This window comes from Peromyscus californicus, unplaced genomic scaffold (genome assembly GCF_007827085.1).
Source record: "Peromyscus californicus insignis strain IS unplaced genomic scaffold, ASM782708v3 Scaffold_4__1_contigs__length_199733344, whole genome shotgun sequence".
In the NCBI taxonomy this organism is placed as follows: Eukaryota; Metazoa; Chordata; class Mammalia; order Rodentia; family Cricetidae; genus Peromyscus; species Peromyscus californicus.
Genome location: NW_026294562.1, coordinates 98,852,155 through 98,923,563, shown reverse-complemented (window position 1 = coordinate 98,923,563; position 71,409 = coordinate 98,852,155). Strand labels below are relative to the sequence as shown.

The following is a 71,409-nucleotide window of genomic DNA, read 5'->3' as shown; positions in this document are numbered from 1 at the left end:
TTCTTTCAGGATAACACTTAAAGCTGACTGGGATACACATATTTTACAACCCTTTTAAAGTCATTCCTCTAAAGATCCTGTTGCATATCACTAGGGGGCAGAAGTGTTCCACTGATTTCCTTTTTTCTTTCTTCCTCATTTTTTCAACGGTACTTGAAGCAAGTCTGTTTTTAAATGTGGTCAAGTCAGCTAGGGTTTTGGCAAGGCTGAAAACATAAATAAGAACCTCCTACAAAGTTTTTCCAAAGAAGTGGGTCTTAGAGGTTCCAAATATGCTGATACCAGACAGAACAGTTGACCACAAACTTAAAGAACTCACAAATACCAGTATGCATTGTTATGGCTATTATTTTGTAAAAGCTCCTAAGCTACTCACATTTTTTCTAGCATTTTATTCACTGTATATTTTGCCCTCTGAAGCTGACTGAGAAGATGGCTCAAAACTTTCAAAACCTGTACCACTCACATCCTGGCTTCTTTTATGATCCGGTATATTTTTTCTGTTATTTGCATGATTGCAAGGCATCCTACACTCTTTTATGCTATCATAGCTAGTGTGAACACAATCCACTCTGGCATACCCAGTGATTAAGAGCATGAAAACCCAGAGAGAGATTGCCCTTGAAATAGCCAGAAACCCAGTGTGTTCTCGGTCAACTCACCTTGACTAGATTAGTTATGAAAGATTTAATACTAGCCCCAGGACATCCACATGTGAATCCTCTTTCTCATTTAATTATAAGAACTTAATAGGTATATTCATTTTAATATCACTCAAAACACCAGAAAATATTAAAGAGGCCTTAAAAATAGATAAGCTTATGAAACTAATTTGCAAGGTAAAAATAATTTTAGACCAGTTCTAGCTCTGATCTGTGTAGGTGCTGTGGATATCTAAGTGTCTGTGTTCCGTATTAATGTGAATAATGATGTGACAAGTACTGTTTGGTGGCTGCCAGAGTGTGAGACTCATATCCACCTAAGGAACAAATTGTACTTGGCTTTCAGATAAAAGAGAACTTTCTATATTTCTATGATTTATCTGCTCTTCATTCATCTTCCCTTTTCTCTCCTGAATAATGTCAATATGGGAGTGAAAAATCAGCTGGATACTGTGAGTTTTGCCAGATCAGGACCTTAACATTTTACCACTAGCTAAATAGATCTCCATTAATGTTTATTAATCTAGTGGTCAGTAATGTTTACTGGGCATTTCCTTTTCTTACTGTTTCATTTAAAAAATCCCAGTGATACTTATAAAGGACAAAATCAAGAAGGGAAGTTTTGAGAACTTGTAGAATAAAAACAACATGGAGGTAATCTGAAAGAAAACTAAAATTAGATACCAAATACAGTTTGTACTCATAATAAATGCCTCCTTAAGCTGAAATATTTTATATAAAAGTTTGCCTTAAAGGGGTGCCCTTAAATTATTAAATGATGTGGCTTGCTTTTCATTTCCGTTTGTTGTCCAGTCATTTGATTCTCAGAGCTATCAACATTTGTCTCCCCACCCTCATTCTGTGTGGCTGCCTGTTCTGTTTTAGCTTTCTCCCCTTTATTCCCTCAAGCACTCTAGGTAGTGAATGAACAAGCTCTGTCAGGATGAAGCAGCAGTGAGCAGTGCTTTCATATCAACACATCACCACATTGAGGACGAGACTGTCTTTGCTGATAAGGAAGGCTAGCTGTGAAGTCACTATATCAATTAAAATACTTCTTGCCTGGGTTCCTGGTTTTTGAAGTGTATATAGCTATGTGAGAGAGAGAGAGAGAGAGAGAGAGAGAGAGAGAGAGAGAGAGAGAGAGAGAAATGAGGAACTTGCTCTCAGAATTACAGACTTGGTGCAGTAAAAATCACCATAAGGGTCCTGTCTTCTTTTTTTTCCTTCCAGGGTGTGCACTTTTACTTTCCTAACAATTCATGAAGTAAGTGAACTATGCCTATGTCAGTATACTGAATAAAAGTTCAGTTTCTGAACCTGGTGTGGGGAGTTTCTGATTAAATCAGTCCAAGTACTAAGAATTAACAATTGACAGAAAACAAAACATGATACATTTTATAAAGATTGAATCTATAGGTACAGCTCTTAAATGACATGTACTGGCTCTTAACAATCTGTATTTGTTAGTATCTTCTAAACCCTGGAAAGAGTGGACAGTGAGCCCAAATGCTGTGTGAAGGTTTGTTGTTTGTTTGTTATGTTTTTGCTAAGTTAGAAAGTTCACTTGTGTCAATTACTGGGTAAGCTGTGAAAATCTTCAGTTCCATATGAAACAAGAAGACATCAATTCCAAAACAATTGAATAGGGCTTTCATATTGGCAGATATGGGATTGTGGAGGCCCACGTTTTATAAAATAGCTTCACTCTCTGAACAGGAATGCATTTTGACCCAGTGTACAGCTGGTCCCTATTCTCATTGACCCGATGCAGATAGATGGCTCACTCAGCTGGTCCCTATCCTCATTGACCTGATGTAGATGGATGACTCACTGTGAAGAGAGGAACTAATGGTCTTCCACATGTGAAGGAACATTCAGAGTTTGATGGGTGGTTTTGTTTTTGTTTTTGTTTTTGTTTAGAGTTACTACTTAACTGGGGTAATCCTTAAGGCACTTAGATCTAAACAGCATTGCCAGACTTGTAGTAGAATAAAGGATAAGGAACTCTTGAAACTCATATTTTGTCTCCAGAATTTAGAAAATCCAAGTGTGAAGTGTTGCTAATAGTAGCATGAACAGTTATATAGCACTGCCCCCAGTGAGGCACTGTAAGCTGTTACACCTGCCGATGACTTTGAGGTACCTGCCACTGGGGCATGGCCCTCAGGGACCCTGAAGACCTGGGATGCATGTATGCCCCCTCTTGGCTATGTTGTGGTTTTGGATGCTGAGTTCTTGGATCAAGCCTTTCAGCATGGGACATAGCGCAGCGTTCCTGAATTCTATGAAAAATCCACCATGTTTGTGAGTTTACCCCCAAATAAATTTCTTTGATTGTAGATGAATTTCTTTTTCTTTTTTTCTTGTTTTTGTTTTTTTGTTTGTTTGTATTGTTTTGGTTTGTTTTTTTTAGTTTTTCAAAGCTCTGTGTAGCTTTGTGGCTTTCATGGAACTCACTCTATAGTCCAGGCTGGTCTTGAACTCACAGTTATCCACCTGCCTCTGCCTCCCTAGTGCTGGGATTAAAGGCATTCACCACCACTGCCCAGCAGAATTTCTAAATGATCTTATTAAATAAAAAACACAGAGCCAAATATAGGTGTGAAAGCTTCAGAGATCAGGTAAATAGGAAAAGCCACAAGCCAACCTTACCCCACCAACTCTGCAGCTTCCATTAATAATTACTGTACAGACAGATTTAATTCTATTGATAAATATAAATACTTAATGGATAAAACAATAACTCTCCAGAGCAATGTTACCATTATTCAGATAATTTATAAGGAAGAAAGATTATCAATAATTGATGAAATAAGGTCTATGGAATCATGTGTTTCAGATGAACATAAAACATTGCATGATTTCGTGAAGTTTCTTGAAACCTTTACAACAGAGGAGGTTCAAATGCTACAACAGACCTTATGTGCTTGGTTGCAAGCTCTGGAGGAATCTCTCAGTAAAGATGACAAAGAAGCTAATAAACAGAAGGGCAAGGCCATACAGGTCATAACATCACCAGATAGTTCTTGTACAATGGTTTATCCCATCAACATCCATGAAAAGCCAGCAGATGATAAACATCCTGAGCCATATGTAAAATATATTTTGCAACCTATTCTTATGAGAGATTTAAAAAACATTAAGAAAGTGATAGTCACCTATGGTAAACACTCAACATACCTAAAACAGATGTTAAATACACTGTCTTCTACAAATGGAATCATACCAGATAACTGGAATCAGTTAACCTCAGCTGTTCTAGAATATAGCCAGCAGTTACAATGGAAAAGCTAGTTGAGAGTAGAAATTAGGATCCTGGGACAGCAAGTTAAGATCAGAGGCTTTGAGATATCACAAGATCAAATTCTTGGCAAGGGACGTTTCACTGATAGAAATGTACAAGCTACTTTTGATGAGCATACCATATCCTTATGCCATACAGCAGCTTTAAATGCTTGGGAAAAACTTCCAGAACCAGGGTAACCAACTGAGCTTTATACAAAAATTTTCCAAGGGCCACAAGAATCATTTACCAATTTCTTACAAAGGTTAACTTTGGCTGTAAGAAAGGCAATATCAGACCCACAATTAAGACAAGTATTAACTCAATCTTTGGCTTTTGATAATACCAATACAAATACAGAATGCAAAAGAATACTTATATCTTTAAAGGTCAGGTCAGTACCTTTGGAGGAATAGATTCAATACACAAACAGTGTTGAGTTTCTTAGCCATGGTAATGAGGCTTGGATAGGAGAGGCAATTTCCAGAGGTGGAAGGAGGCCTCAAGGTACCAAATGTTTTTACACCAGGTCATATGAGAAGAAATTGTACACAGGGTGATCTTAGAAGCAATACTTCTTCTAGAAATAACCCAAATGGAACTCACTCTATAGACTAGGCTGGCCTCAAACTCACAGAGATTCAGCTGACTCAGACTCACTAGTGCTGGCATTAAAAGAGTGTGCCACCATTGCCCAGCCAGGACCAATATTTTTAAACCATCAAGTCTTGTTTATAGCCACAGAGAATTAATTGTATCTCTGCCTTACACACCACTCATATTTTTACAGAAAAGTGGCCATTGTTTAAACAATCTAAAAGAGAAAAACTCTTATCAAATAACCCATTTAGCTAAATATTTCATAAAAAGATATCACAATTTCAGATCAATTATTAATAGAGTTAAGTTCAGTATCTCTCGTTTTTTAAAGAGACATCAAACTCTACTATCTGCAGGAGAAAATGAAGACTACCTTGGTAAAAGAAGTAGTTCAGACTCTGAAAGACAAGCATTACATGTTTTCTATAATGTGAAAATATGAAAAAAGAAGAAGGATGACTGATAATGACTACAACTGGTATCAGTGAAAAGAAGAAGAGGAAATGGAATGAGGATGTGAGGGTAACATGATCAACATATTTTATACACATAGAAAAAAGGCCTAATGAAGTCCATCAGTTTGGTGAAGTAATACATACTAATAAAAATTATTAGAGAAAAAGTAATGAAAATGAATTCTTTACCAAATTTGAAATTTGTAAGATATCAACCTTAACTATGGTCATCAGTCAGTGCAATAGGACACAGCAACATGTTGTTCCAGTGTAACAGCAACTACCTACCACCTCATCATCTCTTCTAAGTCTTTCTTATCCATTACTGCCCTCTCCACCCAGTTTCCAGGTCATTGTTGTCATCCCAGTCTGAGATATTCCAGATGTAAAGTGTTCTGTTAAATGAGTCAAACACCCTTTATGAATTTTTATATGGCATAAATCTTTATTGCAAATTAAAACAGGAAAATTTGGTTAGGAGCACACTTCACTGTTAGAGTCCTTAAGTAATTCCAGTGATTCCCTGATTAGATCTTCAGTACCAAAAGGGAGTAGGTGAAAAAGGAGTACTGGAGCTAGCATCTCTGAGAGGAGAGATGGGAGAGGAGCAAAAGGCCATAGATGGTGACCTATGATATCACATAGGGATTTTCATATTCCAGTTTTATCTCTTCCAAGTTCATGTTGACACTGCTGGCTTCCCATTACTGTGTCTGAGCACATAGCAGGAGACCTGGGAAACTCCCTGCCATCTATGTCGTCAATACTGACTCATCTCCACATCAGCTCAGGTACTTTTCTGCCTGGCAGACAAGGATGTCAGCCATGCCCAAAGTTCTGGAACTACTGTGGCTAAACTCTATAAACTTCTAGTTGCATTTCTTTGTATTCTGTAACACTGTGCTCCATATATTTATTTCATGGAATTAACCATAGTTTGAACTGTAGACTATTACTGATGGCCACCACCAACCAAAGTAATCCTCAGTGATCACCAGCATCTGAATATTGTGCTGACATGTACTGTGAATTCAGAGCTAATAGTTCATTATGCCCCTAGGCCTGTGGATTCTTAGCCTCTCAAAGAGACAAGATAATAATATCTGTTATCTCTGTTGTCTACATGAGCATGACTCAACTTGCTCTGACAAACTTAACCACTTTTAATAATCACATTCATCAACCTTATTAGACATATTTTCACCATGGATTTAGACATATGTTTCATATTACTCTCATGTTCTGGTTCTCCATTTGGAAATGAGGAAGTGACTTTCAGAGGGAGTAACACTAAGCTCTCAACAGTTCAGTTTCTCACATTCTGGCTTTCCTGGAGAGGTTATTATCTTGTTCTAGCACTGTTGCTTACAGAGTTCCTTCCTTGTTTATACTCTTGGAATATACGTGGGTGCTTTCTCTCCTGTGATGAACTCAGTCACTAGTAGCACCAAGACCTAGTAAGATCTCTTCATCAAAATAGATATAAATCCTGTGTTCTCAGTCAACTCCTCTCAACTAGATGAGTTCAAATGGAGTCAGTGCTAACCACAGTCCACAGGAATCTGTTCTCTTTTTCAACCACAAGAACTTAGTAAGTATATTCATTTTAATATCACACAAACTATTGAAAATATTACTCAGTATCAGAAGAAATATTAAACCTTATAAAACAAATTTCAGAAGGAAAAATTATTGTAGAATGAGTCTGATCTAATAGCGTTTATTATTGTGAGTATTTAAGTATGAACACTGCTGAGTAATGTGAATAATGCATATTCTGTGCTGACTGATTGATGGCTGTCGGAACATGAGACTCCTTTTCATATAAATGATAAATTATATCTTAAATTTCCAATAAGAGTAACACTATATTGTTCATCCACGCTTAAATTCAAGATCCCTTTTTTTTCTCATAAGGAAAACCCACAGTCACTGCATGAACCCAAAATACTGCATGAACAGATTAGCTTGCTAAAAGGAAAACCATGGGAGTAATCATAGAACTTACATCTCTTAAAATCATTGGTATCTTTTCCATTCTAAGCTCCTTCATTTACTTCCCTGGGTTATCAACATCCCCTCTTACCCCCATTTTGTGTGCAAGTCTCTGTGTTGAGTTGCATGGTCCTCCTCTCAAGTTTCCTTACACACCTCTACTCTCCACTTTTCCTGTGTCCCAATCCTCCTTTCAACTGGACTGGTGAGACTTTCTGCATTTGTTTGAATTCCTCATATACAATCTCATGCATTCTCAGATCAATGTCAATCCAGAGGGTTCATACAGAGGCCAAACTAAGTTATCTTCAACATACACTGTTTACTTCCTTCTTATTTGTGTATTTGGCAAAATATCTATCTGCTACATGTCTCCATGGAGTATTTAGATGAATATAGTTTGTATGCTAGCTTATTTTCATTTTCAGTACACATTAAGTAATTCAAAAAATGCTTCTTTGAGAATAAGGCAGTAAGCAATAGTATTTTCATATCAATACATCAGCACATTAAGAGCTGAGACTGCTGATAAAGAAGGCTAGCTATTTGATCTGAAGTTACTATATTATTTTGAAAAACACATACTTCAAAAGTTAATTGTTTCTTAGGAGAGAGAAAAACAGAGAAAGGGGTGAGGAAGGAGGAGGGAACACACACACACACACACACACACACACACACACACACACACACACACAGAGAGAGAGAGACAGCTTCCCGCACCAGTGGATACAGAGAGCAACATTCAACCAGGCTCCGGTTCTTGCAACTCTAGAGAGTATCTCTGGACTAGATCCCAGCTCCAGCAAGACCTGGAAGCACCATAGGAATAGCACCCAGCCTCAGTTGCCTCATATCAAAGCAAAAATAATGTTTTAATTAGGATTCAATCAAGGAGTACATCCATGAAATGATGTGTATTGCCATCTCTTTATAAACCAGTATCTATTATTATCTTTGTTAAACTCAGAAAAGTAGGCAAGGATTCTACCTACCACAAAAAGAATTGCTCAGTTTATCTTTTTAGTTAGCCAAAAGCCCTACTTATATGAAATATAGGACAGTTATAAAAATTTCCAGTTCCATTTGAAAGCAGAAGATACTGCTTTGAGAACAATAGCTTTCAAAGCACTAGATACTGCATCCTGAGAGGCCTGCAGTTTATAAACTCCATTTGGCCTCTTAGCAAGAATTAATAGGGATTATAAATGTGCAAGTTATACCTGGCCCCAGACCTACCCTAATGTGTCATATATTTTGTTCTAGATGATTTATACTTTCCCATCTTACACTAAGTCTTCAGTTCACTTGGAGTTGTGTTTTTATGCCTATGACAGTGACACAATATCTCTTAACATTTTGGGGATTTTATTCTGTAATCTCAATAAAATCTATACAGACCATTCTGTAATTAAAGATCACTTATTATATGCAGTCATTACAAAATCGTGCTAAAATTATACTAGACAGTAGTGTATGGAACATTTGAAACTCGTATTTTGTTTTGAGAATTTAGAGTGACCTGGGTGGTTATGGAAAGAAAAACAAATTGAGGATGTATTACCTATTGTGTTAACTCTAGTAACTGCATACAAAAAAAAAGGTATCAGAGAGCATGAAGGAGAGATTGGATCCCCAACCCATTTCTTGATACTGAAGATAGACATATTGAGAAAGAATAGGGTGTCCATCTACAGGGAGCTATGAAAAGTTCATAAGACACCAGTGATAAGCCTTAAAAACTGGATTTTCTTATTCTTTCTAGTCTTATATTTCTCTCATTATTAACTCCTAGTTCAGGCCAGAGCATGGTGTGATGTGTAAGGGTCCCAGGGAAAACACCATTTGAAATTTCATGGTGACTATTGACTGTGGAGGTGAGGGATAAAGTCTCAAGCGACAAACAGGGCACTTTCATTCTCCCTTTAAGCATACTTTATAGCATAGTGGGGCTGTCTAAGGTAAGAGGATTTCAGGGTATGATGAATAATGTGGCCAGGAAAACATAGATGGAAAACTTTAGGGAATAGTGGTAACTTTAGGCAAGAAAAACTTTGCTGGATAGGCAAGGGAAAAGATAGGAGACGTTTATAAGAAAGACTAGAGTAAACAAATAATGTACATAAAATGTAGCCAGAAACCTAATTTGCAAATGAAGCCACCACTTTAATTCTTCTTTGAGTGGTTAGGAGTGGTCATTAGGGGCTGTGGCTTGCTGCTTGCTGTCTCAGCTCCTATCATGAAACACAAGGCTTTGGTTTACTTTCCCAAGGTTAGAAACACCACTTATTTGTATCCTGAATTCTTACCATGAACCCTTCTATGAGACACACATATAATTTAACACACCATTGCAGTGAAAGTGAATGTCTTTTATTAGTCAGAAGACAGATGTCCAAAGGCCTTCATCATTTTGTCCACAGCTGGCAATTGTTCTCTAGGGGACAACTGACCTTTGAGCACAGAGAAGGGTAGGAAAGGGAGCTTAGTGGTACTTGTGAGCCAGGGCAGTGGCCACACCAGCCACCACCTTCTGATAGGCAGCCTGTGCAGCGGGGGTGAAATCCTTGCCCAGGTGGTGGGCCATCACAATCACGATCATATTGCCCAGGAGCTGTGGGAAGATGGAATAGGCATCAACATGATAGTCAAGAAAAATACCAGACACTTCAGGCTCCTTTCAAATGGCACTTATGGTTCTAACCTTAAAACACAGGCAGAATGGCAGCTGAATCTTACTGGGAAATTTTGATAAGAATTCTTCTATATCAAGCAGAATTTATATGCAAAAAATATTCTATCCTATGTCCTAGCCAGAAAGCCAATTATCTCTGTTATTGTGCAAAGAAGCAGGGAATCGCTTATCTTCCTTGTCCTCAAAGCAAATTACCAGGAAATACTTGAAAGAAAACAAAATAAAGAAACAAAAAAAGTAGATAAAGAAGAAATGCATTTTAAAACTACAACTGAAAATTAAAGTTTACTGGAGAAAAAGGAAATCACAACATAGAAGGACAAAGTGAGAGGACATGATGATTGGGAGTGGAGGGTAAAATAACCAAACTCTTGTCAGCACTTCATGGGGAACAAGCAGAAACCATCCATCTAAACTGCTCCCTAGAATCTCTTCCCCTTTCCTTCTGATAGGAAGGTAAGCCCAGAAACTAGAGGAAGGAAACCATGGGCAGACCCATCAGACTCACCTTGAAGTTCTCAGGATCCACATGCAGTTTGTCACAGTGGAGCTCACTCAGGCTGGCAAAGGTGCCCTTGAGGTTGTCCAGGTGTTTCAGGCCTTCACTAAAGGAGTCAATCACCTTCTTGCCATGGCCCTTCACCTTGGCATTACTCATGATAGCAGAGGCAGAGGACAGGTCTCCAAAGCTGTCAAAGAACCTCTGGGTCCAAGGGTAGACAGCCAGCAGCCTAAGAAGGAGAGAACAGCCAGAGGATGCTGGAAGTTATTGCCTGTGGGCAGCAGACCTCCATCTCCATGCACCCAACTTCCACTTGTGAGTTGTTTTGGAACCTGAATACCAACCTGCCCAGGGCCTCAGCACCAATTTCCTCAGCTTTCACCTTTCCCCACAGGCCAGTGACCAGAGCCTTCTCAGCATCAGTCAGGTGCACCATGGTGTCTGTTTCTGAGGTTGCAAGTCAACACAACAGTTGTAAGCAAATGTAAGCAGCAACTGATCCTGCTCTACTTTATATGCCCTGCCCTGGCTCCTGCCCTCGCTGCTTGCTTGAGCAGATTGGCTAGTGCCAGGGTGTGGCTCTTCAGGGTGAGGCTTCAGTGAGACAGCCATACCTACCCAGGGTAGATATGACACAGGCTTATTCTGGCTGGGGCTGCACACAATTGGACCTGAACACTACCAGCTAAGATGTACTTGACTGTGTGCCAGAGACTGTTACTTTGAAGTTTAATTCTCTTGCTGATAAGTTACCTAAAAAAATAACACCATTATGAATCCAGTCTCAAGTTAGCATTTGAGGATAATAACTACATAAATCAGATTGATCTCTACTGCAGCAACAGACAATATTGGGGCACTCATAAAATTACCAACACTAAGACAAAAATAATTGATACTTTTAACAAATGTAACTTTCTTGACCTCAGATTAAAATTTTTGAAGCATACCCACAAAACCAAGATATATTATCTTCTGCTGTCTATAGCAATCTGTGGTCTAAAATCATCACTTGTTTTCATAATGCCCAGTGATGGAAGCATTGGTTTCAAGTAGACTGCTATTCTTACCTAGTCACTAGTGTAAGACCTTCATCCCATTCAGAGCTAACATCTCTGAGGTTCACCTACTCAACATGCGTCTAGACCATTACCTGATGTCTTCCAAGCTTTTGAATTACAGGAAGGCAGCACATGCTGCTCATGTTTGGGTGTATCTGTGTGTGTGTGTGTGCCTGTACCTATGTATGTGAGCTTACCTATTTCTTTCATTTTTACACACAGCCAAATAATGTTTGAAAAATGATAAGTTTGACTTGAGCATATTCTGTGCAGTAGTGGCTCAATTCAATTTTAGGGATCCAGAGAAGCAAACAGAGAATTCTCAATTCTGAAAAAAAATCAATATAAAACTATTTAGAACCTGATGTTTTGAAACATTAGGAGAGGCCATTGTCTCAAAGTAGAGACATAGGGATAGCTAACTGTTTCTGTCTGTTGCATTCTGGAAATGTGCCTGCTTTGGTTCCTGCCTCCAGGTTCCTAATCTGAGGTCTTACTCTGAATTCCCTCCATGATGGAGCAAGACTTGAGAGGAGTTAGATGAAATAAATGCTTTCAAAGTTGACTTTGGTCGTGATGTTTTATCAAGCTATAGAGACCCTGAGATACCCCACTCCCATTTTCCCTGTATGCTTTGTTCAACTTGTCTACTTTGTCAAAATTTACATGTACATCTCTATAGCTCTTCCAATACCTTCTTGCTTCTTGTTTTTATTTTCCCCCATGTAATATACTGTTCACTTCTGTAGTTTGATTTCTTGATGTTAAAGGCTGCAATGTAAAGAGGAGAAGCAGTATTTCTGATGCAGTGTTGAGATCCCAACTAGGTCTTCACTCTCTTTTTATTATCTAGACCTTCTGGTCTTTGTCCCCTGCCTGAACTGACAGCAGGGAATTACTTTCCTGTTTACAGTGTTACTTTACTATTACTATTTACTATTACTTTACTATTTACAGTGTTCCTAGACTTTATCAAGGTACACTACTGTCTAGAAACATCTTTTTTCCTCCTGGTCATAACCAGAAACAAATAGTCAATAGTAATAGCACATGCTTTCAGCTCTAATACTCATACATTATAACTCAGACATATTTTTCAAATTTCAAAATGTACTTCTTATTCTTTAGAATTCCATACATGTGTACAGTGCATTTTAATCATATCCACTCCCCAATCCTTCCCAGACACTCCCGCCTGATCTCCCTCCTAACTTCACATCCTCTCTTTTTTTTTCTGACCCACTAAGTTAAACCAGTGCTGCTCATTTAACCATGTCCAACCACTGGAGCACAGGCAAACTTCTAGGAGCCACAACCCAACAAAAACAAAACAAAAACACAGCTGCCTTTCTCTCATTAAGTTACCAGGCAAATAACTGTGTCATTTGTTGCTCCAAGAAAATTGACATAATTTTCATTGCTCCCTTCTTCAGGTGGTCCCTTCTTCACTGATGGACAGATTTCTCCTCTCATTTTACCTTTCTCAACCCTTCAGTGGGCATATACAAACAAAACTCACTTACTCACTTAGATTATTCTTGGTCACATAGAAAAGGATGAGTTCCTCTACAGGTTTCTGGAGTTTAGGTAAGAATTACATATGCAAATATTATTTTTATATAATATGTAATTTTATGTATTATATACTGGTACATTGTCTTTTATTATTAATTAAGTTTATTCATTTTTTTACATCCCAATCACAGTTTTCCCTCCCTCCTCTCCTCCCATTTCTTTACCCTACCCCCACCCCCACCCTGCTTCCCCTCAATCCACTCCTCCTCTATTTCTGTTCAGAAAGGGGCAGGCCTCCCATGGGTTTGAACAAAACCTGGCACATCAAGATGAGGTAGGACCCCTGCATAAAGGCCTGGCAAGGAATCCAGCATGGGGAATAGGTCCCAAAACCAGCTAAAAACCAAGGGCAGGTCCTGATTTCATTGCTAGGAGCCATAAATAAAGACCAAGCTACACAACTGTCACAGATATGCAGAGGGCCTAGGTAGGTCCCGTGCAGGCTCCCTAACTGTTGGTCCAGAGCCCATGAGCACCCAAGAGCTCAGGTTAACTGTCTCTATGGGTTCCTCCATCATGACCTTGACCCCCACCCCCGACTTATACAATTCCTCCTCTCTTTCTTCAGGAGGACTCCAGAGCTTGGCCGTGTCAAGCACTGATGTTTGAGACTGACGCAGACAAGATCCCACCTCCCTGAGCATCCTGCACTCTCTCAGGCAAATTCGTTGACATGAGGGTCCCAGGTCACTTCATGGCTTCTTCTAGCTATGTGCACCAAGGCAGAATGATTTCAGACATCCTCCCTCCATCTTTCTACTCCTCCTCCCTGGTAAATCTGACACTAGGTCTTCATTCTTCCTTTGCCGGTCCTTCACAGGATGAATGCCTCACTTCAATTTCTAGGTTTAGTTACATTCCCTTGATGCCCTGTGTCTGCAATTCTGAATTTATTTTATAAAGGTTACTATCTCAATTATCCCAATTCTCATTTCAGTTATCTAAGGAGAGTTACAGTTATTAAAATTTTACTCTGTTGTTTGATACTGTATGTATAGCCATGGATTGAACCTTGAGGCTTTGTGCCTACTGGCAAGCACTGTACAGTGAGCTCTAGCCTCATCCCTTCTTTCCATTTTCATTGTGCCTCCAGGTCTCAGTAATTACCCTACTCTATTTTGACATTGCTCTGGGGTGTCTCAAACTAGCTCATAAGTATTAGGTATACCATCTCAAGCAACATAGTCACAGGTTATGTTTTTATACTCAGGGACCTGTATCCTTTGGTTTAGTTTACCCTTGTTCAACTGCCCTCTATATTGAGTAGTCTTTATTCAAGATACCAAGGTATGCTTAGTAGTTAGAGAGCATGGACCTTCTTATAATCATGCAGTCTTCGCTTATGCAAAATCTTCCTTGTTCTCAAATGATCCCCAAATTTACTACTCCTCTCCTAAGTGTAACCTCACTTCAGGGCTTGTTATATCCCATTACATGATACAAAACACTGAATGCCTTAGCCATTATTCTTCACTGTGCCAGTGAAGTAATACTCACACATGACTAAAGGATAGTACAGCTACAGTAATTCCTGTAACTCTTTCAGGAAAGTTCCTATATATCACTCAGTTCCCCATTTGCTTTAATATATCAGTTTCACGAGGTATAAGCTAGCTCTTTCAAAATGCACAGTTCATTAAAAATAATACTTCTAGCTTGTCTTTTAGATACATAAGATTTTCTATTTAAAGTCTCCAGCATGTTTTGGGGCTAAAGGGAGGGCTCAGTGTTTAAGGGCATTTGTTACTCGTCCAAAGAACCAGACTTCAATTCCTAGCACACACATGGCAGCTCACAACTGGCTGTACCTCCAGTTCCAGGGGATGTGATCCATTCTTGGTCTGTACACATGTAGTATACACACAAACATGCACACAAAACACTCATACACATAAAGCAAAACTTAAAGAATTTTAGCATGTCTCACTAGTCTTCTTTCCCCCTAAACATTCACTACCCCAGATTTTACCTTGTACAGCAAATATTTTGTATCCTACCATATACTAAATGAACCCTTTCTTCTCTTCCCTGAGAATTCTTCATCATCTTTCATCCTCGAGGCTTACCACATTCTTTCAATATATTCTTCTCTCCCCACCCATAAGCCCACCAAGATCTTCCTTAAATATAAAGTTTTTAAAAAGCCAATGTTAGATTATTGAAAGTCAACTTTATTAAACAAAATCTGTACTGTCAAGGCCTGGTCCAGTCCTCATGTGCTCAAAGAGAGTATAAGAGACACACAGGATTGCTGGTCTGTAGGAATGGGAGCTTAATGGTACTTGTGGGACAGAGCATTGGCCACACCTATCACCAGCTTCTGCCAGGCAGCTTGCACCTCAGGAGTGAATTCCTTGACAAAATGAGTAGAAAGGACAATCACCAGCATGTTTCCCAGGAGCTGTAACAACAACAACAAAAAAAGGCACGTAGGAGTGATAGGTAGAGGTTCAAAACTATTGCATATTAAAATTACATTCCTTGAGGTTTCCAATCTCCCACTACCTATCACTTCACCTGTGACAAACTTGACAACTGAATTGCATGACTCTTCTTATACCCACTCACCAATCAACCACCTGTATCTGTGTCCTTCCTCATTCAGCCCTTTTTACCTCCTGTATTCCTTGCGTCCTGTCTCATTCACCAATGGCCTAATCTAAACGAACACAAGATTGCAGTGCAGCAAGATGCATAGTAGAATCAAGTGTCCAATCAATGAGAAAGAAGCCTTCAATTATGTTAATGCTCAGTGGGAATGTAAAATATTTAGAAAGGTTGTCAAAATGATAAATATCAGTCTTTTTGTATTCCATCAGATCTTCCCTAATGCATAGATTATGAAGTACCAAATAAATAACGTATTTTTCTTTCCTAATGACAAGATATCCAATTCAAATTCTGTTTCTTCTTGCATAGATCTACTAGTTTCTAAAAACACACTCTTTTTTTTTTTTTAAGAAATCCAATATTTGGACTCTTTGTTTCCCAATGCTACGGATCCAACCCAAGGTCTCAGGCATGCTAGGAGTACAGTCCACTCTGCACCCAAATCTCTGTCTTCCACAACTTTTCTACAGCTAAATATTAATTTAGACTTCTGCTACATACTTACTGACATAAGTTTTGGACCTATATAGTCTAGAATCTGTGAAGCCATTACCAATCACAGAGTCAATTCCCAGTAATGTCTTAGTAAAATTAATAGTGAGCAGATGAGCATGTTCCAAACTGACCTTGAAGTTCTCAGGATCCACATGAAGCTTGTCACAGTGCAGCTCACTCAGATGAGCAAAAACCTCCTTGAGGTTGTCCATGTTCTTAACCGCCAAGCCTAGGGATGTCAGCACTTTCTTGCCATGGGCTCTGATTCTGGGGTTACCCATGATGGCCGGGGCAGAAGAGAGGTTTCCAAATTTGTCAAAGAATCTCTGAGTCCATGGGTAGACAATCAAGAGCCTAAGACACAGGGCATAAGCAGTTAAAAGTCAGAATGTGTCACAAACCCCTAAAGGAAACCTATATATTTCTACCATGAACAATTTCCCCTCCATTTCTCCCCTGCCCTGGTCTCAGATCCTACCTTCCCAGGGTTTCCCCTCCAATTTTTTCCACGTCCACTTTATCCCATATGCTTGTGATAGCTGCCTTCTCCTCAGCTGTGAAGTGAACCATGGTGTCAGGTCTAGAGGCTTGGAGATGATCTCAGGTGTGTAGAAGCAAGTGTGTTCAAGTGGCTGAAGGCCTGTCCTTTTATTCTTCACCCTGGACCTTGCACCCCTTCCCCCCTCCCCAGGACTCTGAGGCTATTGGTCAAGAGAGGCTGGGCAAGACAGGGGTGGGGTCCAGTGGAGTAAGGTGTAGATAGCATTCCCACTAAGATAGTGTCAAGTAGGCCCCTTCCCTCATGGGAGGAGACCCTCCTGGTGAAGTTTCCATAGTATTTTCTCTCTTTCTTTCCTTCTTTCCTTTTCTTCAGTGCCTTCTCCTCCCAACAGAAGATTTGCAAGGGTGTCTTTCACACTCTTTCCTTTCTGTCTCTAGCCTTACAGGGGCCAGCTGATTAAAGCTGAAGCATGAGCAAACATGGGAAAGCCTCAGAGAGTACGAGGCTCTCTTTAGGCCTGGGAACCAGGACCTGAGTGGCAGAAATATGCCCCTTATTCAGAAGCTATGTATGATAAAGAAGTGGTGTGCAAACCACCAGATGCATTTTCTATAGGTTTAGCCCATGGTCTCCCTAGTTCCCCACAGCCTTGGGAAAGCAGTTCTGTTTCTGAGTAGGAATAGATTACTGTGGTGTAGTAGAGCATGTCTCTACATTTGCCTCCATTTCACTTTGAAGTAGAGCAATCTGCTGTGTGTAAATGATAGCCTTTTCCACCCTGTGAATGGACTGTGTAGTCACCATGCAGCTGGCATTCCCACTGGAAGAGTGTAGCTGCCTGGTGATGCAGGTTGTGGGTTCAGCCTTCTCTGTGCTCATGGCAGGTTGAGGACTGAGAATGCTGAGTGATTGACCTTTCAGGTTGTTCAACCAGGCTCTGTCTTCACTTTTTGTGTGTTCACAAAATAACTCTGAAGTATCAGGATATTTTCATCCAGTAACAGTCCACATGCACTGCCTTTGCTCGGACAGAATCACACATTAGGAACTTCATCCCTAGGAGTGACTTCCTGCTACAGCTTTCATAGATTTTTAGTTGTCTCTATGTAGTTATGGATAGAGATTTTTATTGGTGTGCAGTAAAAAGCACACAGTATGAGCAAGAACCAGCTATGTTCTTTTTTAAAGTCATTTGTGAGATGGCAGATATACACATACATACTCCTTTAGCTTCTGTCTCCGTGGTCTGATCTTGGGAGAGACCTGGAAGTCCTAGTCCAATCTTCCAATGATCTTAACTAGTCTCAGTTGCTCTTCAACAGACTCTAGTGAAATTCGTGATCCTACATGTCTGAAAAAAAATAACCACCATCTTTCAAGAAACCTAAATACTGACCCAGGAATCATCTGTAATCACTGCTGTCCTCAGATTTCTGGGGCAATTTCCTTCTAAGTTTTATTAATGAGTTCATGCCTGTCAATACACCCTCCATGTTCCCCATGTCATGTTGAGTCAGAATCTGTACACAGTTTCTTTATGACATCTAGTCCATGTAATGTCAACTTTCACTTAATCATTCTGTGTTCCATACAATGTTACAATTATTATCAGTCCTGGGGGTTTATAATATATGAATGACAGAATAAAACTTTAGGCTCATTCACTAGATGTAGGAGATATAAAATACAGAAATGAATAAGTAAATCAAACAAAGAGTATTTTTACATATTTTTCTCCTAGAAAGAAAGTTAACGGTGGTGTCATAATCAGTTTTCTGTATCATGAGGAATTAACTTTTCTGTATCCAGAATGACTATAAGTAACCTGTCATAGGAAGTTCCTGGAGAAAAAAATGTTGTAATAGTAAATTCAGTGTTCTGAAGAAGGGAAAAAAGAGCATTTGTGTGATGGTAGCACAGATAACATCCTGTGCAGTGAATACATAAATAACCAAGGTGGACCATGGCAGGCATGTTGCTGCAGTGCACTCACAATCTAATGAAAGTGGGGAACTCGCCTTTCATGGTAGAGATGAGAAGCTGTTATGGCATAACCTCTAAATATTGCTCACTTCTGATGAAATACTGTTCAGGGATATAGTATTTCTCTCAAGCCTATTTTATTGTAAACTTATACTATCAAAAAGTTACCCTTTTGTTGTTAAAATATCTCATCATCAGCTGCACATAATAACATGTGTCTTTAATCCCAGCACTCAGGAAACAGGCAGACATATCTTTGTGAGTTTGAGGTCATCACAGTCTTCATAGGAAGTTCTAGGTCACCCATGGTACAGACTGTGGCCTTGTCTCCAGAAGTAATACAAATAAACCAAAGTTTGGTATCATCCTGACCTGTATATGTGAATATGTGTGTGAATATATTAAAAGTTATTTTCTGGTTATCTTGTTTTTTCACATTGGAGTGGTAGTAAGCATATCTATATCTAGCTCTCAAACAGATGGAAAATGTTTCTTCTTCCCACCACTGCATAATTATCATCCTTTATCTGCTGACATCTAGGGTTGAAACATTAGGGATGGCAAGAAGAAAAAAAATAAATTGATAAAAGTGGGCATTGTCTCATCTATTGACAGACCCAGTGAAAACCAATTTGAGTGCCTTATACAAAGCCTGTTTTTTTTTTCTTTTTTTCTTTTCGTGACACATTGAAAAGCTAGCAGGACCAGAAAGGTCAATGTTGTTGGTAGCCTGAAACTACAAGAATCATTCTTCCCACATCTTTAAAGTAGACAAAGACAACTTAAAATATCATCCACCAGTCATACTCTGACAAATATATGGAGTCAGGAGAGGATGAAATAGAGTTGTTTGCCAAGATGTTACCCTCCAACCTCTACCATTTAAAGATCCCAAACCCTGACATGAGACTCAAGGCTTGAATGTCTTTGAGCAACTTTAGACTCTCTCTCAAGTGTCATTCACCCATATGAGTGTCTTAAGTCCATGCACACTTTGTGTAGTTATAACCACCCAGGATTTACAATTTCATCCTCCACCATCTCTTGTTTTCTTCTCATATATTAGTAAATCTCACACCATGTCTGTCCATACCACCCTTGGTCATCGCCACTGGTTGCATGTCTTGTTTCACCTCTTTATTTTAAACGTTTAAATCAGTATGACAACCAGCTCCTGAGAATTTAAATCAATTTTGAATTCATAAGGAGAATATTTTTCTCAATAGTCCCATTTCTTCAGTCCACTTTCCTGAGACTGTTTATTGGTTACTAATCAATTCATTTAGTGTTTTTAGTTTAGTGGTACTGGGAATTGAATCTCTGGCATTCCACATGTTAAGTCAATGCTCCACACTGTGTTACATCATCAGACCAAGGTTTATTATTAATTCTGAGACAGGAACTCACTAAGTTCTTAGGTTGGCCTTAAAACTGTAGTTCAGGCAGCCCTTGAAACTGTGACACTTTGCTTAGCCTTTCAAGTAGTGGGATGATAAGCAGGTGTCACCAGGTTTCCTATCCATTTTTGTTTCCTACCCAATAAAGTATTAAAATTGAGATTTTTATAATCAAAGTCTCTGTTGCCTAGTTTTGCCAATATTTTACCTCTTCAACACCCTCTAGTTTTTATAAATCATTAAGACCTAGTTCACTGGCTTTAGATTACAGAAAGTTTTAGCATTCATGGAGACTTCCCATGTATGAAATCTTCATTGTCCCCACTTGACCTGACAAGGTCCTACTTCTATCCTTTCTCTATCACCATCTCGTTGCTCATTACAGCCCTACAGAAAATTGCAGTGAACTGTGTCTCCTAGCTTTGATTCATCATTGAGACAATGAATTCCTTCAAAATGCAAGCCTGCTATAGTGGTTTCATTGAAACATTGCCTTAAATGTTCACTGCTCTCTATCAATTTGTCCGTTTTCTTGCAATCAGCTTCAGAGGACACCTGATAAAGTATCTGCTGGAAAATGTACACTTGAAGCTGGAGAGATGATGGCTCAGTGTTTAAGAGTACATACACTCTCAGAGGAAATGAGTTCAGTTCCCAGCACCCATGGCAGGCAGTCACAACCACCTGTAACTCCAGTTCCAGTGGGACCTGAGCTTCTAGCTGCCATAGACTCTTTTATTTATTTATTTATTTATTTATTTATTTTTATTTTACAGTACCATTCAGTTCTACATGTCAGCCACTGATTCCCTTGTTCTCCCCCTCCCGCCCCCCCTCCCCTTCCCCCCAGCCTACCCCCCATTCCCACCTTCTCCAGGTGGGAGAAGTCCCCGAGGACTGAGTCAACCTGGTAGACTCAGTCCAGGCAGGGCCAGTCCCCTCCTCCCAGGCGAGCCAAGCGACCCTGCATAAGCCCCAGGTTTCAAACAGCCAACTCATGCAATGAGCACAGGACCCGGTCCCACTGCCTGGATGCCTCCCAAACAGATCGAGTCAATCAACTGTCTCACCCATTCAGAGGGCCTGATCCAGTTGGGGACCCCTCAGCCATTGGTTCATAGTTCCTGTGTTTCCATTCGTTTGGCTATTTGTCCTTGTGCTTTATCCAACATTGGTCTCAACAATTGTTTTTCATGTAGACCCTCCTCTTTCTCGCTAATTGGACTCCCGGAGCTCCACCCGGGGCCTAGCCGTGGATCTCTGCTTTCAGATCCCTCAGTCATTAGACTCTTGCACTCACATGCACAAAACCAGTGACAGGCACAGAGACACATGATTAAAAATGAAATAAATCATTTCTTAAAAATAAAAAATCTGCCGGGCGGTGGTGGCGCATGCCTTTAATCCCAGCACTCGGGAGACAGAGCCAGGCGGATCTCTGTGAGTTCGAGGCCAGCCTGGGCCACCAAGTGAGTTCTAGGAAAAGGCGCAAAGCTACACAGAGAAACCCTGTCTCGAAAAACAATAAATAAATAAATAATAAAATAAAAAATCTGAGTGCATTAATTATCTCAGCTTAGACATTAGATCTGTCAGAAGCTTTATCTTAATGAAAAGATACATATCACAACCTGCAGGTTATCATTTGCCATGCTTTTCTTCACCCTCTGCACTAAGTTTTAGCAACTGTCCATATGATTCCTTCTCCAGGGAATTAACCCTTTGCTTTCCTACATGAGAATTCTTCTCAACTCTTCATCCTCCTTGACACCCTAGAAAAATCCCATAACATCTACTTTCCTCTTCTGGGTCCCGATACAGTTTTCACTCTGGTGTCCTGTGGTGCCTCCTGACTACCATGCACCCATCAACCTTCTTTCTTTAACACAATAGTGAGAAACATACACAACAAAGCATGACTCTTGGGTTACTGAAGAGAATGGACTTTATTAAGCAGAAGCTCAAGTTTCAAATCCCAACAAGGTGGTCTTGTGTAGGATGAGCCTGAGAGGCGCATAGCAGTGCTGCTCATCAAGAAAGGGGGCTCAGTGGTACTTGTGGGACAGAGCATTGGCCACACCAGCCACCAACTTCTGCCAGGCAGCCTGCACCTCTGCCGTGAATTCCTTGCCAAAGTGAGAAGAAAGAACAATCACCAGCATGTTACCCAGGAGCTGTGAGAAGAAACACAAAAAAGATACACAAAAGTGAGAAAAGAAGATACAGAAAAGAATTTGCATGAAAAAATAATATTTTTACGTTATATTCCCTGAGGACTCCAATCCCCAATTATCTATTCACTCTAACGAGGAGGTTGGTTCAGTTTCACTGTTCACATGCCCTCCTTGCTCCCTTCTGTTTTTGTAGTCCACCTTTTTTATGTTGCTTACTCCTTTTCTTGTTCACCAATGGCCTGGATTCAATAAATGCAGGATTTTGGTGCAACAGCATGTTTACTAGAGTTTAAGTCTTCACTAATGAAGAAGGTGGATACTTCTTATGCTTTTGCTCATTAGGACTGTAATACTTTTTAGAAAGTTCATCAAAGCAATAAGAAAAATCTGTCTACTTTTCTCTCATATCTTTCGTGAAGTGTCAATCATTTAGAATACACATAAATAATGTATTTCTCCTTCTCTAAAACTAAATTTCAATTTCAAATGCTATTTTTGCTTCCACATAGGTGCTAATTCCTTTTAAGGAAATAAAGTAGGGAGGTTTTGTAACCAACTCCAGAAGTCTGCTCCTTTTTGTCCTTTGGTAATCATTGAGTCTCAGACTTTCTGTACCCTGGAAAAGCATTCCACCAACTGAGTTACACCACATGTCTGTCTAAAACACTTTGCTGAATATGTGCAGATTTATAGGAAACGTTTCTAGCAATTCATTAATACTAGATTTGGTCCTACATATTTTGAGATCTGGGCCAGCATAACCAATCATACTCTTTTTTATGATTAATTAAATTTCTTCATTTCTTTTTCATCTGGACCACAGTTTCTCATCCTTCCTCTCCTCCCATTCCCTTGCTCCACCTCCCTCTTCCTCCCCCATTGTCTACCCCTCTGTTTCTATTCAGAAAGGGGCAGGCCTCCCGTGGGTATTAACAAAGCATGGCATATCGAGTTGAGGTAGGACTAAGCTCCTGCCCTTGTATTAAGACTGGACAAGGCAACTCAATATGAGGAACAGATTCCTGGAAGCAAGCATAAGCACTAGGAACATAAGCACTAGGAATCACGCTCTTAGCATTAATTCCTCTGCCCATGTCATACTTAAACTGAGCAGATGAGCATGTTCCAAACTGACCTTGAAGTTCTCAGGATCCACATGAAGCTTGTCACAGTGCAGCTCACTCAGATGAGCAAAAACCTCCTTGAGGTTGTCCATGTTCTTAACCGCCAAGCCTAGGGATGTCAGCACTTTCTTGCCATGGGCTCTGATTCTGGGGTTACCCATGATGGCCGGGGCAGAAGAGAGGTTTCCAAATTTGTCAAAGAATCTCTGAGTCCATGGGTAGACAATCAAGAGCCTAAGACACAGGGCATAAGCAGTTAAAAGTCAGAATGTGTCACAAACCCCTAAAGGAAACCTATATATTTCTACCATGAACAATTTCCCCTCCATTTCTCCCCTGCCCTGGTCTCAGATCCTACCTTCCCAGGGTTTCCCCTCCAATTTTTTCCACGTCCACTTTATCCCATATGCTTGTGATAGCTGCCTTCTCCTCAGCTGTGAAGTGAACCATGGTGTCAGGTCTAGAGGCTTGGAGATGATCTCAGGTGTGTAGAAGCAAGTGTGTTCAAGTGGCTGAAGGCCTGTCCTTTTATTCTTCACCCTGGACTTTGCACCCCTTCCCCCCTCCCCAGGACTCTGAGGCTATTGGTCAAGAGAGGCTGGGCAAGACAGGGGTGGGGTCCAGTGGAGTAAGGTGTAGATAGCATTCCCACTAAGATAGTGTCAAGTAGGCCCCTTCCCTCATGGGAGGAGACCCTCCTGGTGAAGTTTCCATAGTATTTTCTCTCTTTCTTTCCTTCTTTCCTTTTCTTCAGTCCCTTCTCCTCCCAACAGAAGATTTGCAAGGGTGTCTTTCACACTCTTTCCTTTCTGTCTCTAGCCTTATAGGGGCCATCAGATTAAAGCTGAAGCATGAGCAAACGTGGGAAAGCCTCAGAGAGTACGAGGCTCTCTTTAGGCCTGGGAACCAGGACCTGAGTGGCAGAAATATGCCCCTTATTCAGAAGCTATGTATGGTAAAGAAGTGGTGTGCAAACCACCGGATGCATTTTCTATAAGTTTAGCCCATGGTCTCCCTAGTTCCCCACAGCCTTGGGAAAGCAGTTCTGTTTCTGAGTAGGAATAGATTACTGTGGTGTAGTAGAGCATGTCTCTACATTTGCCTCCATTTCACTTTGAAGTAGAGCAATCTGCTGTGTGTAGATGATAGCCTTTTCCACCCTGTGAATGGACTGTGTAGTCACCATGCTGCTGGCATTCCCACTGGAAGAGTGTAGCTGCCTGGTGATGCAGGTTGTGGGTTCAGCCTTCTCTGTGCTCATGGCAGGTTGAGGACTGAGAATGCTGAGTGATTGACCTTTCAGGTTGTTCAACCAGGCTCTGTCTTCACTTTTTGTGTGTTCACAAAATAACTCTGAAGTATTGGGATATTTTCATCCAGTAATAGTCCACATGCACTGCCTCTGCTAGGACAGAATCATACATTAGGACCTTCATCCCTAGGAGTGACTTCCTTATACAGCTTTCATAGTTTTTTGCTCTTCCTATATAGTGGTGGAAGGAATTTGTATTGGTGTGTCAGTAGAGAACATACAGTCTGAGAGAGAATCAACTATGTTATCTTTAACAAAAGACATTTGTGAGAGCATAGTAATATATACAGATCTGCCAACATAGCCAAATTACCTTGTGCATCCCAATTCTAGTGGAAAATAATAGTTCTGGCTCCCAGGAGCACCTCCTTTCACACATACACAAGCACAAATTCTGAGTACATACACACAGACTCATAAACTTAAAATAATAAATCTTTTTAAAAAACATTTTGGAAATTGTGATGTAGTTACAACATATCTCACTTCTCTTTTCTCTATCCAAACTCTTCTATATACCTTCCTTTCTCTCTGTCAAATTTATGTCTTCTTTTGTCTTTAATTGTTATTGCATACATGTATATGTAAGTGTAATCTTCACCCCTCGTTCAGCGAGCTTCTCTTTGCAATAGATGGAGAGCACTACAGAAATCTACCACCAATCAAAATGCAGAGATGTGGAACCCAGTTCCAGTGAATACATTTACAAAACACTCCCACACTTAAGGCTCAGGGAACACTGCAGAAGAGGAAAAAAGATTGTAAGAGTCAGAGGATCAAGGAGTTTCTTGTGGGACACACTAACATGAATGGGAGAAAGTCCATGAGATTTCAACCACATACAAAGAATTACAGGCAACTAAAGTATGCTGAGAGCTAGGGAAATAGTCTTCCTCAGGGAAAAGCATACTAATTGGTTATCCATTAAATCCTTTTAGGAAGAAAATGTACATTAAATAATTTAAATAATAATCCTATCTTAGAGCTTGGATCTCTAAAGCTTTTTCTTAATCGAAATGGGATATGTCACAACCTGCCATGAGATACTTATCCTTTTCTTCACCCTCTACAGTAAGTTTCTATATGTTCCACACACAATTCCTTCTCCTCTTTGAGAATTCTTTCCCAGCTATAGCCTCTCCCTGGGCCAGTAGAAGCCTTCAATGGCATCTACTTTCCTCTCTTGAGTCCTTCCAGTTTTCAGAGAAACTCGGGTGTCTTCCTGTACTTCCCCTCTCCCACAAACCCATCAAACATTTTTCTTTAGCACTGAAGGAAAAAATAGACAAGACAAAAATGACTTTTTGATTACTGGGATGAATGATCTTTATTAAACAATCTGTGTTCTCAAGGATCAGTCCATTTCTCATGTGCAGAAAGATGTAGTAGGGGACACACAGGATTGCTGGACAGGTAGAGGGCTCAGTGGTACTTATGGGACAGAGCGTTGGCCACCCCAGCCACCACCTTCTGCCAGGCAGCCTGCACCTCAGGCGTGAATTCCTTGCCGAAGTGACCAGCCAAAACAATCACCAACACGTTGCCCAAGAGCTGTTTGAGAAAAGACAAAATAAACAGATTGGTGTGTTAAATACTGGTTCAGAAAAGAATATGCATGAAAAGCAAAGAAATGTTTTGAGCCTATATACTAACACATTCAGCATCAAACTCCCAATTTAGTCATCTCTGATGAGCATAGGTTCAATTTTCTATTGTATCTCTATCTTCCCACTCACCACTGCTCTGTCTGAATTCTCACACTTTCTCCTCTTCCCATTATATTTATTTGCCTTTCTTGTTACTTTTCCCATTCACTAATTGTATAATATCTGTAAATACAGAATTTCTGTCCTACAAGTGCTCTTGGGGGAGTTTTAAAACTACCACCAATGTAGGAACAAGTCTCCACTTGTCATGGTATTTGCTTGGGAATTTAACACATTTTAATAATGTTGATAGAAAAATTTCATCTTTAAAATGTATCCCAAATCTTTTCTTCAACATCAATCATTAGGACCTACAGAAGTTAAGCTGTTTTTCCTCTCCAGTTCCCATTTCTTCTTGTACAGATCTGCAGTTCTTTTTCATAACTCTCCATGATAAGTACAACAAAATTCTATCATGACAAAATTTTCTAAACGCCTGTAAACTAATTTAGGCTTCTTACAGCGATTCACTGTTTTCCTGCCTAGACCAATGAATTTTGAGATCTATGTTGGTATCACCATCACTCATATGCCCAGCTTCCATTTTTGTCCCCAAAACAAATGCAAAATAAGTTTGTGAGCTTGCCCTGAACTCACCTTGAAGTTCTCAGGATCCACATGTAGCTTGTCACAGTGCAGCTCACTGAGCTTAGCCAAGGCAGACTTGAGGTTGTCTAGGTTCTTAATGGCTTCTCCAAGAGAAGTCAGTACCTTCTTGCCATGGGCTTTGACCCTTGGGTTGCCCATTATGGCAGAGGCAGAGGACAAGTTCCCGAAGCTGTCAAAGAATCTCTGGGTCCATGGGTACACAACAAGAAGCCTGTGAAATAGGAGGAGAAAGTGGAAAAATCAGGGATCTTCAGAATTCTTGACTTTCCTGGCTAATTGTCCGAAGTACTATTCACCCTCCTCCCAGATGAATCAACAACCAATTCTTACCTTCCCAAGGCTTCACCACCAATATCTTCCACATTCACCTTACTCCACAGGCCATTGACGAGACCCTTTTCCTCAGCAGTGAAGTTCACCATGATGTCAGGTCTAGGAGCTTGCTGCTGATCACAGGAGTGCCAGAAACAGATACATGCTGCTGCTAAAAGTGATGGCCTTTTATTCTTCACGGACTATGTTCTAGCCCTTTGTTCTGCACGATTCTTTGAAGCTATTGGTCAGTCTGACCTGTGGTCCTCATGGGTGGAGCCAGGTCATGGGAGGGTCAGCAGTAACTGTACACTGAGTTTATGATAATACATTTTAGATATGGGACCATTCTTTCTTTTTTGGCTCCTCCTTCAACAAAAAACTTTTTTTTAACTTATTGTCTTTTCATTCTCCTCTCTTCACAAGTAAACTTTCAAGATAACACTCATCTCTCTCATCACATTTTCCAACAAAGGCACAGAGAGAGGAGCTTAACCCACTATAGGAAAAACTTTAAGTCTAAAGTAACTTTAACATTAGGCAAAGAATGGTTCCAATGATAAGAACAAACTCAAGAAAAAAAGGAGTTTGTGCTGTGGACACAGATTTACATCTAGTTCTTCTCTTGGGAGATGTGGATTAAAACTACATCTTCTAGATACGTGTTGTCCCAAGTGGATAAGAATCCTATATGGTTGCATCTATCAGATGAATACAGTAGCAAAGGATTGACAATGGGAACAAAGACTCAATTCCAAAATACAGCAGGGAGTAACACCATAGAGAAGATGGATGCAAAGTCACCTTTTGTGCTTCTAGAGTCCTCTGACCAACACTCTGTGGACCTTGGCTCCCTTGGGAATTCTTCTCTGGGCTCTTTTCTTGCTTGTTTTCATATAGACATTTCTCATCTGTAAAATGGAACTAAAATTACTTTAAAGTAGGCCTTGTGACCCAACTGAGGAATGAGTTAATTGACACATCATTGGCCTTGAGAAACATTTGGGAATATTCAGTCTTTGTTATAGTCAAAGGTTCTGATCGTTAGTGCCCTTGATTTCTACTCATGTCTTGGGTTTGCTTGTTAGCTGTTATATGTTGGATGTGTTTAATTACATCCATGTTCATGAAGCATAGTCTCTACACCATTCTATTTAATCTGCATCTGGTAATATAATCATTACCTACCTTTTATTTAAATGAGGGAACAAAGTCACAAAGGTGACATAACTGTAAGGTAAGAGAATTGATGACTGAGGGAGGAAGGATGCAGATTGTGCACAATTTAGCTTTCCTATCTACAGAAAAATTCTCCTTCATTGCCATACTCTAGCATTCCATTGCCTTCCTTCCAAGTCTCTGCCTCTGGCCATTCTGCATGCATTCTATTCTTTAGCTCTTCTATTGCTCCCTATGCTCCTAATAGCCCTAAGAGTTTCTCTTGCAGCAAATTTCATTTTGTTTAGTTTAATTCTATTTTTCTTTTCTTTTCTTTTTTCTGGTTTTTTTCAAGACGGTTTCTCCATGTTGTTTTGGTGCCTGTCCTGGATCTTGCTCTGTAGACCAGGATGGCCTTGAACTTACAGAGATCTACCTGGCTCTGCCTCCCAAGTGCTGGAACTAAAGGCATGTGCCACCACCACCCGGCTAGTTCTATTTTTCATTCAGCAATGTGGCTTCTGTGTCTTAAGTCTTCATGTTCCAGGTTTATCCAGGGGCTTTTCTCTATAACCTTTGATGACTTGTCTTGGCCTTTATGATGATTCCTTATGTATATATAAGATACCATTTCTGAGATGTGAGAATACCTCTTTTTTTCCTTTCTCCTATGATTGCAGAAACTGTTACCTAATTTAAAGTCTTCCCAAATTGGCATTATTACAAATCATTGAATCCATACTCAACTCTCGGGTTTTACCCTACATTATCTTTTGGGTACAGTTTCTAACCAATGGATGTAAACTTATCTTTTCATGACATAGACTGATCTGACAGACTGGTAACTACAAAAATGGTGTGCATAAAATTATATACATAAGTTTGCCAAGAATATCAATGTAGTTACCATATACACATTGAAATAGCTACCTTTGGTGTAATATTGCATGCACTTTCTCATGAACACATTAGATTCAGTAGTAGATCCATAGTGACCATAATATCTACTTCATAAAGATTAATGGTAAGGATATTTGTAACAACTATGTTCTGTGGTCCCAATTTGAGATTTCCCTGCCTAGAATAGACAACCTATGAAAATGAAATTCTAGGTTGAGAAAGATGTTTCATTATTCAAGAATAAGACTAAACAGACAAAAAAGAAAAAAAACAGCTCTATGCCAGACTGAGTTACACAGCAAGATCCTTGTCTCAAAAACCCAAGTCTGAGAGGTTCAAACAATATAGTGTTTGCCTAGCATGTACAAAACCCAGAGATTGGATTCACTCCTAAGGGCTGCCCACAATTTTTTAAGAGAAAAAATCAAATATTGTGCTTATTTTATATACTACTAGTATGGGAAATTGAAAAAAAATGTATTGTTTGTAGTAAAATAGCCCCTTCGGTGCATGTTTTCAGTGGTATCCAAGAAAAACATTCTCTGTAGTTGTTCTTCGCCATAAATAGTTTTAGAGTAGAAAAATTATTGGTGAAGTTTCTGAACAGGAAAAAGTAGTTTGCAATTCTTACTGAAAGAAGCAGTCATTTAATTTACTTCCATTGCATGTCTACATTCATATCCCTATAACAGCAATAAATGAGGTAGAATAATTCTATTAAGTGTTGCATTAGCCAGGAGTGACTTACAGACTAACAGCATCAAGGTGGCATCCCTGCAGAAAGCCTCTAAACTTTCCTTAGTGTCACCACAGAAAATAAGGAACAAGCCATGGACCGTGTCAGATACCCTTAAAGCACCAGCCTCATGTTTCACAGATGAATTGTAGGCAGAGCTGGGTCTCATTCTTAGAGTGACTCCCCTCCATTTTCAGTTCAGAGCATAGACACCTGCTTGACTGACCTCTGGGGTTACACTGAGTGAACCAGGCAGAGATGTGTATGGCTTTTAATTATGCAGAGAGGTTTTCACTAGGAAGAGAAAATAGAAAACCACAGCCAGCCAGTTTGTCTCTGTTTCCTTCAGCTATGGAACTGGAAGTTTATACTTGAACCTGGTAACCTAGAAAAGTCATGAACGCTCCCATTTTCTTCCAAACTGTCACTTTGTTTTCTTGGTTTCTTTAGCATGCTTTTATTGTTGTTGTTTAATTGCTTATTTGTTTTTTAACTTGAGTCCTTGAGTAAATAAAGTTGTAAAGTTGTCTGTTTTCAGGATTAAAACTCTGGAGAACTTTTGTCTTTTTTGTGTTGAATAATCTCACCGTATGTATTAAATAAACCAAGATCAGCCTGTCAAAACACTCTGACATAGTCAAAAAGACAGACACTCTTACTAGAGGGGTACTTTTTGTTTTCAATTTCCCCCTTCAGTTACCACTACCTTAGGGAATGGCCAGATTCATTGTTTTTAACCAGTTAATTAAGACAATTAATAACTGGTGAACTTTATTCAAATGTAGCCCCTCTTAGACATACACTAAATACTTGAATAATTTCTAAATAAAGTTGGCTCAAACGCTATTCTTTCTCCCCCACCCCCTTTTGGAGCATTTTCTTTTTTATTTATTTATGTTTTTATTTTAAAATGTTTTATTCGCAGCCGGGAGGTGGTGGCGCACACCTTTAATCCCAGCACTCGGGAGGCAGAGGCAAGTGGATCTTTGTGAGTTCAAGGCCAGCCTGGTCTACAGAGCGAGATCTAGGAAAGGTGCAAAGCTACACAGAGAAACCCTGTCTTGAAAAACAAAAAATAAAAGAAGTTTTATTCATTTTACATGCCAACCACAGATCCCACTCTCTTACCTCCTCCCACCCCCAGTCTTCCCCCTACAACCCAAACCCCATTCCCTCCTCCAACAAGGTAAGGCTCCCATGGGGAATCAGAAGAGCCTGGTACATTCATTTGAAGCAGGTCCAAGCTCGTTCCCCTGCATCAAGTCTGTGCAAGGTGTCCCACCATAGGTAGTGGACTGCACCCGGGATGGATCCTGATCCTACTGCCAGGGGACCCCTTAAGGAGATCAAGCTACACAACTGTCTTGCTTATGCAGAGGGCCTAGTCCAGTCCCATGGAGGCTCCATAGCTGTTGGTCTAAAGTTCATGAGTTCCCACTAGCATGATTTGGTTTGTCTCTGTAGGTTTTCTCATCATGATCTTGTTGTCCCTTGCTCATAGAATCCCTCTTCTCTCTCTTTGATTGGACTCCTGGAGCTTAGCCTGGTGCTGGATCTCTGCATCTGCTTGCATCAGTTACTGGATGAAGGCTCTATGTTGACAGTTAGGATATTCACCAATTCAAAAGCTATTTTTATATGCAGAGGTTAGAATTCTGTGTCTAGATCGGTTAGAAATGGCTCCACAGTGTGCTTAGGGTCCATTTGTACTTCTAGCTGGTAAGGTGAAAGATGTCTTTTGATTTGATAATTTTTGAAATCTAAGAAAAAGGAAAAATACTGTATCTTGCCTAGGCATGCCTCTTCAGCATTTGTAGTGCCCTATATGGAAGTTATAGCTTAGGGTAATTCCTGAATTGCAAACGCACATCTGTCTGGAAAAACATAAAGGTGTGAGGATTGGCCAAGGAAGCAGAGATTAAGTGACAACCACCCCGACAAAGGCCAAAACCCCATCCCTTAGCAGTGGGTATTGTGAGACACAACCCTGTGCTTGTTGTCCCTGAAGTTGGCAATATTTGATGACTGTTCTTGTCCCAAAATTCATAGCTCAGAAGAGTTATTCTGAATGTAAGTCATCTCAGCCTCCAGTTTATTAAGTCTGGGGTATCTGAAGGGAAGAAGTTTGCCTTTTTCAGAGTCCTAGACCAAGGTGCTGAGAGAATATTTCCCTACAACCCAGCCTCAGGCCTGTGTTGTGGTTTCTCACTAGACTTATTTCCTTCCCTCCATCTCCTCCTTTTTTCTCTTTGTCCTTCTTTCTTTTTATTCTTGTTCATCTGTCTAGGGACTTGGGTCTTTCTTTTATTTTATTTTATTTTAGTAGAAGTAAAAAGAGCTGCTGTTTCTCTTCTTCTGGGACCTGGAATGGTGACAGCTGGGTGGGGTCAGAGACTGTGGGGACCGATAAGGACTAGAGATGCACAGAGCTGAGTCAAGGTTGGGGCTTCCCTGAGATGGTGAGTGGCAGTGTTCAGTCTCCTGCCTTCTATGTCCCATCATTGTCCCTTCATGATTAGATAAGAGGAATGAGATATGGGGTAGTGTTTGAGGATCTGGCTTGGGGAAGCCTGATAAATATGTTTTGTGTTATACATTCACAAGTATATTCCTATAGCTACAAATATGTGGCTATTATCAAAATTTTCAAGGATATCATAGCTATATAGCTTAGAAAGCCCACAGAGCCACGAAATAAATTGCATTCTCAAAATTGCACTGAGATGTAATTTTTTTTTAGAAAATAAAACAAACAAAAAAACCCCAAATGATCAAAAGAGGGACTCAAAGTGTTATGAAGGAACTAAAATGACCCCGGTGCCAGGGACTTTTAACTGTAATTTTATTAAATTCATATATATAATTCAAAAGCTAATAAATAAGGAACTAGCCCAGGAGGAAACTATAGAAAAGAAAGGTTTCCTGTTGGCTTTCCTAGAGATGCCTTGGACTTCACATGATTTCTCCAGGCCGTGGTTCTCCTTTACCCGAGGAAATGAATAAAAGCCACACCTGAGCTGTTGGCACAATGATGGTCTCAATGGTACAGCTACAGGATGCCTGCCATGTTTGTACACAGTCCTGCTCACACTAATGCACATCAATTTCTAAGTGGGAGTATGTATCAGTACAAAGATTCTGAGGCTGAAAGCAGTAACTCTGTGCTGACCTCCAGCCATGCCTGTGGTCATCACAGTCATGACCTTAGAACTGCCTTGGCAGTTCTATTGAATGGGTAATTAAAGACATTAGAAGCCATCTTTGGAACTTGTGTGCATAGCAGATCTTCAGTCAAAACAATATCAGGCAATATCCATCTCAGATGGTGACCAGTGACTTAGAAGCCATGGCTTTTTAGCTAGAAGAAGTTTACATTTTCTTTGAGGAGAGAAAACTCTCTGATGTCAGAATAATCAGGGAAAATACATCTGTGCAGTAGCAGCCTTTGGTACAGAAGCTGTGGCCTGTACATTAACAAAGAAGAACTACGTGCTCCCTTTTCTTCCTTCAAATGTGCATTGCATCCCTACACCCCTGAGGAGTACCTCCTTGTGTTCAAAATGGTGTGAGAATGGTAGAATTCCACTCAAGAAGTATCTGTAATACTGATTCTAACCTAAACTAAGCTTCTGTCCTAGAATACAGGGTACATGAGAACTTGTCCAGGAACTACCTAGTACAGGTCCAATGACCCTCAACTATTCTAATAGCATTTGATTAACTATTGACTATCTTATGAACAAAACTCGTGTATGTGTGTGCACTAAAAATGTGTGATTCTGTTGCTTCTAGGTATGAGACTGAAGAATAAGCACCAGATTCAAAAGAATCGATTATGCTATGACATCTAAAGAGAACAATGAGAATTATTTTTAACCAGAAAATAAAATATTCTAAGATATGTCACACAGTGTTGCAGGGTCCCTTTTTCTTCATGGTACTGGTGAATACAATGTTTTCATCAGGTAGCAAATTTCTCCTTTTCTTGCCATCATCCCGGTGGACTTCCTGCTGGAGACCCAGATAGCACTCATCACTCAAGGCTGAAAACATCTGGCCACACACCCTAAGCCTCAGCATTACTCAGCATGACTCAGCACTGCTGTGCTCAGGCCAGATGCTAGCTCAGAAGGCCAAACACACCCAAAGAGTGGGTGGGTGGGGGTGAGAACTGAGTCAGCTGGGGCCCAGCTAACCTTCTCTGTGCTCAGACTATGGTAATGCCGCAATTGAGACCTAGAGACAGAATATGAAGGAATGGAAAACTGGAGTTTATTTAAATCAGAGATGGGGGCTGAAGGGCATAGAGGGTTGTGAGTTTGTAGAAAGCCTAATAGTCATTCAGCAAGTGTTTGTGGAATACCTGTAGTGTGCTGATATTAATATCAATGTTTGAGGAATAAGTGAGACTAACATGTCATTTGTCTGCCAGAAGTCCTGGTCAAAGCTAATGATTAATAATAATACATGATTATAATATTGTTCATAATTTATAGAGATGATAATGTTGGCAATACATGTCTTTCTCGGTGAAGATACCTTTTAAAAACTAAGGGATGGATAAAACATGTAACACAATGGAAAGAACATAAACTGAGCATTTTATTATAGACATTTTCAATATGTATTTAAATTTTTTTCTCAAACTTTCCTGAGATACTGCCATGGCTAAAGAAGTATGGTAAACAAGTGTATCTTGAACTCTGACTGGGGATGGGGGCAAGCAGTGGATGGGAGGGGATTGAGAACATGAGGGAACAGGATGGTCAAGCTGGGGGAGGGACGGAGTGGGAGAGCAATGAAAGAGATATCTTGATAGGTGAAGACCTTATGCAGTAAGGGGGAAACCTGGTGCTAGGGAAATTCCCAGGAATCCACAAGGACAACCCCAGATTAGACTACTAGCAATAGTGGTGAGGGTGCCTGAACTGGCCTACCCTGGTAATCAGATTAGTGAATACCTTAACTGTCATCATAGAGCCTTCATCCAGTAAATGATGGAAGTGGATGCAGAGATCCACAGCCAAGCACCAGGCCAAGCTCCAGGGGTCCAGTCAAAGAGAGGGAGGAGGGATTATATGAGCAAGGGGAATCAAGATCATGATGGAGAAATCTACAGAGACAATTGAACCAAGCTCAAAGGAACTCACGAACCTTAGACCAACAGCTGTGGGACCTGCATGGGACCAGACTAGACCCTCTGCGTACAAGAGACAGTTGTATAGCTGGGTCTGTTTGAGGGGCCCCTGGCAATGTGATTAGAATCTATCCCTGGTACATGAACTGGCTTTCTTGATCCTGTTACCTATGGTCGGACACCTTGCTCACCCTTGATACAACAGGAAGGGGCTTGGTCCTGCCTCAACTGAATGTACCAGGCTTAGCTGTCCCCCCATGGAAGAACTTACATGAAGGGGGGGATGAGGGATGGGTCAGGAGGCAGGGGAGGCAAGGAAAGGGGAGTAGGAGGAGGGAAGAGGGGGGGTATCTGTGGTTGTTATGTAAAATAAATAAAAATTTTTAAAAAATTTTCCCTCCTTTTACATACCAACCCCTGTTCCCCCTCACTCCCCTTCTCCTATTCCTCTCCACCTCCCCCGCCAGTCCCCTCCTCATAGCGGGTAAGGCCTCCCTTGAGTAGTCAACACAAGCTAGCACACCAAGTTAGGGCCAGATCTAGCCTTCCCCCCTGCATCAAGGTTGAGTAAGGCATATAAAAAGCCAGTTCGTGTACCCAGGATAAATCCTGGTCCCATTTCCAGGAGACCTGCAAACACATCAAGCCACACAACTATCACCCACATTCAGACAGCCTAGTACGGTCCCATGCAGGCTCCCCAGCTGTCAGGCCAGAGTCCATGAGCTCCCAATGGCTTGGGTCAGCTTTTTCTGTGGGTTTTTTTTTTTCATCATGATCCTAACCCCCCTTCTCCTTTAATTCTTCCTCCCTCCCTTCAGCTGAACTCCAGGATATTGGCCAAGTGCTTGGCTGTGGGTCTCTGCCTCTGCTTCCACCAGTCACTGGATGTAGGTTCTATGATGACTATTAGGATAGACACCAATCTGAGTGCAGGGGAAGGCTACAGAAGAATCTCAAATGGCTGAAAGATATTTAAGGAAGTGTTCAACATCCTTAGCCATCAGGGAAATGCAAATCAAAAGGACTCTGAGATACCATCTTACACCTGTCAGAATGGCTAAGATCAAAAACACTGATAACAGCTTAAGTTGGAGAGGATAGGGAGAAAGGGGAACACTCCTCCACTGCTGGTGGGAATGCAATCTTGTACAGCCACTCTGGAAATCAGTATGGTGGTATCTCAGAAAAACTGAGAATCACCCTACCTCAAGACCCAACAATACCACTCCTGGGCATATACACAAAAGATGCTAAACCACACCACAAGGACATTTGCTCTGCTATGTTCATAACAGCATTATTCATAATAGCCAGAACCTGGAAACAACCTAGATGCCCTTCAACCAAAGAATGGATAAAGAAAATGTGATACATTTACACAGTGAAGTATTACACAGCAGTAAAAAACAATGTCTTCATGGAATGTGTAGGCAAATGGATGGAACTAGAAAAAGTCGTCCTGAGTGAAGATAACCCAGATCCAGAAAGACAAACATACTTACTCTAAGTGAATATAGACACAAAGCAAAAGATAATCAAGCTATAATCCACAACCCAGAGAAGCAAGGTAAAGAGGAGGACCCTAAGAGGGACACACATGGATCACTTCAGGAAGGGGAAAATGTTAAGATCTCCTGGGTAAACTGGGAGGAGAGAGTAGAAGGGAGGAGATGGAGGAGATGGGAGGTGAGAACATGAGGACTTGAGATGGCTGAGTTGTGGGAGAGACGGGAAGGGAGAACAATGAAAGAGATATTTTGACGGAGTGTACCATTAAGGGGATGAGGAGAAATGTGCAGCTAGGGAAAATCCCAGGAACTCACAGGATTGTCCCCAGCTAAAAACTCTGATTTTTATACATTTAATTTTTAAGATAATATTTTCATTTATTTTTGAGAATTTCCTCCAGTGTATTTTGATCATGTTCAGCCCTCTATCCCCTCCAAGATCTACTCACTATGTCCTCACTCCTTCTAAAGTTAATGTCCTGTTATTTATTTAATTTAATATTTTAAATAACTCCCTGAGTCTAATTCATACTGTCCATAGGTGTGAGCCCATCAATGAAGGGTGGTTGAACTACTCGGGAGACATATCCTTGAAGAGAGTGAATTCTTTCTCCCTCAGAAGCCACTGACTGTCAATAGTTCCTGGATGTGAGCTTCTTCTCACTCTGTACTAGATGGATGACTGGCTTGATCTTTATCATAAATGTAATTTTACTGCTTCTCAAACATGAAGGCAGTTTTGCATGCTAAAGAGATGCATTCACTTGCTTCTTTTTACATTAAGAATTACATCTTTCCCTAACATTTGATACTATAAGATATACAACATCCTCAAAGTTTTTCTGTTGATTATTTTAATTTTACAATCATCATGCTGAGAATGCTACTTCACAAAAATATATAGTACAAAATGGTAGTGTATGTTTATGGCCTCCTGACCCCAAGTCTTCATGAAGTAAATGTCAGAAGAGGTGATTGGGGAGAAGGAGTCCATGTTTCTACTTCACTGAGCTCACAGTAAACAAAATCCTTTGTGTTTTGTTGTTACAGAAGAATTCTTCAGCAGGAGAAGAAATGGTCTTCTAGTGTCACTTTGGGGACTTCTGTAAGCTTGGGTCAATGACATCATCTCTTTGGTTCTCAATACCACACACTTAGTAATAGGTAATATACTGTACATAGCACAACAGATCAGTACGCTGGAATTATAACACTAGTTCTGTTCTCCAGAAATTTACTCACACTATTTTTTTTGTTCCTTCCTCATCAGTGAAGAAGACAACAATCCATTTCTGAATGCTAGTATTAGCGTAAGTTAATTAATAAAAATGATTTAAATTGGATTCTAGCAACTCAGTACTCAAAAGGTGCTACTCATTACTAGATTTAATTACACATGCGTCAGAGAATTTAAGTATCATAGAATTACAATGGCAACTGACGTATAAAAAGATTTCAATTGAGTACTATCCTTTTAATTTTCCTTTAGTCAGAATACATTTTATCTTCAAGTATCTCTAATCAGGTTTCCAATTCTTCATCATACCATGTTCTTCTCAACTCCTGCTCAGGTTCCTAAGACTCTTTCATGCTTAAGAATTTTATATGTCTTTTCTTAATGGTATCTTCATTTATTAGAGTGGTGTTCTTGGATTGAAAAATGGCTGTCAGTGGTCTTCGACTTGGTCTGTGGAGTTAGGCAAAGTACCTGGTTAGATGGTCCTAATATGACAGAGTATGTTTTTTTTTTAAATAATATTCCAGCCATTACCAATTAATCATAAAACTTTGAGGCTGCATTACAATTCTTAGAGTGGTCTTACTATTCTCTAACTTATCTGTTGCTTTGGGCCTACTGGTTATGAGGAATACCAAAGTTCTGAGATGAACTGTTAGTCACTGATCCACAGAAAGTGAATTTCCCTTGATCATCAAATAACTGCCCAATATGTACAACTGTGACCCTGACTTTTATAAATGATGAACATGAAATCAGGAATCAGGAGATTTTTTTTTCACATAGTTGAGATATTAAGAGTCTAGTGTGGTAGGACATAAAAATGTCATATGCTTTTTCTCCTCACCCTTTCTCCTGCTGCTCTCATGTTCAGGTCTATCTTTCCTGAGAGTCACAGACTCCACCCAAAGCTGAAAACCAGAACTGGCCATCTATCTGAGCCAACAGGTATGTGACCCTTCTTGATAGCTGGCAGCTAGCTTCAACACTGCCCAATCTGGGACCTCTGATAGACACATCTTCCAGAGCAGCTCTCAAATTCCCTAGGAGGCCCTTAGGTTTGCTGAGTCAAAGTTCTCAGTAGCCAGTGCCCTGGAGACCTGTGCTCCCAAGTTTGAGTCATAGACCTCCCATTGTTTTCTCCTCCATCTGTAGCTATGTTCCTCTGCTTCATCTAATCCACTGAATCCTCATCAGGGCAACAAGGATCTCTCAGTAGCATCTTTAATCTGATCTGAGTCTCTTATTGTCTCTGACATTTGACCTTAGGAAAATGTCCTGACTCTTCTGAGCTCAATCTTGTCTTACAAAAATAAGAAATATTATTGGTATCTATTCATAGAGTGAGTTGAATACTTAACAAGGACTAGATTGTTGGACTATATACAACACAAAAGGTTTCAATGAGTGATATTTAATCTTATCATCTCTTAATCTAACTCCCCACAAACCTCATTCATCTTCCATCCTTTTTTTAAAAATTTTTGCTTAAATGATCATTCTTATTGCCCTTCTTCTTTCTGTTTCCAGATATTAAAGTGAGGTTTAGAGTAAAACAGCTGTAGTCTTTCTTAATGAAGTGTTTCTCACATGAACCATCTCAGATGGGGGAAAGTCAAGGCCAAAAGAAGGGGTTAATGGGGGTACCTAAACTCACTGTTTCTCGGAAACTAAAAACAAGTCAGGACTGGCTCCCAGGTGCTAGAAGGATGTTTGTCATGGTCATTCCAACTACAAAGGCTCTGAGATCATGGGGAAGTAGCTTTTGTGTGGAGGACAAGTGTGGAGGGTAACAAGAGAAGCTGAGGAAAGGGGGGCACCGGAAGTCTGGGGCAAGAAGGAAACTAGTTTACAGAAAGGAACCATGTTTAGTAAAGGCTCTGGACTCTTTACTCGTCATATTTTGTGAGGTCTCTGAGTTTAGGTGAGGTTTCAAAAAGCCCCAAATTTTTACTTGCTAGAGTCCTGACTATGGAGAAAGAATTAAAGCTTCCACTTAATTCAGAACTATTTTTGCCCTGTTTACCCATTAAATTCAATGTATGCATTTAATAATCTGACATATCTCATCAAAAAGTAAGGGAAGAGTCTTCTTCTGTGCCTTGTCCTATATCTCTTGTTAGATATATGATCAAGTTTAGGATTAAATGTTGTGGCATGGGGCTTTTACTAGCTATATGAATATGGGACTTCATCAAGACCAGTCCTTCTGGAACTTTTTACACATGAGTAAAACCTTACTGTCATAGAGGTGAAGGAAAGCTTATGAATTTTCAACTGAACTTTTGGTTTTGCCAGACAATTTGTATGTGTGTGTGTGTGTGTGTGTGCGTGTGTGTGTGTGTGTGTGTGTGTGTGTGTGTGTGTGTGTGTGTGTGTGTAATATATATATACAGAAATACTTTAATCCTAGGTCACCCACTCAATTGGAATATAACCCTTTGATCCTGGAACACGTATACATTAAATACAGAGATGCATTTTAACAAGTGCTAGACATAACAATAAACCAGAAAGCCATAGTTTTTCGATTCATGAAGATAATTAGTTCACTGAACATGATCATCTATAACCAGTACACCTTCTCCACTTAAGCTAGTCTTTCTGGCTTTGAGTAAATGGTGTGAGATCCCCTGGATCTGGAGTCACAGGTTGTTGTGAACTACCCAGCATGGGTGCTGAGAACTAAAATGCTTCAGCACTATGATATAATTTTATATTAACTTTGGAAAAATACAGTGTAGAATCAAAAACATGTTCTGTCAGGGCCAGTTAGGTGGTTCAGTAGATAAAAGCATTTATCACACAGACTGATGACCTCAATTAAATATCTAGATCTCATGTGAAAAGCTGGATGTTGTGGTGCTTGTCTATAACCTCAGCACTTCTATGGTGAGATGCAGAGATAAGAGAATTGCCCTCAAAATTTATGGATCAAAATAGCCTGGAGTACACAGATCAGCAGGAACATAGGAGATCCTTCTTAGACAATGTGGAAAGAGAGAATTGACTTCAAAACCTTTACTCTGATCTCCATACATGAAAGAGTGTAGTTGGGCACATAATCCCACAAGTAGGCATGGAGCTATCAGCAATTATTAGCTGCTGGGAAATGAATGGTGAGTTTTCGCTAAGAGTGTAAATCCTGATAAGTCAACCATGCTCCATTAGAAGACCCCACATTCAAGAACAAGTTGGTCTTGAGTTTGATGTTGCTATTTGTTTGTTCTTGGGTTTTTTTTTTTAACGACATAAAGGTGAGTGACTGTGAGTGGAGCTGTGGCTCTGAGAAGAGTTAGGAGGGTGACTATGACCAAAACACATTGGATGAAACTTTCAAAGAACGAACAAAACATTGTAAAAGATACTCTTAGAATTCAATAGTAAAGTGAGAAATAAACCAACTGGAAAGACATTCATGTAATAGACGAAGGCACTGACCCACACAGCTAACGAGAGGTGCTGAAGATGCTCTGATGACAGTCTTACCTACAATGTTCTGGATAAAACTTCTGTGAAACAGAGAGTTTGAATTCCTAAAATTGAATTCCTATTGGAAATGACTACTTGTGTGGCAGGGAGTTCTTTCCTTGAGGTATATGAGGATAGAAAGGAGAGGGTATCTTCTTTCCTTGACCATACAAAGCACCCACACATCTAGTGTTCAGTAGGCCTAGTTAAACAAGAGAGTTTCACTAAGTTAGAAAAACCTTTGGACAGGCTGCCAATAGAGGGTCCCAAATTACTTTGTTCATATAGGAAATGAAGGAGTTCATACATTTAATTGATGTAATATATATTGGAAAAAGTTCCATTAAGAATAATTTACTGCCGGGCGGTGGTGGCGCACGCCTTTAATCCCAGCACTCGGGAGGCAGAGGCAGGCAGATCTCTGTGAGTTCGAGGCCAGCCTGAATTACCAAGTGAGTTCCAGGAAAGGTGCAAAGCTACACAGGGAAACCCTGCCTCAGAAAACAAAACAAAAAAAATAATAATAATTTACTACTGCCCATTATATCAGAAGAAAAAAACTAAAGATCAGAAAAGACTAATATTATTAATATCATAAAATTTTAACATGGAAATTCTGAGCTAGGACTCAAAGCTCTTGCCCTGCTGGCCTGTGCATTTACATGAAGTTCCTGCCTCTAAAACTGTTCCTTATGAAAGAAGGATCAGATGCAATTAAACACACACACACAAAAAACAAAACAAAAATTTTCAAGGTAGTTTCCATGGCACTGTCTAGGCTGTATGGGGATCTAGTTATTTCTTTGAAAATAAATACACAACTTAAATATACACATAAGCAAATGTTTGTCAGTAGTTGGAAGGCCAAGGCTCTGGAACCTCGCCTCCTGGTCCTATAGATAGTGTTATCAGAGGCCTGGCAGGATCTCACTCCCATTGGTGTGGGTGGGAGGGTCTCAGACTAGCAAAAGGGTGGGGAAATCCATCTCATTCTGACATGGCTGGTGGATGTAATGGAGGAAAAAGACTTGATGATCTGTAAACCCATGGCATGGCTACCCTCACCTATAAGAAACAAACAATACTAGGTGTCTATATACACCCTGTATCCCTCCTCTTTTTTTTAATTTTTTTATTTTTATTTTGCAATACAATTCAGTTCTACATATCAGCCACAGATTCCCTTGTTCTCCCCGCCCCCCACCCCGTATCCCTCCTCTTAAGGAACAGGGAACTGAATGCAGTTCTGACAAAAACCTCATATTCTTCAAACACCAGCCATGGAAAATACCTCTCTTCTCTATGCTTGTCTTTAAATAATGGTCAAGGAAACAGTTAATTTTTTTTCTTCATTCTTATTCTGTCCTTCCTGCCTCAACTGCTCAGTAGGAAAAGTGTGCAATGTTTCATTTTCCCCCTAAACTTGACAACAGACTTAATTGCATTTGTGTCAATTCACAACATTTAATTGTTATGACTCTGAGAAATTACACTCTAGTGAGTAAAATAAAAATACAATACAAATTAAGACAATAACAATATCAGCTTTGAATCTATACTTTCTATAAAATATCTAATAGAACTGGAGAGATGGATGACCCAATGGTTAAGAGCATCTGTTGCTCTAGCAGAGGACCTGAGTTTGGTTCAAAGTACCAATATGATGGTTCACAAGTGTCCGTAAGTCTAGTTTTAGGGTATCCAATGCCCTCTTCTGTCCTCCATAGGTACTAGGCACACACATGGTGTGTATGCACACATGCAGGCCAAATACTCATATGTATAAAATAAAACTAGAAAAATATAAATTTTAAAGAATAGAAATATTACAAAATTAATCCAATGGTTGTAAACAATGAGACAATGTATATAAGTTCTTTGGATGCCTCATGGTATAAAAATCCAGTAAATACTTTGAAATATTTCATTCTGTTTTCGTTTAATTTTTTTCCTTATTTATTTTTGAGCATTTCAAATGTTAGTGTTGTTTTTACATCATTTTCCCTCTCTTTCTCTCCTCTCCCCAACTCTTGAAAACCTCCCACTCCTCAAATTAATTATAATTTTATATATGTTGTGTAATTGTGTATATGATATATGTATATATAAGTTTATAAATACATGTCACTGAAATCATTTAGTCTTGTTGATATGTGTCTAGTTGCCCATTTTAGATTGGCTAACCAATCAGGGAACTCATTCGATTCTCTCTCTCTTAGCAACCATTAATTGCCAGTAGCTCTTCTTTGAGAAGTGAGTAATTTTAGTGACTAATTCCTGGTACTACCTGGGTGACTTAGAGAGTGGACCACACATCATTTATATGTACCAAAACTGACAGGTAAAGATATTGGAAGCAGATTAAAATTTAATTTTTATAACCCCCACAAAAATAAAGAGGTACTCTCTTTTCCTATCAATGAAAAACACTTGGTCATTCCAACTGTTGGGAATGGGAACAAGTAGCTAATAAAATACCACAGATGCTATTTATGTGTGACAAGGTAAAAGTCCTGGAAAGAACAAGTGTTCTCAATGCATTGCCAAATAGGAAACTAGACCAGCATGACATGACCTTATATAAAAAGTACCAAACATAGCCTGTGTCTGATCACAAAACTACCAAAAGAGATGACCTTCAGGGTTAGAGAAGTTTTGATTTCTGTCTTTGAAGGCTGAACACTTTTCTTCCTTCCTTGTTGACCAAGTTTAAAGCTCTTGTTTACTCCCAAGGTTTTTTGTGTTATAAAGACAGGTGTAGGGAAAAGAGGAGATGTTTAAGTCTATGTTCTATCAGCACTCTCATGAAACGTTTTAATTCAGCAACATGTGAAACTGAAGTGTCAGAAATGGTTTTCATGTTTTTTGACTAATTTTAACATCATAATATAGAATACAGACCAAACAGGAGCATTTTATATGATCAACACTAAATGAACTCAGCAGACTGTATTTGTAGATTCATATGTAAATATATGTATACATATATAAATATATATATATAAAACTACTAATTAAAGAATATGAAGCTATAAATTTGAAGAGGAATGGGGCATGCAAGGAGTTAGTTGGAGGTGGGAAAGGTGAAATGATGTAAATATACTACTCATATATGAAATTCTCGAAAAAATATATTAATTTTTTAAAAGAAGGGAGATAATTTTGAAGACTCTACAATCATTATTTATCTACCGTCTAGCTAGCTAGCTGTCTATCTATCTATCCTCTTCTATCATTTGTAAATTATTCTTTTATAAACCTGAAAGCAAATCTTACAGTGTAATATAACAAGCGTATGTTCAACACTGCGTAGAAGTGGGAGTTGTTAGAACTAAGGTGAACACAACTTTGCTGCCCTCTGTGGTTCCTCAACTATACTGCAATTCTCTTGCTAACTTACTCTGTTCTTTTACACATCCATTCAAGTATGTAATACATTCCAATTAATTACTCTCACCACCCATTCTGTCTTGTCTCACTCCTGCTCTCATCAGTACCACCCCCTTCACACGTTGATGTCTTCCTGTTCAGTTTTGTGACCTGATGAGTTTAACCAGGACTGTCTGTGAGATCATGATTTGGAATGATCTGTTGGAGCCTGGAGGTTTCAGCAGTAAGGACACAACTGAAGGCACATCTCTTTCACTGGCTTGGCATCACTGGTCATGAGGTCCTTCATGGGAGGCAAGGAGTTGTCCTCTCTTTGTTTCAGCATCCACAAAAATCCAAGAATAATAATCCCCCCAAACCTAGTAGAATATTGTCATAATAGGAGTGTAGAATATGAAAAAATCAAAACATAGTTTGAGTTCAGGCCTTCAAAAGAAATATGGCGTTTAACAACTTAATCATTTTCAGGAGTCTGGACTTCTCCAGCCCAAATTGAGGATAATAGTATATGACTCCTAGTATTGAAACTTAAACCTTGTGATATAGTATAGAGCAATTTAATGCAGATAAAGAAATTTCAGTTTTTTAATGTCAACATTATAAAAATACTACTTACTCTGTGTCAGTTCATGTGCCTGATGAAAGCTTTAGGTGTATCATCTTACTTAATCCTCACTAATGATAAAGCTGTTTTTCCTTTTCCAAAGTGAGAAATTACAACTCAGAATATTTAAGGAGATATTCAAATATTGGATAGTTTATATAGAACTGGAAATTCAGTTTATATTATAAGATGATATATAATATAGACTCATATAGCATCTCTGTCTTCCCAGCCACATCCCTCTACCTCGAAGAAACTAGCCTTGGCTACCTGACAGGAAGTCGGCCTCAGCTATCTGACATTAATTCTTATAGTATATATTTTTGAGAGATGAGAAAGTAAGGACAATTGTAGGAGGAGATAAAGGGAAGAAAGAGAGACTGGATGAAAGAAGGGGAGGGAGGGGTAACAAAAAAAAGAAACCCAGGTTTATCTCATAGAAAATATCTCTTTCTAATACACTAAATTAAAAGTAACTTTTCCCCTTCTATTTTTTCTGAAATAAAGACTGCCTAAAACGTAAAATCATTTGAAAGCCTCTGGCATTTGCAAAATCCAAGGTGCTATTTTACTGACTTTGCTTAAGTATTGTAAGTGGAGAGGTAGTGACATTTTCTCAGAAGACCTGTGGAGAAGAGAGGAGTTAGGCAGACTACATAATGTCCTCTTCCTCTGAAGTGGAAATAACCACCTCCAGTCAAGAGCCTTCTCATCACTTCTCTTTCTTGAGGACCCACACACCTAGGTCTGTGGGTTCCATAGTAATTGCCTTCCCTCTAGTGGCCAAACACCTCATTCTTTTTCTCCAGTTTTGTCAGATATGTCAGTTAATAGAACCCTCTAATAAAAGTAAGCTATCATGAGTTTAGTCATTTGTTTTATTGTGATCACCATTGAACTTCTCATCCTTCACTGGTGACCACTCAGACCCCTCTTCATGTGAGGACCAGAGGGCTGTGGCATATTAAATTGGAGAATGATTCCTCATGCTTCCTGTACTAGAGTGAAACTGATATAGCACAACATAGAACTTTACAGACATTTTTCAAATAAAAAAAATCATCGGCATGGTGCATACAAAATAGTCATTTACGATGTTCCTCAAATTATGGTGTGAAACTTCAGCTAAAGACCATACCAATTATTAATCTAATCACAAGCTCAAACTAAGAAGACCTTGACCAGACAGAGGTAGGAGAAACAAGAGAGGTGATGAGGTCAAGAAAAGAGAAGCCATTTGATCAAGCATATGACAGAAAGGACCAACAGGATACAGTAACAAATGCCTGCCATGTAACAGAAGAAGCAACTCTGTTAACAAGGACAACTGTCCACATGGCAGATCAATGATTCTGTTAAAAGACTAGAGATTCTGTAAAGGAAGGAAGTATAAGTAAACAGAAGCTCAGATCCTGTGAACTGTAAAACATTTAACTCCATGAGCCCCATGTATGGGAAGCATGGTAAAGGTAAATCTTGATACCACTAAACTGATGGAGACACCAACAATAAAGATACGCATAAGCATGACTCACTTTACTAACTTAGGCAGTTTCTCCTGTAGTTTAGATGTGTACTCCTGTCACAGTCTGGGGCTGAAGATCTCTTGGAGAAGAGAACACAAGAAAACTCTGACATTCCAGTCTTTAATTTAGTCATCTGGTGCATGGAAAGAGAGCGTGGGGTTGGAGACAGAGGAAGGTACTGAATATTGGCCAGGAGTACATTATTTTTAATATCTACTCAGTCAAACTTAGACACATGACTTGATGATTGCAGAGGAGTACAAATATTTTTATGATTGGTCTTGTTCCCATAATCATAGTCACAGAGACCTCAAACTATCAAGAGACCAAACTCCTAAAATAAAATCAGAAATATTTATGTCATTCACAAGCCTAGTGAATCATATCTTTATAATTCTTAAGCATAAAAGTCAGACTAGAAATGACAAAAATATTAAATTTTACCATATTTTCCAGAATTTATACTCCTTTGCCCTAAATAACATCTAGTTCAGAAGAAATGCTTTAGGTTTAGAGAAACATTTTGTCAAAGATGAAACACAGAGTTGTGTAACCCAGTAACAATGGATACATCTACAAAACAATTCCCACACCTAAAGCTCAGGGAGCAGTGTGGGAGAGAGGGCAGAAAGATTGTAAGAACTAAGGATTGTGGAGTTTGCTGTGAGAGTTTCCCTCCTAGTGATGTCAGAAGCTACATCCATGAAGTCTCACCAACATGACTGCCTAAACATTAGCTGAGCAAGGCAAAACCAATATAGACTCCAAAGTGGACTGGGAAAAGCTCACGAGGCCCCCACTCTACACAACGAACTAAGGCAATGAAGGAAAACTCTGAGTCCTCCTCCTTCTCCCTTAGAGGTTCACTGACCATTCAACTTTCATCCGTTTCTGATATAGAGGTCAGCATCAATGCAGAGCCTCATTTGAAGTGTAATGAATAAACTGGATGTTCTACTGTTTCCCCTGACCAGCAATAGAAAGAAGCTTGTACCACCTACTAATTCCTATGGATAAATTCACCTGGGTTGCACACTGTATGCTTTTTAATAAAATACTTAGCCCCATTTAAGTCACCTGTATAGGTTTCAATCTCTTCATCATAATGAAAAGAAACCCGAAGGTTCTCATGGAAATCAAAACCTGTGACGTTCTTAGGACAAAGATTGGCAAAAATAATACAGTTAACTTCAGTTTACCCTTGCATGCTAAATTCATGTTTTATTTTCCTATACTTTGCTGTCACTGTGGAGTTGAAGGTTAATGCACCATGTTAGTAACCTACTCTAATTTATTTTTATTCCTTGCTCCTCTTCTTTCAACAATGCATCTAAATGCAGCTGTTTAGGAAAGATAACATTTGATGCTGATGCAGAGAGGCCTGGATGGATTATCAGAAGAGCCAAGGCCAATGAACACAGCAGGAGAATCTTTCAGAAGCCTGATAAAAAGAGTGCTTTGGGAGGATATCTCACAAGATATAGACTGAAGAAAGGAGAGTAAAAAAAAATGTAACACTGCCAAGACTTAAGTGATTTCAATAAGGCAGATGAGTAAGAAGAACAAAAGGAAAGATTCAGATTTAAAATGAGACTATTGAACTATTCTGGCAGAGACAATGTCTCAGGAATGGCTATAGGAAAGGGTGGGAGTTGACACTGAAAATAATTGGGAATGGAAAATAACTGCTACATTCATATGTGGAATACCTAATTAAAAAGCAATAAACTATTGGCAAATCCAGGGATTCTACTGAATCCCAAAAACTATATGCTCGGTGAAAGGAAATAATCTCAAAGAATTACAACCTAACTAGTTTTGTCGTGTCACAAAGTTGAAAATACAAGGAATGGTAGTGACTCCTGTTACAGTGCTCAGCACTGGGTGTGTCACTAAACAACAAGAAGTGGGGTTTAACTTGGAGTGACAGATCTGTGCTATGTCCGTTTTATAGTGTGCTACTCAAGAAAGAAACAGATAGAGATGAAAGATTAAGAAGAAAACGGGTAAAACACCAATGCCCTTGTTTCGTTTTATAGTGTGCTACTCAAGAAAGAAACAGATAGAGATGAAAGATTAAGAAGAAAACGGGTAAAACACCAATGCCCTTGTTTCACAGTGGGAAAACAGGTGTCTGGAGAATGTCACATGTCTGCAGATGCCCACTCTCACCATCTGCACACCAGTGAGTGACTGGCAAGTTCATGACACAGGTCATATAGGAGAGAGGAAGAATGGGACTCAGAAAAGAGAACTCTTGATGTTTGGTAAATTGTTCAGATATGTGGATGTAAAAAAAAATTTCAGGTTTCAAGAGGTATGAAAAGGATCATGGTCTTTGTTATCATGTTTAATTTGCTAAGTGTCTCAGCGCCTCAGCATCATGAAACAATTGTGAAATTGCAGGTCTTTGGATATCTGTGTATCTTTTCAGGATTCTTTGGCCTATAAGTCATCACAAACATGAACTGAACGAGTTCATGCAAACCCTTTGGAAGAACTGACATATGATAATTACTACATCTATAAGAAATAAAAGTCTGTCCTGAGTGCAACACAGCATCCCTAGTCATATCATGAAAAAAATCTTTACTTACAAAAACACAATATTATTTTGGGGGTGATCCCTAAGAAGACTTCAAGCAGATGGGGAAACAACTACTGCCTGGCAGGCCTCATGATGGGAGAGAATAAAGCATTCTGGAAAGCGGTAATGGGACTCTGAGGTCAGAACTAACTACAGAACCCTGTTTGAGGAAATTGGCATCTGGGTCATGAGTGTCAGCATGAGGATGAGGACTGAGACACTTGTCTGAAAGATGCTCCTGTTGGGAAGGACACTGCTTTGATCTCAGTTGTGCAATAAATGACTTTATATGTGAATATATCTATGAGTGGGGCTGGCCTTCAAGATGGAAATTTCCAAAAGATTTTCATTTGCCACAATAAAAACTGCATGAGTGGTCAGGCCTGACCACAGAAGGTGAAAGCAGATGATGCCTGGATGAGGACAGAGGGTTACAAGACCCAGATGTGAAGCTGTTTCCTTCAGGCTTTGCGTGATCTGTGGGCATCCAGAGGCTGTGTCATCACTGACTGTTGGGACAGCAAGTTTAATGCCAACAAAAGTCAGGCACAATGCTGAATATCTTGAAAGTAGAAACTCACCACTACTTAGCCCTTTAAACTACTTTTTAAATAATTACTTGCACAACTGTTTGCAATTGGGGGAGGGGTGTCAGTGATGAAAGCTTAAATTCTAGAAGTCCTGAACACATTTTTCAGAAAATCCCCTGCCTCTGATTCTCTTCCATTACCAAAGCAGAATGCTAGGAAATTGGGAATGGGCCCAAGTGGGGGCCAAGAGGAGTTCCTGAAAAGCCCTTTGGGGTATCTGCTTAGCACCCTTGTGTTTTTCCTTCAAGTTGTTAACAATGCCTGTCTTAATTTGACTAAATAAACAACTGACCAAAATTCAAAAAAAAAATAGGTTAAAATGATTTTCAAAGTAATAAATACTTCTTAAAACTTGGACTATAAGTTTCACTTAAAATTGTAATGCATAGCCGGGCGGTGGTGGCGCACGCCTTTAATCCCAGCACTCGGGAGGCAGAGCCAGGCGGAGTTCGAGGCCAGCCTGGGCTACCAAGTGAGTTCCAGGAGAGGCGCAAAGCTACACAGAGAAACCCTGTCTCGAAAAACCAAAAAAAAAAAAAAAAACAAAAAACAAAAAAAATTGTAATGCATAAAGGCACATTTACAGAAACTAATTTTCAGTAGTCAACCTGTTTTTTCATTGATTTTGACAACTAATCTGTAAGAGTCAGAGAAGTAAGGAGTTTACTATTAGATTGAATCTCCTGGGAATCTCAGAAGCTATGCTCATAAAGCCTCACCAACAAGATTGCCTAAACATGAGCTGCACAAGGAAAGCAATGATTAACATATTATTATTGATGGGGAACAACCCACAAGGCCTCAACCGTACACAAAGAACTACAGACAACTAAGCAATGATGAGAGCAGGAAAATTAATCTTCCCTAAGGAAGAGCACATGGACAGAATAGCCAATATCAATTGGTCAGCCCCAAAAACATACATAAAAGTAACATAATACAAACTGAACAGGTTTTATTTAGGAACACACACACACACACACACACACACACACACACACACACTTATATATGTATATACATAAAACAATAATTAATGAAAAAGAGGCCACAAATTTGAAAAAGCAAAGAGGGATATATAGGAGTGTTGGAGGGTGGAAAGGGAAGATAGAAATGATTTAAATCTCAAAATAATAGAAATAATTTTTTCAAGAATGGGCTGCTGGTAGACTTTGAGAATTAGAAAATTACTGCCATCAATTTAGAAGCATTGTGAACCCACCAAGCTCTGGTGGAGAGTTTTACAGTTGTGAAGATGGCCCTGGTTAAACCTGTTATATCTCAAACAAAACAAAAACATAAATATGATAAGGGGGCTTGTTGAGAGGGGAGATATGTATTGAAGGGATACAAAAGAGACAAGCATAATCAGAATGTATTGCATACATGTATGAAAATGTCAGGCACAAATTTAATTTAACAACTAACAAGAGAATAAAGGAAAAAAAACATCCATTATGAGAAAACAAAATATCAATAGACTGTAAAACCATATCATCTCCCTCATTGTCACATGAATAAATGTGTGCCTCCACCAAGCTGTTTCTGTCCATTCAGCTTTGTATTTCTAAATAAGTGATTTTTCTTCCTTTGGCTATGGAACCTGCACTATTCCATCTGATACATCCATTACCTCCTATATTCCTTTCTGAGAGAGAGGAGAAAGAGAGAGGGAGAAAGAGAGAGGTGACAGATTTCTTTGCTTGATTTAGTTTCCCTCTTTGTATGATAATGGAAATTTCATTCCATACTAAAGAAATATTTAAAACAACATTTGTTTCCAATAAAGGCCCAGAAATCACAGATAACTCCATATTCTGCAATAATAATTTAAATCCTACTGTGTACAGACAGTAGACGGAGGATGCTCTTCTGAATCTGCTTGGTCTTGATGCTGTAAATGATGGGGTTCATAAATGGAGGAAAGAGAAAGTAGACATAGCTCATGGTTATATGCACCACATGTGGGGCATGCTTTCCAAACCGGTGGATGAAGGTCAGACCAATCACAGTGATGTAAAAGACCAGGACACAACTAATATGAGAAACACAGGTGTTGAGAGCCTTTGCTCTCTCCTCTCCAGAGGCAATGCCCATAACTGTCTTCAGAATGAGGACATAAGAAAAGACAATGATCAGTGCATCAAGAAAGAAAGTCAAAGCAACCAAAACAACTGGGTACACACGGTTAAAGGTGATGTCAGCACATGCAAGTTTCATGACGTCTTGGTGGAGGCAGAAGGCATGAGAAAGAACATGGGAATGGCAGTATGGAAACCAAAATAGAGGCAAGATTGGGGGCACAATAGTCACAAAACCTCGCAGCAGTACCCCCAGTGCGATCTTCATTACTTTGGAATTGGTAAGGATAGAGTTGTAATGCAGAGGTGTTCGGATAGCAACAAAGCGGTCATAGGCCATGGCAAGCAAGACCCCTGATTCTACAATGGCTAATGAGTGGATGAAGTAGGACTGAATGAAACAGGCCCCATGTGCGATCTCCCTCTGATTCAGCACCAGTACACCCAGCACTGTGGGCATCGTGGTTAGCGTCATCCCAAGGTCTGTACTTGCCAGCACAGCAAGAAAGTAGTACATGGGTTCATGGATGCTGTGGTCATTCCAAATGATGAAGAGAAGTGTGCCATTCCCTAAAATGATGGAGAAGTAGATGACAAAGAATGGGATAGAGATCCAGTGATGAATTGCTTCCAAGCCCAGGAAGCCAGTCAGCAAGAAAGGAGCAGCATCACTGTTGTTGAACCACATGATTTGCAGCTAAAGACGGTTTCAGAGATTAAGAAAGCAGCAATCTTCCTACCACCATCTCACTGTAGCACATTTGCAGGTCATTTTTTATTTCCAAACTTACAAGGATTTCTGCGTTGTTTCAGATTTAAGAAGACTTTCCTCATCAAGTCTTTGCCTAGAATAGCAACATTAATCACTATCACAATCAGTCACTATCAGATTAGTCACTACCACAATTTACTACGAAGCATGCTGCTTTTAATATTGTGATATAATTCCAACTTTCACACTTAGTCCCAACCAGCCATCTTCAGATCCATTTCATTCTCTTCACTTTTCTTTTTTTATATTTTTTTTGCTTTAATTTTATGTGTGGGGTGTTTTGTCAGAAAGATATGTCTGTGCACTAGGTGTGTGTAGTGTCCTCAGAGACCAGAAGAAGGTATTGGATCCCCTGGAGCTGGAGTTACAGATGTCTGTGAGTGACTATGTGGGTACTGAGAATTGAACCTGGGTCCTCTAAAAGAGCAGTCTATGCTCTTAACCACTGACCCATCTCTCCATCCCCTTCATCTCCCCACTATTTTATTCATTCTCGTATTATGTCCCATACAACATTTTGTTGTAATTGTATTAAACTTAGTTCAGTATATACTTCCTTTCTTGAAACCAATGAGATAACTCAAAAAGAAAAAAATACTAAGCAAGTGCTTAATCAATAGTAATGAGTTCACTACTGTGAAATGTTTGAGTTATTTTTACAGTGTGCTGCCTCAAGTGTGCTATAAACAAGGAAAGAACTCATGAATCACTAGAAAAAAAATTGAACAAGTGAACAGAGTAAGCAAACTCATTTTAGAACACTGTGAGTGTTCTAAGAATTTAGGGCCCAGCAAGTTTTCATTAGTAAATATATCTGACACCTAAAACATTTCAGACAAAATTTAACTTGGAGAAAAAAATATACACTGGAATGGAAAATATATAAATGGAAAATTTAAGGAAGTCAGAATATTTCATGAGGTTTCTATTAAAACTTGATTCTTATAAATGCTGGTAGACTTTTTCAAAATGTTTATGGAATGGAAAATAGTCATGTCAGAAATTGGTAGTTGGAAGCATGCACTTTATACAGCAAGATATAGAACAAAGTTAAAATCTAACACATGAGGGTAATTGTGATCATATTGCTGAGTGAGGCAATCACAGATGCTGTACAACAGACATCTACAAACTCTTTATCCATGAAAAATCAAAACTAGACTTCATAGGGATCTTTGAGCTATGATCTATGTATAATTTATACACCTATATTATCAGGTCACTTTTGTTTGCATACAATCAGGAAATTTTGAAGCAAGAATATTATGATAATTTAAAACAAGATAAATGTGTTCCTTGCAAATTCAACTAGATCTGTGTGTCCAGAATCTTTTAAAATAACTTTGTATGATAAAGAGCATCAGTAATGAGTTGGAAGATGAATTCAGGAAGGTTGTGAATGATAGCAATCTTTTTGTAACCCTTCAATATTTAGTAAAGTCCTATCAACAACCAGAAATGCATATATGGGAACTGTAGCACAATATAATCTCTCTGATAATAAGCCACTAGTCTGGAAAAAATAATAGAAGAAAGGTAAATGAGCTCTGGAAACAACAATATTTCAGAGGAAATATTTCAGAGAAGCAGTCAGTCTGAGAAATTGAACGGTAGCTCCTCTGATAAAAGAAAAAGTTCACTATCTTGATCCACTAGATTATAGTATATTAGTGACTCAGCTTGGCTTTGTAGAACTGGTGTGTATGTCATCATATACCAAAATCCCTGCTACTAACCCTCCATTCGGAAAGCAGAGAAAGGGAAGAGACAAACTTCACAGTTTATTATGCAGCATAAAAGCGAACCACAAATCCCTGCCTACTGCCACTTTAAACATGGACCAGAGTGAATAAGCAGAAGGCACAGCTTCTTCCTTCCAGACTTTGGATCAATCAGGATTTAAGTACTAATGCTAAGGAGTAACTCTTTTGAGAATAGTTATAATTTATTAATAGGTATCTTATTGACTTAAGCCAAAGAGTACCCTATTTGGTATTAATACTCCCTACCAGTAAACCACTATACTAAAATTTAATTGTAGCATAACTGGCAGTGTCAGAGACGTTATACATGTCTAAGAACAACTGCTCAGTTTAGGCACTCTACTAACGTTGGGCTGGAGGAATGGCTTAAGAGCACTGATGAATCTTACAGAGGACCCAGGTTCAGTTCCCAGAACCCAGGATGTGGCTCTCAACATCTGTAACTTCAGTTCCAGGAATTCCAACACATAATATCACTGGCTCAAATCTTCGGAGGAATTTTGTATCATTACCAGGCAAGTGTACTGGGATTTCAGGGATATAGGTAAGATTGAGGTGCCTTCTCCCTTATCCTTTTCAGAAGGCTATTTTTGGACTGATTCCCATAAAGCAGTAAGCCCTGTGTCCTCAACAGTTTGCCAGAATGTCACAAACATCATCCAGAGATTTTTTTTTTTTTTTGGTCAGTTCTAGATAATCTGCAAACATCCTCTATATTCAATGTCTTCTCACACCATTCATTTGGCCTCAGCCTATTGCTCAAGAACCAGTGTTTATTTACAAGATCTGTGTAGATAATGCTTACTCAACTAGCAACTGGAAACCATAGGGTGGGAACCTAAAGTCACAGCTTTGAAGAAATTGTTTAAACTTTACCTACTTTCCATGCTAATTAAGATAGGAGCCAGCACTGGAAAGGAAGGGTAGGTTCTTTGGAAATTTTTCTTTGTAATAAAACAAAACAAGAGCATCCTGAAGAAATGAACAAATAGGCAGTTGATCAGAGGATGCTAAAGGTGATTTGTCTTTCTTTGTCTTTGTCTTTTTTTAGTAAAAAGTTTATAGCAGTAAATGATTCAATAAAATAAAGGTATCTGAACCTTCAAATAAGGTAAAATTTTTAAATGTTAGTTGTTTTTGGACAAGTATGTCTCTGGTGAACTTCCCACTGTTAATAGTACAGCAGGAATAGGTGCCTAATGATTGTGCGGTGAAAAGTGAATGAATACAAGAAAGAGAAGCCAATACATTATTTGAATTCTCTAGGATAAGAAAATTTTGACAACTCTAATCATTTTCCTAAGGTTGGATATTATGTGGTGTAGAGAAATTTAAATTTAGATTTCTTAAAATATTAAACTTACGCTTTCAACTAGCATCCATTAAACATAAACATAAACAGTGTGTGTGGCTCTTTTGTTTTTGTTTGTCATTATATGTTGCATGCTCTTTCCTTAAATCCTTATTTAATCAAAAGATAGTTCCTACATTCTCAACTTTTCCTCAAGAATTATAACAAAACCAGGTGAAAGATTTAATTTTAAATATATTTGAATGTATATTTTCTTACCTGACACAGTTTTCCCTTTGTAATTCCTAGACATTTCTCATCATGCCCTCAGTATACATTCAGAATCCTGATGGCAGTCATATTTATTAAAGGACCAGCTCCCCAGGTGCCATTCTGTCTCATTTGAATATACCAGGTAAAAGCTAGAGAGGCACCTCAGTGTTTAAGAGCGTGTTCTTTCACCAGTGCCGGGTAACTCACAACCACCTGTGTAACTCCTGCTCCATGGGGTACAGCACTTTCAGGACTCATGGGATAACCTGTTTCTCTCTCTCTCTCTCTCTCTCTCTCTCTCTCTCTCTCTCTCTCTCTCTCTCTCTCTCTCTCTCTCTCTGTCTCACTCACTCATACACACACAATTAAAAATAAAACGTATCTTTTTTCTTAGTCCTTTGAGAATTTCATTCAGTAAGTTGAGTTTTGACCCCATTCTCCAACTCCTCCAAAATTTACCCCTTTTCATCCCCACCCAACTTGGTGTTCTCTTTGTTTCACCCATCAAGTCGAATTTGTGCTGTCCTTATATGCACGGATGTGCAGCTTTCCACTGGATCATGGTTGACCTACAAGAGACAACATTCTTAAAACTGATGTTCCCTCTTGCAGGAGCTACCAATTGCCAATAGCTCTTTGGCTAAAGTTGGGACTTGATATCAGCTTCCCCTCTCCATGCTGGTATTTATCTGCATTAAGCCTTCGTTAAAAGAAGGTGTAATGACAATCAGAGTACAAGGAACCTCCAGATTTAGACTTAGGGGGGTGTTTCAAAGAAGATCTGCACAAATTGCTTTTAAAATAATTCAGTGCATGGTTATCCAAAGAACACATACAAATAACCAATAAACACATGAAAAGATGTCCATCAGCATTATTCATTAAAGAAAGGTAGATCTAATCCACAGTGAGACATCATAGTGTTGTCTCCTAAACTGACTGTAATCAAAATAACAAATGTTGATAAGAATGTGGGTTACTTGGAACCCTGAATTTGGTAGTAGAAATGTGAAGTGGTGCAACAGCTAGGCAAACAATGTGGAGCCTTCCCAAAAAGTTAAATATAAAATTACCATATTATCAAAATTGCATTCATATACATATATATGCAAATATGTACATATACTTTATTACTTTATTTTCTTATTTATTTATTTATTTATTTATTATTTATTTGGGGAGCGCATGCATGTCATGGTGAACTGTGAAAGTCAGAAGACAGCTTGTAGGAGTTGTTTCTATGCTACTACAGTGATTGTAAGGATCAGGCTTGGCATCAACAAGTACCTTTATCCACTGAGACATCTCAGCAGCCCATCTATTAGAATATGGACATCTATTGAAATATTTTAATGATTAAATATTGTTCAGTCATCAAAATGACGAACATTTGACATGTGCTACAATGTAGATGAGCATGAAACTTTCCTGTAATGAGTCATATACAAAGGAAAAATGTGTGAATCCACTTACACAGGTCTAATGTTTCCAAGGCATATTCATCCTCAAGTCATGACCCATGTGCTCTGCTGAGTTACTATGTGTAAAATAGATTAAACTTCCTTGGCATTGTCTTATAAAATTTATTACTAAGAAATTAAAGTTTTTTTATAGAACCAGATTGAAAAGAAAAAAGAAGGAAGGAGAAAAGAAAGAAAGAAAGAAAGAAAGAAAGAAAGAAAGAAAGAAAGAAAGAAAGAAAGAAAGATATATAGATACCAAAAACAAATTAGAAGGTACCAACGCCTTGGGAGGAAGGTGGAATAGTGAGATATATACTTAAGATACTTAAAGAACATCAAGTTTCTGTTTGGTACAGTGAAATGAATTCAAAAGTTTTATAAATAGTGTTTATTATACATTACACTGAATTATATACTTTATTGAAAAATTAGATAATAATCATATCTCATACAGACATATAAAATCATTTTAAGAAGTCAACAGATAACACTTGGCTGAGACCCAGATCAGTGCATGACTGATCCCTTGTCAGAGAAGCTTAGACTTGCAGTAGATGGCAGTTAATACAGAGATCCACAAATAGATTATGTTTAGAGAGTTAGAGAGTTTGGAGCACTTGGCTTTAAATGGCATGTCCTTATCAAATGCCTCCCTTCAAAGCTCAGAGATCTATGGTGAAGAGGAGACAGAAAGACTGAGAGCCAGAGGTGGTGGAGTGCTCCAAGGAGACAGCATCTTCCAGCCATCAGGACAGATGCGCATATGAACTCACAGAGACTGTAACAGCACACACAAAACCAGCACAAATTCAAACCAGACAAAATCCAAGCATGAAGAAGGGGAGTAAACACAAACTCCCACCCCTAACCAATAAACTATTTGCAATTGATACCTGCTGGGAATTGGGAAAATCCGTTTTGTCCAGTGGAATCTCACTGTGTATATCAACCACTCTTCAGAGCATGCCCCATGCCCAGGAGTAATTGACCAACACAAAATGGACTCCATGCTTTTTTATGAGCTTTTTCCTTTATTTTGGTAATTTTTGTCTTATTGGTTGTTTTGTTTTGTTTTTTGTTTTTGTTTTTTTTTTTAGGGAAACAGAAAGAGCATGAAGTTGTGTGGAGAGAAGGAGAGGATCTTGGAGGAGTTGAGAGGGGAAATAATATGATCAAAATATATTGTATAAAATAATTTTAATAAAAACACAAAATTAAACAGACTAATATGGTGGTATTGTATTCCCCAAAATATTGTGCATCATAATAAACTTATCTGGGTCAGAGGACAGAACAGCCACTAGATAGACGTAGAGGCCAGAAAATGGTGGCACACACACCTTTAATCCTAACATTCCAGAGGCAGAGATTCGTTTGGATCTCTGTGAGTTCAAAGCCACACTGGAAACAGCCAGGCATGGTGACTCATGCCTTTAATCTCAGGAAGTGATGGCAGGAAGCAGAAAGGTATATAAGGTGTGAGGACCAGGAACTAGCCTGGTTAAGCTTTTAGGCTTTTGAGCAGCAGTTCAGCTGAGATTCATTCTGGATGAGGACTCAGAGGCTTCCAGTCTGAGGAAAAAGGATCAGCTGAGGAATTGGCGAGGTGAGGAAGCTGTGGCTTGTTCTACTTCTCTGATCTTCCAGCATTCACTCCAATAACTGGCATCAGGTTTGATTTTATTAATAAGACCGTTTAGAATTACATCTACAGACTAATACCATTTATTAAATTTATTGTGAAAGTTGAAGAAAAGAACTGTACAAGATTAATGTTAATATTCTGACCTGCCCCTTAAAATCCCACCCCTCTGGTGCCTCTCTGTGTCCTGACATAAAATCCTCATTCTAAGGAAAAACTCCTCCCCTTCTTTCCCTCTCTTCCGCGTTTTCCTCCCACAAGGTACGCATCTCTCCTCTCTCTCTCTCTCTCTCTCTCTCTCTCTCTCTCTCTCTCTGTCTCCCTCTTTCCTATATTTCTCTTCATCTCTCTATTATAATAAACTCTATACATGGATGCCCCAGCTGCATTGTGAATTACTGGCCGCCACTACCACCGTGCCTACATGGCATGCATCTGCCCAACCTGCCACTGCATATGCCCAGCAGGTTTTCCTGCACTTACAGGAGACCCTTGGAGGCTCGCCTCCCCCCGCCCCGTGCACACAATAATTCATAACAATTAAGCCAGTCACAATCCCAGCATGGGTGAAGAGGGTCTCACTTAGTTTCACCTTACGCTATTGGCAGTAGGGAGTGAGTGGGGAAGGAGGGTCATTTTTCTTTGGGATTTTGGCCCCTAGTAGGTTGCCTATGCACTAGTGTGTGGCCCCATACTCATGTTCATATAAGTAGTATTAACTGGATTCATTAAGATACATTTTTTAAAAAGGAAGAAGATGTGAAGTTGGGAGAAGAAGATTTTGAGGGAAGGACTAGAGGGAGTAAGATATAATCATAACACATTATATAAATGTATGTGTCTTAGGATCTTTTGTTGCTGTGAAGAGACCTCGTGATCAGGGTAACTTTTATAAATGAAAATGTGTAATTGAAGTGGCTCACTTACAGTTTCAGAGGTTCAGTCCATTATCATCAGGATGGGGATCATGACGGCATGCAGACAGATGTGCTAGAGAGTCCTACATCTTGACTCAGAGGCACCAGGAAGTCAACTGACTTCCACACAGAGTAAAGCTTGAAAAAAGAGATCTCAAAGCCAGTCCTCACAGTGACACACTTCATCCAACAAGGTGACACTTCCTAATAGTGTCACTCCCTTTGGGAGTCATTTTCTTTCAAACCACCACATTTCACTCCCTGGCCCCCAAAAGCTTTTAACAACATCATAGTGTGAAATGCGTTTAGTCCAACTTCAAAAGTCCCCATAGTCTATCACAGTCTCAACAATGTTTAAAAGTCCAAAGCTCAAAGTCTCTTCTGAGATTCATGCAATCTCTTAACTGTTAATTCCCTAGAAAGTAAAAACACTGATCACATACTTCCAACATATAATGGCAAGGACTATATATTGCCATTCCAGAATGCAGGGAAGGGAGCATAGTGAGGGAATACTGGAACGAAGCAAGACTAAAAACCATCTGGGCAAAATCCAAACTTTTCATCTCCATGTCTGATGTCAAAAGGCTCTGATCTCCAACTCTGTTCATTTGTTGACTGCAACACACTTCTTTCTCTTGGGCTGTTTCCACTCCCTGCTAGCAGCTTTCCTTGGAAGATATCCCACAACTCTGGCATATTTAACATCTTGAGGTCTCCAAGGCAATCCAGGCTTCAACTTTATAGTTTCATGCAATGGCCTCTCTACTAGGCCTCCATTCATGGACACTTCTGACACATGCCTGGCCTTGGCAGCTTTATTCCATAACTCCTTTCTTTTACCCTTATCTCTAAAGCTAGAATCATGTGGATGAAGCTGCCAAGTTCTGCTGCTTACTGGGGCTGAAACATGGTCCCCTCATTCAATTACATCTTCAGAAGCTTTCTGTCTTCCACTGCCTAAGCTCAGCTGTCCTGAAACTTGCTCTGTAGACCAGGCTGGTCTCAAACTCAGAGATCACTAGCCTCTGCCTTACCAGTGCTAGAATTAAAGCTATGCCTTACCACACCCATCTCTAAGCTTTTTTTAGTTCCTCTTTACAAGTTGGAAACTTAGCTGGATGGGATCATGCCCCAAGGTCACCACTCCCTTTATTCCATTTCTAAATCCATTTATCTCCTTGAACAGAAGATTTAGCTCCATTCCACTTTCTGGTGCCCTTTTTCTCCTCAAATATTTTTCCTTGCTCAGCTTCCTCCTTTTTATTTTACATCTTCATTAGACTTAACACTAATATCCACACATAACAGAATCTATACTAGTCTGTTTTGAGATTTCTTCTGCCAGTGGAATTAATCCAAAATTTTTCACTTTATCCTCAGACATGTTCTTCAGATAAGGGCAAAAAGCAGCCATTTTTTTTCACCAAAATATCACAAGGACTGTTTCTAGGCAACATACTAAAATTCTTCTCTGAAACCTCTTGAGCAAGCTCCCAATATTTCAAATCATAATCAGCACCATTGTCTTCCATGCTCCTACTAGTGTTCCCCCATTAAACAGTGCTGAAATCATTCTACTGTTTTCCTATCCCAAAGTACCAAAATCCATATTACTCCAAACAAAAGCATGGTCAGGTCTATCACAGCAATACCCTACTCCTAATACCTACTTCTGTCTTAGTTAAGGTTTTTTTTATTTCTGTGAAGAGACACCATGACCATGGCAACTCCTATAAATAAAAACATTTAATTGAGGTGGCTCACTTAGAGTTCCAGACGTTCAGTCCATTATCATCAGGATAGGGAGCATGGCAAAATGCAGGCAGGTGTGATATTGAAGCTGAGAGTCATACATTTGACTCAGAGACAACAGAAAATCAACTGACTGTCACACTGAGTGAAGCCTGAGAAAAGAGATCTCAAAGTCCACCCCCACAGTAACACACTTCCTCCATCAAGGTGACCCCTCCTAATAGTGCCACTCACTTTGGGGGCCATTTTCTTTCAAAGCACCACAGTATGAAATTTTCAATAAAAATATTTTTAAAAAGAAGATAACAGTTTGAAGGCAGAAAGTACCATATTAAAGATTTCATTATTTTTGTCACATAACCATGTGTATGTTTATAAACCAAGACATAATTACATGTATATACATATGTATACATGCTACTATCTATCTTAGACCTTAAAGATAACTTGTTTGTTTACGTTTTACAACTTCAATGGGTGGTTATTTCCATAAATCAAAGAAAGTAATGAAAAATGAATTTTTTTTAGTTCCCTAAGCTCCTATAAACAGTGCATTCAGATCCTAAGTGAGTCTCATAGCTGTCCATTAACTTCCCACTCTAATTTTCTAAACTGTGTTACCTTTTGCTCAGCCCCTCTGGTCACCTTTGCCTTGACTACTTTCCTCTTACCTCCTTCCAATCCATTTTATTGTCAACACTCAAATGATTTGAAAACACCAGTGAATCTATATTATTTCTTTCAATAGCCTTCTATGACAATTCTGTAATCCATCCAACACAAGGCTTTGCATGTAATGTTTCACTCTTATATTCGTGGCCTTGTTTACACCAATTAGCGCTTAATGCATCTTCACATCTTTGCTGAAGGAACATATCCATAGTAAACTTTATTCTTCCCTCAAGCCAGAATGTGCCCTCTTTTGAGACTCACAGTCATTTTTACTAACAAGCAGTGAATGTCAGTGAAACTTTCATGAAAATAAGCATATGAAGGCTGATTTAAATTGCTTACACTTCCCCAAATACAAGCTTATTTTAACATAAGATGTGTAAAACTATTATGCAAAAGTGTAAGAAAAATTTAATGGAAACCTAGGCTCAGGAAAGATCCTGAATGCAGGGCTCCAATATCTCAATAAAGTGAATACTAATAAACATATATACATATATATGATTTTTAAATTATGCATATAGAAATGCTAATAAAAATATGAAATATTTATGCTATAGTAAAGTCTGAGAGACACTAGTTAATAAACTTATACAAGTCAGTTTTAAAAGGGAAAAAACAATAAGCAATGTGATCAGCAAAATGTCTAAAGAAAGATTTACTTATGGTTAAAACAAACTTAATTGTTAAAGGGTAAAGAAGAGAAGAGAAGAGAGAAATTAAGGATAGGGTGCAAAATGACAGGAAAAATATATTCTCGAGATATAGAATATATCCTATACCACTGTACAGTACAACAATAATAAGCAGTTCATTTTATGTCATCAAGTAATTAAGAACAATATTTTGAATGGTCACAACACATGAAAATTATCAACATGATTATGATAATTACTCTGACTTAATCAAAGCATTTGACACATGGATCAAAAGATCACACAGTATCCCATGAATCTGTACAATTATATATAAGTTTAAAATGAATAAAAATCAAACTGACCACACAAAACTAAAATATCAAGTTATGTTTCACTTATCATATATACCAAAACTTTTGTTCAAATATTTAGAAAGAAACATACATGAAAAATAATAAAGAGCAGCAAAAATAGTTTGAAAAAGTAAATTGGCATAAATGATAGTTTTGATTTTTTAAATATTCTAAAAAATAACTGTGTAAAGCCAAAGTGGTAATAATGTATTTGGGACATAGCCTATGTAAAGGTAAGATGTATATCAGCAACATCTCAAAAGTGGGAAAAGGAGTAAGAAATATTTCATTGTAAGTTTTACATTATACCATTTATGGAAGGAATAAAGTATTATTTGTAAGACAGACTAATAAATTCTAGGGAAGAACTAAAAACATTTTTAAATAAATATAAGTTGGAAGTCACTGGGAGAATTTAAATGGCAAAATGAAAACAGCTCGAAAGCATGGACATTGAGAAGTCATGGTGCTTTGTAAGAAATCTGGTAGAGATGCTGACTCTGTAGAGCCTGTGTGATGAGCAGTGTTCTGAGGAAAAAAAAGTAGCACAGACGGGCTTTGTTGTGGAGAACTTCATAGACTAAATAAGCGGGTTTATTTTTTAATTCATTTTCTGTGATTAAAATAATATACAGAAAATAGACTTCATTAAAGCATATTCACAGAATATAGTATAAAACAAAGCAAACAAAATGAAATATCAACAAATGAATTTTGGAACAATACATGGTAAAGCTTTACAAATGGCTATCGAATCATTTCAAAAGAAAATCCGACCTTGAGATGGTACAATCAGAGTAGAGTCTGTGGGGTTACAATCCTCATAGTCAAACTGATATTTATATAGTCGTCAAATCTATTAACAGTTGCCTTTTTTTTCCTGTTGCTGACCCAGGCTGGACACTTGACTTCTGAAATGGTTCTTATCTTTAGCTACATGATCTGAATTGTTCCATAGTTACTGTTCATAGAGTATTAACTATGTCCTGCATCTCTAAATTTAGTGATGTTTTACTTCCCTGCTCTTTGTTTTCTACACTTCTTTCAAAATAGAAGACAGAGAGAGAGAGAGAGAGAGAGAGAGAGAGAGAGAGAGAGAGAGAGAGAGAGAGAGAGATTTTGGTATTTATATAATATCTACTTGTTGATTAAATAGCCAGATATATTCATTATTTAGGCTAACTTGTAGCTATATGTAATAATTTACTCCCTAATGCTAATAAAGAAGCAAATGGATATAAAATCAAGATTTCTTTCAATATACAGGAGGCTGAGTATCCCCCAAGTTCTCTAGATTCTGAAGTAGTGACTCAGAGCATCTTATACAGACAGTAGACGGAGGATGCTTCTCTGAATCTGCTTGGTCTTGATGCTGTAAATGATGGGGTTCATAAATGGAGGAAAGAGAAAGTAGACATAGCTCATGGTTATATGCACCACATGTGGGGCATGCTTTCCAAACCGGTGGATGAAGGTCAGACCAATCACAGTGATGTAAAAGACCAGGACACAACTAATATGAGAAACACAGGTGTTGAGAGCCTTTGCTCTCTCCTCTCCAGAGGCAATGCCCATAACTGTTTTCAGAATGAGGACATAAGAAAAGACAATGATCAGTACATCAAGAAAGAACGTCAAGGCAACCAAAACAACTGGGTACACACGGTTAAAGGTAATGTCAGCACATGCAAGTTTCATGACGTCTTGGTGGAGGCAGAAGGCATGAGAAAGAACATGGGAACGGCAGTATGGAAACCAAAATAGAGGCAGGATTGGGGGCACAAGAGATAAAAAGCCCCTCAGTACTACCCCAAGTCCTATCTTTATAACCCTAGAATTAGTAAGGATAGAGTTGTAATGCAGAGGTGTGCAGATGGCAACAAAGCGATCATAAGACATGGCAAGCAAGACCCCTGACTCCACAATGGAAAGGGAGTGAATGACATAGGCCTGTAAGAAGCAGGCCCCATGTCTTATTTCTCTGTGATTCACCCATAAGACTGCCATTACAGTAGGCATTGTAGTCAGTGTAACTGTGAGGTCTGTGCCTGCCAGCATAGCAAGGAAATAGTACATGGGTTCATGGAGGTTGTGGTCATCCTTGATGAGGTAGAGGAGTGTGCCATTGCCCAGAAGGACAGAGATATAGATGGCAAAGAAGGGAATGGAGATCCAGGAATGAACTGCTTCCAGTCCTGGGAAGCCAGTCAGCAAAAACGGGGCAGCACTGATATTGGGCCACATAGTGTGCACACTATACAAGTCAAAGCACAGTTTCTTTACTGTGGTGATGGTCTTGTCTTCCCTCTGCAGACAAATGTTCCATGGCAGCTTCAATCACAGTATTCCTGACCAGCAATAAATACTTCCCATGTGCATTAAAAACACATTTACAGCATCATGCATGACTGTCATATGTAAATATAAATGTTTCAATGGTTTCAAAGCAAAGATGACCAATATATCCACATGGATACTAATTTTCCCTAGTTAGACTGATACTTGTTTTGTTTGCAAAACTTTTTGCTGTAAGTTTGAATTTCATTTTATATTTCACAAATATGAAAGAGACATGTTTTTGTTAGAAAACTTTTCTTACTTTGGTTTTGCAATTTAATTGTAGTATTTTGTCGAATTCTCCCCAAAGCTATGAGTCCTTTGTGGAAATAAAGGGACATGACCAGATAATGCTACATGTATTTTAAAAGCATTTCACATTTTTCTAAAGTCCATCCATAAGCCCCTCACTAGAAACTCCACATCTACCTTAATATTCTTGCTGAAATAAAAAGTCTGGGATCCAAGTGAGCTATGTTCTGCAAGGAATGGAAATTTGTCTCTCTTCTCCTGACTGCATCTCACAGATGTAGGAGAGAAGTCTTCTCTTGTTTCAATCCCTCACACTCACCAGCCCTATAGTCTTGTTGTTGGGTAGATGCCTGTTCCTCACCAGTCCAGACAGGTTCTTCTGAGAGACTGTTGCAGAACCAGGTTTCAAAGACACACATGATGAAATCACCTCCCCAGAGTCTCTCCTTTAAAGATGCCCAGGAGACCTAGAGTTCTTCTTCCCTCTTCTCTGGGCCACTTAATTAATGCCCTTAGGTGTTTCAGACATATGCCCCAAGGTATATAAAGAAACCTGAAAACTCAGATGCCTACTGACATAGATGATGTCCCCAAGAGCCTCAGCATCAGGCTGTCATAAACATAAGCATGTTCTTCCTATCATCTTTCTCAGTGGCCAAAAAGCTACTAGTTGCTCTTGGAATTCCATGTCCCTCTGTTGACCCTGTTGCTTATAACCTCAATTACATTTTGTCTTCCCTGCTCCCTTGAGGAAAGTCAATTCTGGTCCACAAGAACCTCACTGGATGTACTAATTCCCATGTGAACTGTGAATGTTGGGTGTCTCATATTTTTCTTAAGATCAGTTTGTTTGTATTCACATATTTGTCCATTTTGGGCCAAATTCAGAGCAATGGACTTGTTCCTTTTATTAGCAGGACTTACACCTTCATCATGAAGTAGAAAGAAAGTGTTTACAGTAAATTTACATTGAAGTATCACTGCTGCATTTATGTAGTATGCTAGAAAGAACACATGGAATGCATCTCTGGAATCAGGGAAAATATTCTGGAAAAAGGAAAGTAATTTAAATGATGAGAAATCAGATATATGGACAATGCTGGCTCAATGAAGAAAGAGAGACCTACACCAACATAGAACAAGATAAATGTGATGAATTTAGATAAATAAATCCATACTAACTATACTAAGGAATTGTGTTATTATAATAAAAATAATGAGATAAAGCAGATTCTGGCCACACATTAGTTTACAAATCATGTAAGGGGTTTTGACATTACAGTGAATGTGAAACAAGGGTTAGCGTGGATATTTACAATCAGAGGATTGTTATTTAAAGTCATCTTGAATGTAGTAAAGGGGGGAGGATAAGAATATCAAGATACATTAAAACATGTGATAAATTGTGTTGGTCAAATTATGGCTAAGTGTTGCCAGTAGGGCATGGGTGGCCAAGCATGGATTCCAAGACTTCAAAAGAATTGAAGTGGATGATGAAAGATGGCAGATTAACAGAAAACCACAGTGGAGAGGACATCTGTACATGCTATAACTATGTACTTTGGTAAGTTTTCAGGGACTGAACCCATCTCTGACTAGCGCTCCCATCCTGAAGTGGAATATGATATGACACAGCCTCTCTATCACCTCCTAGGCTTCTGCTGACCAGTGCCACACCCAGAACAGTCATCTGCCTACAGAGCAGAAGAATGGATGAATTTTATCTGTCTTTCTAGCTAGCATCAATGGAATAACACAAAAGTTTGCTAGTTTTTGTCTTTGTAACATTGTTCAACATTGTAACATTGTTCAACATTGTGTTTCTGATCATGTAAGGAGTTTTAACATTACAGTGAATGTGAAATAAGGTTAGCATGGATATTTACAATCAGATGATTGTTATTTAAAGTTATAAGTTTCATTGATATGCTATAGTACAGATGTGGAGTTTCTATTGAGGGGGGCCTCAAAGTATCTGTTTTTCTGTTGGTAGATATTTGAGCAGTTTATGGTTTGGCTTCATTACTGTAATCCAGTGTATATCTTTGATGAGCACACAAAGTGATATCCTTTTTGCTAACATGGGCTGCAGGGTGTGGTCAGAATGTACATTAGGAAATGCTGCTAAATTGATTTCTAAAGTGTTCTGTTTTTGCTCTCTTGGTGGTGAATGCAGTGTAGTTTTTCCATCCTCACCAGCACTTTATGTTATTGCCTTGTTGACATATCACCCACCCACTGATGAATGCATTTGTTATAGTGGCTTCCAGGCTGTGGTCTGGCTAGTCCAACAATGGCTGTATACCAATTCAAGGTTCAATATTGCAGTAACTGTTTAGTCCATGAGGTTGGATGTCTCAGTTGGTTTTTCAGTATATGTCAGAATCCTTAAAAAGTAGACTCTAATGCCAGTGAAGAAGTGGATTCACCAGTAAGAGCAAAAAGTAAGCAGGAAAAGAGAGCAAGCTTCCTTGTACTTTATATAGGCCACTGGCAGAAGATGTGGCTCAGATTAAAGATGAGTCTTCCCAACTCAGAAAATCTGGATTAAAGTTGTATCTTCCTACCTCAAACGATCTCGATTAAAGATGGATCTTCCCACATCAAATGATTTAATTAAGAAAAGAATCCCTAACAGGTATACTCAATCATCTGGATTTTAGTTAATTCCAGATGTAGTCAGGTTGACAACCAAGGATAACCATCACAAATGCACCCCTTGTCAACTTGACACACAGTTGTTTCTCTTTACGTCATACTTAATTTTCAAATAAAAATAATAACTGGGTCATAATTACATCTATCATGATATAACTCTCCCTTGTACAGCTGCAAATGCATTATAATTTTTAGAGTAGGTGACAATGTACCTCAAGAGACATTCTTTTACTATCTCATTCTTAAATGTGATAACCATTGATATTCCCTTAATTGATGTTACATTACATGGTAAATAAATCTAGGAAAGAAAACTCAAATATCTTTACAAACATACTCTTAACAAAATACAACAGAAACACTCTTTTCAGTTATAATCCTTGTTTCTGCAACTGGGCATACGGTCTTAGCTGGTATTTATAACTACTTTCATCTACTACCCATTCTGTATTGCCTTGATCCTCACCAAGCACTTCAGCAGGTCTTGACTCTTTTCCTGGAGGAGTGACCCATACCTTCACTCTTGAAGAGTCTGTGACCCTTGTCATCCTGTGTGGATTAGGCTGTTGTGGCTTCCCATTCACTTTAATCACAAGACATGGCAGCAACAACAGTTGCCTAAAGGATACCCTACACTCCAGATGTAATCTCCATTGTGGAGATTTTTATCTCCATTGTGGAGAACCAATCCAATTTCCCCTTGGTAATCTGGATCATTCATCCCTCCTAATACTGCTGTTTCTTTCTTTGCCTGTAGGAGTGAAGACATCAAGAACCCAAAGTAGTCAGAGGGAAGTCTGAGCTTCAAATTCAATGGAATGTTTGTTGCATACCCTGGTAGGAGTGCTCCTTATTCTGGAACCAAAACTTCTAGACCATCAGAACTTAAGGTTGCTGGAACAGGAAGCAAAAATTTTCTTAATGGTTGAGTAGGGTGATAATGAGTAGACTATTCCTTTTTCTACCCCTTGATTCTTGGACCCATGGATCCTGGCTCTGAGAGAAACAGTACCATATATTGGATACTGATTCAAGGCATATACTGCCTTCTGAAGAACCCTGAACCAGCTCTCCAGGTTACTGCCATTAATTGAAGCTGTGACTATGCCTTCAAAAGGTCATTCTATCTATCAGGCCAGCTTCTTCAAGATGGTGAGGGAAATGGTAAAGCCAGTGGTAAATGGTGAGGAAAATGATAAAGCCCATGATCATGGGCCCACTGTCACACTTCTCTGGCTGTGAAGTGATTTTATTGGTCAGAAGCAATACTGTGTAGAATACCATGATGGTATATAAGGCATTCTGCAAGTCCATGGATCATGGATTTGTCAGAAGCACTGTGTGCAGGAAAGGCAAATTCATAACCAGAATAAGTATCTACTCCAGGAAGGATAAAACATCATCCTTTTCATGGAGGAAGTGGTCCAATGTAGTCAACATGCCACCAGGTCGATGACTGGTCAGCCAGGAAATGGTGCCATACCTGGGGCTCCATGTTGGTCTCTGCTGTTGGCAGATACAGCACTTAGAAGCAGCTGTAGCAAGGTCAACCTTGTTGAGTGGAAGTCCATGTTGTCGAGCCCATGCATAACCCTCATATCTACCACCATGGCCATTTTGTTCACGGACCTTTTGGGCAATGGCTGGAGAAAGAGACTGTCCAAAAAACAAGTCATTCTGTCTACTTGGTTATTAAACTCCTCCTGATCTGCAGTCACCCTTTGAACATTTGTATGGGACACAAGTATCTTCACATCCTTCACCCATTTGGATAGATTTATCCACATACTCCTTCCTATTGGTGAAATTATTAAGGCCACTCCACGTAGTTAAAAGGAGATTTATTTAATGGTGTAACTTACAAATTAAGGAATAGGTAGGTCACGGAGTCTGGGGAAGGTGTATCGCAGTCCAGCGGTGTTCTCTGGAGCTCTGCTCGGTCCACCTCTCCAGTCCAGGGTCCCGCAACCGAGAGAGCGCCCGCCGATCTAGCTCTCGGGTCCCCAGGCGCCTCCCTTGGCCCCGCCTTGTAGGCGTGACATTGCCGAAGTCTCAATGGGGGTTGGAACTTCCAGATCAAAGCTGGAATGGCTACCCACTACACCTTCCCCAGATATCTTTCTCACCACTTTTCCAATCATGCTCTTTTCAAGTCCCTTACCATTCTGCTAATCCACCAGCTAAAGTGAACAATTGTACATCTGTCCATCCCTCCTTCCAAACAAAATGTACAACTATGTGTATTGTCCAAAGTCCTGCCTACTGTGGATTTCCCTTCACCAGTGTCTTTTAAGGTTGTCCCAGAAAAGGATTGTAATGCTGCAGCTGTCCACTTCTGGGTGGTGTCTGCATAATGAGCAGAACCATCAGTAAATAAGACCCCAGTCTTCTCTTCCTCAGTCAACTAATCATAGGGCACACCCCATGAGGCTATAGGTGTATGCTTGGCAGCAGATGGTATTGTAATGGGAGTAGAAACCATAGGTATTTGGGCAACTTCTTCATGCAACTTGCTTGTATGTTTAAGACCTGCTTGGGCCCAATCACATATATACCACTTCCATTTGATAATGGATTTATGCTCTGCACTTCCTACTTTATGATTTTGTGGGTTAGATAACACACAGCTCATGATGGACA

At 39.2% G+C, this 71,409-nt stretch overlaps 6 protein-coding genes across 6 annotated transcripts; all 6 read right to left on the bottom strand.

Moving 5' to 3' along the window:
* Positions 1–9,349: 9,349 nt before the first annotated feature.
* LOC128125293 (hemoglobin subunit beta) lies at positions 9,350–10,676 on the bottom strand. Its single transcript, XM_052762555.1, has 3 exons — positions 10,540–10,676; positions 10,202–10,424; positions 9,350–9,612 (listed from the first exon to the last, which is right to left on the bottom strand). Exons 1-3 carry the CDS (start codon positions 10,629–10,631, stop codon positions 9,484–9,486), a joined length of 444 nt encoding a protein of 147 aa, XP_052618515.1. The 5' UTR covers positions 10,632–10,676; the 3' UTR covers positions 9,350–9,483.
* Positions 10,677–15,103: 4,427 nt separating this feature from the next.
* Positions 15,104–16,506, bottom strand: LOC128093871 (hemoglobin subunit beta-H1). Its single transcript, XM_052711729.1, has 3 exons — positions 16,415–16,506; positions 16,068–16,290; positions 15,104–15,232 (listed from the first exon to the last, which is right to left on the bottom strand). Exons 1-3 carry the CDS (start codon positions 16,504–16,506, stop codon positions 15,104–15,106), a joined length of 444 nt encoding a protein of 147 aa, XP_052567689.1.
* A 5,357-nt stretch (positions 16,507–21,863) lies between these two features.
* On the bottom strand, positions 21,864–23,566 carry LOC128093869 (hemoglobin subunit beta-H0). Its single transcript, XM_052711724.1, has 3 exons — positions 23,475–23,566; positions 23,128–23,350; positions 21,864–21,992 (listed from the first exon to the last, which is right to left on the bottom strand). Exons 1-3 carry the CDS (start codon positions 23,564–23,566, stop codon positions 21,864–21,866), a joined length of 444 nt encoding a protein of 147 aa, XP_052567684.1.
* A 2,284-nt stretch (positions 23,567–25,850) lies between these two features.
* On the bottom strand, positions 25,851–27,165 carry Hbe1 (hemoglobin subunit epsilon 1). Its single transcript, XM_052763510.1, has 3 exons — positions 27,074–27,165; positions 26,732–26,954; positions 25,851–25,979 (listed from the first exon to the last, which is right to left on the bottom strand). The coding sequence occupies exons 1-3, from the start codon at positions 27,163–27,165 to the stop codon at positions 25,851–25,853; spliced, it is 444 nt and encodes a 147-aa protein (XP_052619470.1).
* A 24,567-nt stretch (positions 27,166–51,732) lies between these two features.
* LOC128095114 (olfactory receptor 51B4) lies at positions 51,733–52,674 on the bottom strand. Its single transcript, XM_052713829.1, has one exon. The coding sequence runs from the start codon at positions 52,669–52,671 to the stop codon at positions 51,733–51,735; it is 939 nt and encodes a 312-aa protein (XP_052569789.1). The 5' UTR covers positions 52,672–52,674.
* A 12,168-nt stretch (positions 52,675–64,842) lies between these two features.
* LOC128095041 (olfactory receptor 51B2-like) lies at positions 64,843–65,769 on the bottom strand. The gene has a single exon (XM_052713703.1). It carries the CDS (start codon positions 65,764–65,766, stop codon positions 64,843–64,845), a length of 924 nt encoding a protein of 307 aa, XP_052569663.1. The 5' UTR covers positions 65,767–65,769.
* Positions 65,770–71,409: the final 5,640 nt, after the last annotated feature.

Bases quoted from the DNA above. Each gene is read 5' to 3' on its own strand.
- LOC128095041 (XM_052713703.1), bottom strand. From the start codon at position 65,766: ATGTGGCCCAATATCAGTGCTGCCCCGTTTTTGCTGACTGGCTTCCCA.
- LOC128093871 (XM_052711729.1), bottom strand. From the start codon at position 16,506: ATGGTTCACTTCACAGCTGAGGAGAAGGCAGCTATCACAAGCATATGG. The intron at 16,291-16,414 runs GTAGGATCTGAG...CCTGTGTCTTAG, and splicing joins GGAGGGGAAACCCTGGGAAG to GCTCTTGATTGTCTACCCAT. The intron at 15,233-16,067 runs GTCAGTTTGGAA...TTGTTGTTACAG, and splicing joins TGGATCCTGAGAACTTCAAG to CTCCTGGGAAACATGCTGGT.
- LOC128095114 (XM_052713829.1), bottom strand. From the start codon at position 52,671: ATGTGGTTCAACAACAGTGATGCTGCTCCTTTCTTGCTGACTGGCTTC.
- LOC128125293 (XM_052762555.1), bottom strand. From the start codon at position 10,631: ATGGTGCACCTGACTGATGCTGAGAAGGCTCTGGTCACTGGCCTGTGG. The intron at 10,425-10,539 runs GTTGGTATTCAG...TCTCCTTCTTAG, and splicing joins GGTGCTGAGGCCCTGGGCAG to GCTGCTGGCTGTCTACCCTT. The intron at 9,613-10,201 runs GTGAGTCTGATG...ATCTTCCCACAG, and splicing joins TGGATCCTGAGAACTTCAAG to CTCCTGGGCAATATGATCGT.
- LOC128093869 (XM_052711724.1), bottom strand. From the start codon at position 23,566: ATGGTTCACTTCACAGCTGAGGAGAAGGCAGCTATCACAAGCATATGG. The intron at 23,351-23,474 runs GTAGGATCTGAG...CCTGTGTCTTAG, and splicing joins GGAGGGGAAACCCTGGGAAG to GCTCTTGATTGTCTACCCAT. The intron at 21,993-23,127 runs GTCAGTTTGGAA...TTCTTCTCACAG, and splicing joins TGGATCCTGAGAACTTCAAG to CTCCTGGGTAACATGCTGGT.
- Hbe1 (XM_052763510.1), bottom strand. From the start codon at position 27,165: ATGGTGAACTTCACTGCTGAGGAAAAGGGTCTCGTCAATGGCCTGTGG. The intron at 26,955-27,073 runs GTAAGAATTGGT...CCTATTTCACAG, and splicing joins GGTGGTGAAGCCTTGGGAAG to GCTTCTTGTTGTGTACCCAT. The intron at 25,980-26,731 runs GTGAGTTCAGGG...TTTCTCAAACAG, and splicing joins TGGATCCTGAGAACTTCAAG to CTCTTGGGCAACGTGTTGGT.